A 72089-nucleotide genomic window follows, 5' to 3' on the forward strand; every position below is an offset into this window, starting at 1 on the left:
GCGAGGAGTTAAAGGAGATAAGGGATAGGTCTGACTTAACTCAGAACGAAAATTTCAAGGAGTTATCGATATTGAGGGATCAACTAGAGATGCCCTAAGGTTATGACCCTTGTTAAGGCGCCAGGAGGCCACTATGTCCTGCTTGTGGATGTGCATGCAGGTGAAAGAAAGTTGAACTATTGCGATGGAAAAATTATTTAAAAAGATTTATGGTGAAGGAAGGAATTGCTTTGACTATCTTGTGCAGTCAGCTTACATGGTCTACGCGAACTTACTGTAGAAATATAGTTCAACTTTAATTTAATTTGCTCCTCCTCCTCCAAGAAAGAAAGTTAGGATTCGTGCCTCTTGTCGGCGCCGGCGCAGGTCTGCCTCATCTCCGATGGCCCTAGGGTCATGGAGGCGCGGTGGATCCAGGCAAGGGCTGGCGGGAGGGCTCTGGTTTTTAGTCTATTTTCAATATTGTTAGGGTTTGTGTCCTGAAATAAATTCAGAAATAATGCGAGCACTAGGACTTGAACCCTGATGGGCTGGGGATACCACATTTCCTCCAACCATCCAATCACAGGTTGGTTCGTGCCGCACGGTGAATTTGGCACCTGGTCACCTCCTTTTATAAGACATGATATTCCCCTAGATTAGCGATGTGGTACTAAAACGTGGTAAGTAAACAGCGACGCTGAGGCAAAAACGCTAGCTGTCGTGTCGTGCTGTGCCCACGCGCGAGCGGCACCGCGCCCTGGCGGGAGCATGCATGCCATGCACGCGGCCGTGCATACCGATCGTGTCCAGCACGGCAGCCCAAGGCTCATGATAAGCGGCAGTTGGCACGGGAGCGATGACGACGTAGGTCACCTGGACTTGGAACAACTGATCGGGCTGAAGGATGAAGCGAAGCATTGGCCGTAGGTTAAGAGCAACTCCAACACAAAGACCCAATTCATCCACGCGTGTTCGTTTGAGTCCGCGTGGACAAAAAGTAGAGCCAATGCGGAGATCTATTTTCATTTCGTATCCGTTTTGCGTCCGTTCGAACCCATTTTCGTCCTAAATTTGAGTTATATTTGGGTCGGAGACGGACACAAATCGAATTTTTTTGTGTCCTCCTTGTTCGCTTCTGTCGGCTGCATGCGAGTGGTAACCCACATGTCATCCAAACAAGAGAGGCCCGCCCACCCATCCCACCCCCTCTTTCTCCTCACTTAGCGTCGGCCGCTTCGACCTCCACTGCGAGCGCCTCGCCGACCTCCACCGCCGCCAGCCACCTCCTTCTCCCGTGGCATGGGCAGAGCAGCGACGGGCGGAGGCGAGCTCGAGGGCAGTCAGTGAGGACACGACAGGATATGGACGCGACGGGCGGAGGCGAGCTCAGTGTGCGAGCGCGTGGGCAACTGCGGGGCGGGGGCCGAGGCGTTCTCGTGGGCGCGGCGGGTGGGGACGAGCTCGCGGGCGGGCGTTGCGGGTAGCAAGGACCTTGGCGGGCTCTTCTACGCCGACCCACACGTCCTCTGCGAGCGCCAGCCTGACATGGTCCTCCTCGCCACCTCCATCTTCTCCACCGAGTCCGTGCTCCGCTTGCTCCTCGTCCACCGCTTCCGCCGCAACATGCTCTTCGTGCGTCGAGTGGATGGCGATGAGCTAGGCACGCCCATCTGCGCCATGCTCGTCGCAACGCGCCGTGCCGCCCCTGCTGTGGGGTTTGAGCTCGCTCGCCGGCCTCGCCTCACGCCCGCGCCAGGCCAGTGCAGCTACAGCAGTCGGCCTCACCTCTCGATGCCCAGCCGTTGCGAGCTCCTCCTGCCTGCTACATGTTTGACAAAATATCAGGGTAGGCATGTTAAAAATGGGCCGGCTATCGTTGGGTGCACCGGCTGACCAAAACGAAAAGGTGGACAAACACGTCCGCTCGCCTGACCCAAATGGACAAAACGCAGGAAAAAACTGACACAATTTGGGTCGTTGCGTTGGAGTTTCCCTTAGGGCACGCTCGAAAGGGCGCCCACGCATGGATCCACGTGAGACACGGGTCCGGGAGAAGGCACACGTGAAAGCGCAGGTTTACTCCCAGAGGAGGGGGGGCTGAATGGGGAATCTTTAGAAATTCGTCAAACTCTAATGAATTTAATGAAGATCAGAGTGAAGAAATAGAAACACAATGAAACTATATCATCACAGTAACACAAAGCATGCATACAAGACACATACAAGTGAAGAACATGTAATCATACAAGCATGATGAAGATGAACTGAAGAAATAAAAAACAACATGATGAAAGTATTCAGTTCAAGTTCTTCAGAAAGGTAGATCACAAATTCTTCAGCAACGGAAATACGTAAGATAAGAGTGAGGAATTTGAAACCAGGTAGGCTCGGTGAATACTTGGCGATTTTGTAGACCAGTTCCAGTTGTTGTATCAACTGTACGTTTGGTTGAGGCAGCTGAGACGAACTTAGAGGACACTTAGTCCTCACCTTATTCCTCTAGAGCCATGGTCACTCAGACCTCGCCCAATCACTCACGGTAAGTCTTCAATGTAGATTTCCAAAACCTTCACAAACTTGTTCACTGGCACACCATGATTACTCATGGGTGCTCAGAACTTGACGCCGAACCATCTGGAAGAATGATAGTCTTCAAAGGTAATAGGCGTCAGACCACATAGATCAATCTCTTCAGTGATGCTCAATCACTTTGGCTCTGGTTGAGTTTTTTTGTCACTTGGATTCTCTCAGAGTCATTAGAGGATGGGTTTCTCTCAATTGACAAGTGTCAAATTCTCTCTATAGAAGCCAACCAACAAGTGGTTGTGGGGGGCGACTATTCATAGCCAGGGGCAAACCGACATGGAATGTCATAACTGCCCTTCTCAGACATGACCATTCCCAGGATAAGATCCACTCGACAGCTGGCATGAAGTGCAGCAACAGTCAGAAATTTTAGTTCTTAGTTTTGTCGGGGCACTCAATTTCCTCATGATAGACAGACCGCACTGGCGAAATCCTAACTCCTTAGCATGACCAAATTCATCAGCGATCAGATGAACTTCGTCACTGTCACTTAGCAGATTCGTCAGCTATTCTGAAGGTTTCCAAAGGCTTCACTCGAAGCGGCTTGTGTATGTATATGTTTGTGCATCACTTTGGAAAAGTGAACTATGATTCACCTAGATCCCCTTTGTCAGTACCGTTTTTCCTACGACTCAAATAAGAAGGAAGAAACTACAAAAACAAAAGTCTTCAAGCTTCAAAGTTCATCAATTTCTTGAGAGGCTGTACCAATATATTCACTTGAAGAAATACATTTTTAGGGGTCGTCTTCTATGTGTTAAACCAAATCTTCAGGGATTATAACACCTGTGTACAGTCACAAACACATTAGTTTCTCAACCCGTTTGTCTTCAATACTCTAAAACCATTAAGGAGACACTTAATGCACTTACAACACGACACACATGCCTCGGAACAGACACCCGGTCGGCTGTGCCCGCGGGCCATCCGCGGTCGCAGCGGCAAGTGGCGGTACGTGGCGCGGCTTGATGGCTTGATGAGTGGACTTTTGCCCCCTAGCCTTGGTTAGAGCACGGTTAATAGTATAGCCAGCTGCTGGCTATAAGCCAGTGTCATGTCATCTACAACCCATCTTATAGCCAACATGTACAATTGTAGATCAAAAGAGTGTACTACTTTTTTATTAAGTGGCCCACCTTTCATTCTCACAAAGTGTCTAGGAGCACTTGCTAGAGCTGGCACTTCACGAAGAGCCCACTTACCTTCTCTCTCCTCTTCTCTTTCCACCAACTAAGTAGAAGTATACTAGTTTATTCCTTATAGCCCGCTGACTCAGCTCTATTGTACTTGCTCTTATTGCGTGGGTTGGTGCGCTCCGCACCGCGACGCCTGCGCGTTGGCACGGCATGACGGCTTGCGCTGCGGTGCAAACCATTTTGACAGTCCAGAACATTTTCAAAATTGCTGAAATTTGGATGAATGGATACTGACATGGATTAGAGAATTTAGAAAAAATAGTGAACATTTTTCCGGGACAGGAAAATGTCACTTGCTATAAATGGGTGAAATGAAAGAACAGAAGTTAGGATGGGGTTTGAACTTGATGATGATTGAGTTGGCTTGGTTTGCAAGATGCAACAGAAATTTTCGAGGATGGAGACCACCAAGATCACAACACAAAAAAATGCAAACACCAAAGCAAAGATGATCATGATGCATGATCCACAAATGATAATAATATGGAGCCACAACAACATAACATCCAAGCATGAACATAATGCACAAACTAATGTAGGTCTCTGTCTTGGGTTGATACAAATGAGTTGCCTTGATTATCTTGTGTAGTCAGCTTACATGGGCCACGCGAACTTACTGTAGAGATATAATAAGGATGTTTTTTGTAAGCTTATATATATATATATATATATATATATATATATATATATATATATATATGGACATATGTATGTGGCAATCGTGTGGCAGATTGCAAAACTGCCACACGATCTCATAAAGCGATCCCTTCGTCAAACCCACCCACCCAGGCACCCACGATCCCCACCTACCTATTGTGTTGCTACCCTGCGCAGAATCTCGTGGTCGCCGCCCACGCCGCCGCCCACGCCAGTCCGTGCCCCCAAGCTCGACATGCTTGCCAGCCCTTCCTGGGTCGAGGTCGTCCCTGCTGATCCACTCCACCAAGCGCTGCCACCGCCGTCAGCGCGAGTCCCGGCCACCGCGCTCACGTGCTTCCCCATCTCAGCGAACTTCCTTCTCAGGCGGTCATGATGGGAAGGCAGAGGAGGGCCATGGTGGGGCGGGCAGCGGTGCTCTCCCTTGAAGCAGGGCTAGAAGCGAGGCGACGAGTGCGCGTCTCACGGTCGGGAAGGCGGGCGGGCGACGACTGCCGGCACGAGTGCTGCTGCTGCGGCCACGCGCGACAAGCGGTGACATATAGCCTAACGAGCTGCTGTAGCGGGTGCGGGGCTCACAACGGGGAAGACGATGGGCAACGGCGTCCGGTGCTCACCCAGTAGCCGGAGAGGCCAATGACGGCGGCCGATTGTTGTTGTTGGTGCTGCGACATCCACACGTGATGAGCTGTTGCGGCCACAAACCAAGATCCATTCAGCAAGCAGCAGTTTCTCATACTTGTTGTTTGATTGATCCATTCAACTGCAAGAGTGCACGTCTCTGTGTCGCGGACATGGACCAAGATCAACAGTTGTTTGGTCCATTCAGGTCCGGCTCATGCGACTACTTCTAATGATGATGATGCTTTTTACAAGTGCCAGTAGTAGCTTGAAGGAAAGAACCTCATGTTGATGAAAATAGAATGATGCTAGCATCGATTTTGAAGCAGCAGCAACAGATCTAGCATCAATTTTGTTCTCTCTTGAGGTGAATAGAGTACTCAGCTTCTCTTTAGTTGAAATTTTGCTCATAAATAGGGGTTATATGTTGATGATAAATCATGGTTGTTGAAAATAGTCTCGCGAGAGGTGAAGAACCAAATCCATTGTATATTTTATCTGTTCGTTCCTAAACCAAACACACACTTAGATATAAACATCGCGATAACTTTGACCCAGGGAAAAAATGTTGGAAAATATACCCCGGTAATTGATGTGTAAATATCATGATAATATACGCACAAGAGAGCTGATAACTCACATACAAATATCACGGTAATTTTGGACCCTAGGAAAATGTTCTTGAAAACATACCCTGATAAATTACGTGAAAATAATATGGTAATATATGAAAAACATACCCGATAAATTACATACAAACAACTCAGTAACTTTTACCAAAGAAAGAAAAACGTTGTTGAAAAACATACCCGGTAACTTATATGAAAATACCATGGTAATATATGAACCACCTATCCGATAACCTACTTACAAACACCACAGTAACTTTAACCAAGGAGGGGGAATTATTGAAAAACAGCATTGATAACTTAAGTGAAAATAGCACGGTAATATATGAACCACATGCCCGATAAGTTACTTACAAACATCACAGTAACTTTGACCAAAGGGGGGTGGGATTGTTAAAAACATCCCCCGATAACTTATGTGAAAATAACACGGTAATTAAAGAACCATGTACCTAATAACTTACGTACAAATACCGCGGTAACTTTGACTGAGGATTGAAAAAGTTGTTGGAAACATAACCCCCTCCCCCTGATAACTTATGTAATAATAGCACGGTAATGCACGAATTACATACCTAATAACTTAAGTACAAACACCATTGTAACTTTTGACCAAGGGGGAAAAATTGCTGAAAAATATAACCCCGTTAACTTATGTATAAATACCATGGTGAATAACATACTACAGGGGTGGTAACTTATGTAGCCGAGGCATGTTAACTTTTGACCCAGAAAAAGAAGTCGTTGGAATATACGTACCAACATGGGATATAGTTTCGAAGATCTCGTGGCGACGAATCTTTTATGTGAAAATGGTTTTGCATCAGATCGATGGTTTGAGCTGCAAAACATTTTGAATTTTGAGAATAAGAAGAATCTAAGATGACATCGACTTTTTTATGCTCTAGTGCATACATACATATGCATGTAGAGAAGGTGTGAGAACAATGTTTATGCCTCCGGTAATTTATGTGAAAATATGACGGTAAGTTGCATACTACATGTGTGATAACTTATGTAGCCGAGGCGTGGTAACTTTTGATCTGGAAAAAAATTCGTCGGAACATAACAACATGGGATCTAGTTTTGAAGATCTCATCGTGATGAGTCTTTTATGTCAAAACGGTTTTTGCATCGGACTGACAGTTTGAGCTACAAAACATTTTGAATTTTTGGAATAAGGAGAATCTAGGATAAGATCAACTTTTTTGTCTTCTGGTGCATGCATGTAATCAAAGTAATGAATGCCCGTGAAAGAAAGGTGATTCATTCTAATGCAATTATGCATGTAATTAAAGAGGAAAGAGAAGGTGTGTGATAGTTTTAGCTATGTGGCACACGTGTGCCAAATATCACAGTCCTATATATATATATACATACATAAACACTATTCTGATCACGGGATCAGAATAATATTCTGATCACAACATGAACTTCCCGAGTAACGCGCCTGACCTTCCCCGAGTACTAGGTTGAACTTCAGCTAAAAGGTGTCCAAATGGGGCTTGTGATATACCGTTGGAAAGCTATGGACATCAGTATCATGACCCAAGTTAAAATTTTGGCAAAATGTAAGCTGTTTAAGAGCAGTTTTGAAAACCGTTTTTTCTTCATACAAAAAACGTGAATCGTATTTTTGATTGCATTTTAAAACCGTTTATCGGAATGAGGCAAATAATATGGCGTTGGAAAGCTGCTGCAAAACCGCTCCTTCCATATGTTGAAAGTTTTCTCTAATTCCCTACGGTTAAAGAGTAATTCAGAAAATCATAGAATTTCGCAAACCGAACAGCCGAGTTCGTTTTTTCGATGCCATTTCTAAACGGCTAATCCAATTGAGGCAAATAATATGGCGTTGGAAAGCTTATGAAAATGCACTACTTTTTCATGTTAAAAGTTTTCTCTAATTTTGAACAGTTTAAAAGTAATTTAGAAAACGGTACAACTTCCACCGAGTTCGTATTTTTGAGCTAATTTTTTAACCGTACATCCAAATGCAGCAAATGATATGACGTTGGAAAGCTTGAAGAAATGCGAAACTTTTTTGTATATATTGTTTCTCCTAATTCATTATGATTTTATGTCAGTTTTGAAAATGGCTAAAAATGTATTTTTGCCGTAATTTATACAAACTTTATCGGAATTGGGCAAATAATATACCGCTGAAAAGCTACGGAAAATGCGAAACTTTTTCATGTTGATGGTTTTCTCTGATTGCTAGCCGTTTTTATGTAATTTCGAAAACGGCGAGATCACTTGTTCTGCCTTTATTTCGAAACAGATTCTTCGAAAATGCACCGCGTGAAGAACCTAACCTTCTCGGCATGTGTACCTGAACTTCACTCTGTTTTTCACGTGATTTTTTTGCTCGTAGATCTTCATCCACTGCTCGTAGCACTCCATCCCACTCACCGGAATTGAGCAATTGATATACCGATGGAAAGCTGCTGTAAACACGCAACTTTCCCGTGTTGATCATTTTTTCATACTCGCGATGATTTTGAAAGTTTTTCATCTCAAATTCATTCACTATAGTAGTCGAACTTGTTGCTGTTTTCACGTTGAACTCCCGTGGTGTATTTTCGTTTGTAATTTTGTCATCCATTCGTCGGTGTTACACAAATCATATTCCTTTTGTACAAACCTCTTTCACAATAATTTTTTTAACTTTCTCCAACCTTGAACTTACAACAACAAAAAACTTTTAGCCTTTGCTTTTTTATTTTTTTAATACAAAATGCACACCGTGTAGTACGTGAACTTCTGACAGTTATTAATCTGAACTTCTCTCAGTTACGTGAAAATATCTAAGTTTTTTATGAATATTAATCTAAATTTCTTAATCCTTTTTTATGAATTTTGAAGCGCCCTATTTTTAAATGTTGAACTTCTCGTTATTTTATTTTTGAACTTCTTGTTTTTATTCTTTAATAATGAGGAAAATCTGAGTTTTTTATAATCATCGAACTTCTCCATCTTTTGAATATGGACTTCCTGGTTTATTTCTTAATCTTTTTTATGAATTTTGAAGTGCTCTATTTACAAAATTTGAACTTCTTGTTCTTTTATTTTTTGAACTTCTTGTTTTCATTCTTTAATAACGAGGAAAATCTAAGTTTTTTTATAATCATCGAACTTCTCCATCTTTTAAATATGGACTTCCTGGTTTATTTCTTAATCTTTTTTATGAATTTTGAAGCGCTCTATTTACAAAATTTGAACTTCTTTTTTTTTTATTTTTGAACTTCTTGTTTCCATTCTTTAATAACGAGGAAAATCTGAGTTTTCTATAATCATCGAACTTCTATATTGAACCACTCTAACTTTTTATTTGAATTTACTTTATGTATTTTTAGAAATATGAAAATTGTAGTTTTGTTAGAAACATCAAACTTCTTACTTATTTTGAATTGAAGTTATTTGTTTTATTCTTTAGTAACCAAAAAAATTCAAGTTTTTAATTAAATATCAAACTTCTCCACATTTTTAAATTGAACTTCTTGGTTTTATTCTTCAGTAACGAGAAAAAATTAGTTTTTATTGTACATTGAATTTCTCTGTTTTTCCAAATTGAACTTCTTGGTTTAATCTTATCGGGGAAAATCTGAATTTAAAAAAAACAGGGAAAATCTTTTTAAAACTTTTTGTTGTTGTTCCCTTATTTTAGTTTGAACTTATTAGTTATACTTTAGAATGAGAATGTGAGGTTTTTATCAACTTTGAACTTCTCAGTTATTTTAATTTGAACTTCTTAGTTTTATTCTTTATTAACGAGGAAAATCGAGTTTTTTGAACCTCTTGGTTTTAAAATTCTGAACTTCTTGGTTTTATTTTTTTAATACTGTGAAAAATCCGAATTTTTTATAGGCATTGAACTTCACCATTTTTAAAATTTGAACTTCTTAGTTGTTGGTCAGTAACGGGAAATTCTATTTTTTATAAACATCAAACCACTCTGTTATTTTAATTTGAACTTCTAACTTTTTTAAACGGGGAAAATCATTTATATATTATTTCTGAAATGTTCTTTAAATTTGAATTTTTTTGAACTTCTTCCTCCATTATTATTTTTGAGCTTCTACATTTGTATTTTTTGAACTTCTCATTTTTTTATAATCGAACTTCTTGGTTTATGAAATAAACAATGAAGTTATCCATTAGTTATATTTCGACCTATAGGTTATTTTTGAAAACAGGGAAAATCCATTTGGGAAAGAGGGTCACACGACCATCTTCATCATGCGGGGGTATGCAATGACAGGCACAAAGGCGTGCTCACTAGTGATATTTTTATTCCTTTTGTTCTCATTTGAACTTCGTCTTTTTTTAATGATGAACTTCTCGCATAATTTTTACATGGTTTTTTCCATGTGTTTTGAAGTGAGAGATTGAATGAAATCTGCTTGTTGATCTCATCGAAGTTTTTGATTTGTTTGAATGTTATTTTTTCTCTTTTATTGTCAAGTTTTTCATTTGAACACGCAAACTTGGTGAAAGACGAATTTGAGCTCTGTGTTTTAAAATTGAACTTCTAGGTTTTTTAAAATGGAGAACTCTGGACTTTAGTCTTGCTTCAAATTGTGTGATCCGCTGCTGCAAAAATAGGACGAGTAATGTCGGTAGTTCTACACCACTGTGTAATGTAGTTTTTTCATCAGGGCGGGGGTGAGGGAGGAGCAGAAGGAAGAAGGCCAATGCCCTGGCAGAGAGAAGATCATCTTTGGTCTAAGACGAAGATGGGGAAGGGGATGGCCGGAGGCGAGTGGAAAGAAGAAAACTTCTACACAAATCGATCAAGGTCCAAAAGAATTTTTTAGGTACATGCCACATTATAATCAACACAATAATGTTTTTGATACATAGAAGGTTCATTCACATATACACATGAACAAAGTGTCAATCCCCTATCGGATAGAAAGAAATGATCCATCCACAACTAACCCGTGCCAAATCTTCCTGAACTAAAATACATGCCGAACTTGGACCCTGAGATCCCCGAGGTACCAATTTTTATGGGATGATCTGCAATAACAACAATTACTTCATGAGTTTGTAGTATTGAATGAAGCAGCAGCCTATGCCAAATTCGGACCAAGGTAACAGGAGCAAAATAGCTGAACGGTAACATGAAAATAAAATCAACACATGTTACAAAATTTGAGCAGGAACACTAGCATGATGACATGAATCTGCACACGCTATGTATTTGAGCAGGATCTCATTCACTTCATCTGGAAACAATTTAATGAGACAAAAATCAAGAAGCAATTCGTTTGAGCATATTCCGATATTTACAAACAAGAAACAAATTGTTGCCAACCTAGTTTTGTTCAATGTATATTGCATGATTTATGTAATCTGGGTACATTTTTTCTTTGAACCCACCTCTAAATTACTGCAAGCGTGCAACAATCACAAAACACAACATCTACTATTTGCTATGTTTTCTTCTTCTCCAGCATAAATTGAACTGCTGCAAGTAATTGCTAAAATTTAGCATTGCTTTTTTCTGTAGGGTGAAGATGCAGGTAACGCAAGTTGGCATCGGAACATGGAAATGCAGGGGCTAGGATGAGCTATGGAAAGGCCGCCTCGAGGCCGGGAGAAGTTCAGGAGAAGCACAAAAATACCATTGAACGACCTAGGGATGTGTCCTTGAACGGCCCAAGGAGGCGGCGTTGAACAGTTTTTGGCGATGCGGCGGTGGAGCCCCACCAAGAGGAGGCTGCGTCATGGAGGGGCGAGCTTCACGATGGGCGACCGAGAGGATGCGGATTCCGCCTGAGAGCTCTGCCGGCGGCATCATCCAGGTGTCGAAGGAGTGGCGTGGATCCACTTGGGCGGCGGCGTCGCGCAGGGAGGGTGAGTTGGGGTGGCAGCGTCGTGCAGGGAAGGTGGGTTGGGGTAGCGGCGACGTGCGGGGAAGGTGGGGTGTGGCGGCGGCGCACGGGGGGAAGGTTGTGTGGGGCGGCGGTGGCGCGCGGGGAAGGTGGGGTGGGGTGGGGCGGCGGCCGCGCGTGGGGAAGGTGGGGGTGGGACGGCGGCGGTGCATGGGGAAGGTGCATGCGTGACATCGGGGGGGGGCACGGCGGCGTTGGTTGGTGGTAGGGCCGCCGGCGGTGCGGGCCAGGGAGGGAGGCGGCGGCGGCGTGGGCCAGGGAGGAAGAGAAGCCAGATGGGATTGAGATCGGGAGAGGTTAGGGGAAGGGGTCGTGGGAAGCGGGTGGGTGGGCTTTTTTTCTTTGTATCGTCGGGTGGGTTTTCTAGGAAGTTCAGGAGGATCCCGTCACCCCTATATAGCGCATCGTGATCCAAATAACTATTCTAATCCCAGGATTAGAATAGTGATATCCTATATATATATATATATATATATATATATATATATATATATATATATATATATGCCACCCCTGCAAGGACAGATAATATTTCGTTAGAATTCACGAATCGTGAGCAGGGCCTCTAAGCATGGAGGCCCTGTGTGGTCAAATAGTTGTCGTTGCTTTGTGCGGTCAAATAGTTGTCGTTGCTTTGACCGTGCTTGCCGCACGGTGAATTAGGCACCTGGTCACCACCTTTTATGTGACGTGATGTTCCCTCAGATTACCGATGTGGTACTAAGGCCAACTCCACCGCGCGACCCTATTTTGTCCGCCGAACACAGTTTGGATAAAAGCGGACGCATGCAATGACCCAACGGCAGACCCCATTTTACTTTTTCGTCTGCATCGTGTCCGTTTCACCCCATCTCTGGCCCAAAGTTGGTCTAGATTTGAGGCAAAAGCGGACAGAAAATGGACGCCTCCGTGTCCTCTTCGTCCGCTGTGTCCGGGCGTGCCCCACATGTCATCCTCTCTCTTTTCTCTCCCCTGGCCCACTGTGTCCACCCACCCATCAACACATGCAGCCACGGGCTTGTCTACCGGAGCGACGCGGCGTCGGCCGGAGCGGGGCGCTGGCGCGGCGGTCGGAGCGGGATGCGGCGCGGCGGTCGGAGCGGGATGCGGCGCGGCGCAGGCGGCGGCCGGAGCGGGGTGCGGGCGCGAAGCAGGCGGCGAGCGAGCGGCCTGTCGAGCAGCGGGCGCAGCAGCAGCTGCCGACGGACGAGCGAGCGCGGCGTCTTGACCAGCTACGGTCGCGCACGCGTGCGCGTCGGCCGGAGCAGGGCACGTCGGCGGAGCAGGGCGCCTCGGAGCAGACTGCGGCGGGCAGACACAGGCGGGGGCGGGGGGTGCGCAGGCGGCGGCAGGAGGCAGCTGGCCGGACGCGACCAGGACGAGCGGGGGTGGGCTGGCGCGACGAGCGCGCGAGGGGAGCAACGATGACTGCCGCCGGCGCGTGGGCGAGCGCGCGCGGGAGCGCAGCGGCAGGCGGCAAGCTGGGACGCGCGGGCGCGGCGGGCCGCAAGCGGCGGCCTGCGAGGGCGGGATGGCGCGCCGGGCGAGCGGCGATGACTGCTGCCGGCGCGTGGGCGAGTGCGCGCGGGAGCGCGGTGATACGTCTCCAACGTATCTATAATTTTTGATTGCTCCATGCTATATTATCTACTGTTTTGAACATTATTGGGCTTTATTATCCAATTTTATATTATTTTTGGGACTAACCTATTAACCGGAGGCCCAACCCAGAATTATTGTTTTTTTTGCCTATTTCAGGGTTTCGAAGAAAAGGAATATCAAACGGAGTCCAAATGGAATGAAACCTTCGGGAACGTAATTTTCTCGCCGAACATGATCCAGGGGACTTGGACCCTACATCAAGAAACGAAGGAGGATGCCACGAGGTAGGGGGGCGCGCCTACCCCCCCAAGTGCCCTCCACCCTCGTGGGCCACCTGTTGCTCCACCGACGTACTCCTTCCTCCTATATATACCTACGTACCCCCAAACGATCATAGACGGAGCCAAAACCCTAATTCCACCGCCGCAACTTTCTGTATCCACGAGATCCCATCTTGGGGCCTGTTCCAGAGCTCCGCCGGAGGGGGTATCCATCACGGAGGACTTCTACACCATCACCATAGCCCCTTCGATGAAGTGTGAGTAGTTCACCTCAGACCTACGGGTCCATAGTTATTAGCTAGTTGGCTTCTTCTCTCTTTTTGGATCTCAATACAATGTTCTCCCCCTCTCTTTTGGAGATCTATTCGATGTAATCTTCTGTTTGCGGTGTGTTTGTTGAGATCGATGAATTGTGGGTTTATGATCAAGTCTATCTATGAACAATATTTGAATCTTCTCTGAATTCTTTTATGTATGATTGGTTATCTTTGCAAGTCTCTTCGAATTATCAGTTTGGTTTGGCCTACTAGATTGATCTTTCTTGCAATGGGGGAAGTGCTTAGCTTTGGGTTCAATCTTACGGTGTCCTTTCCCAATGACAGTAGGGGCAGCAAGGCACGTATTGTATTATTTCCATCGAGGATAACAAGATGGGTTTTCATCATATTGCATGAGTTTATCCCTCTACATCATGTCATCTTGCATAAGGCGTTACTCTGTTTTCATTAACTTAATACTCTAGATGCATGCTGGATAGCAGTCGATGAGTGGAGTAATAGTAGTAGATGCAGGCAGGAGTTGGTCTACTTGTCTCGGACGCGATGCCTATATACATGATCATGCCTAGATATTCTCATAACTATGCTCAATTCTGTCAATTGCTCAATAGTAATTCGTTCACCCACCGTAGAATACTTATGCTCTTGAGAGAAGCCACTAGTGAAACCTATGGCCCCCGGGTCTATCTTCATCATATTAATCTTCCAATACTAGGTTATTTCCTTTGCTTTTTACTTTGCTTTTATTTTACTTTGCATCTTTATCATAAAAATACCAAAAATATTATCTTATCATATCTATCAGATCTCACTCTCGTAAGTGGCCGTGTAGGGATTGACAACCCCTTATCGTGTTGGTTTGCTTGTCATTATGGCTAGTCCCTTATCTTCTCCGTTGTCTCCCGAGAATGAAATTCTAAATTTTAAGCAAAGGGAGGGAGAAAATCTAAAAGACACTTGGTATGGAATTTGCAATGCTCAAAATAGATCTACCAGGAAGCAATCTACTTCCGTTCTTCTTCACAATTTTTATGTAGGCGCTACTCCTTGGCACAAATATTTCCTTGATACTATTACCGGAGGGAACTTCTTGGGTAGCCATACTTTTTATTCTTATAATGCTATGATAGATTTGTTTGGCTCACCCCCTCTTTTGGTTAATGGAACTGTATTAACTTTGGAGCATGTAATGCAAAGGCTCGAAATTATTGAAAATAAGGTTGCTCCCGTAGAGTTCATTGAAAATTTGGATAAAAAGATCCATAACCAAATCTCTCAATATGGATCTAAAGTAGGAGTCACTTTAAAAAATATTAAAGAGAAGGAACCCATAGTTAATGAGAAAATAAATCACGATTCCACTAGGATAGATAAACTTGAGGATATTATTACCAACCTGGGAACCGTTTTTCTTCCGTAAAGAATACTCCAAGTCCTCCCACTAAAATTGCCAAGCTTATGCATGTTCCTAAAAATAAGGGTGAATCCTCTAGTAAGGAAACTGCGGATCTCAAATCTATAAGTATTCATCCCAATCTTTTTGCTATCATTAAGGAACCACTTGTTATAAATGAATTTTTCGATCTCGTGCCTAAAAATTTGATAATCAATAAAAATAAAGAAATTCCTAAAAATGGTAGATGCCTCATCGAGGAATTACCTACCAAAGATGGCAATACCCAGATCTATCCTTGCTTTTTATGCCTAGCTAGGGGCGTTAAACGATAGCGCTTGTTGGGAGGCAACCCAATTTTATTTTTATTCCTTACTTTTTGCTCCTGTTTAGTAAGAAATAATTTATCTAGCCTCTATTTAGGTTGTGTTTTTTGTGTTTTAATTAGTGTTTGTGCCAAGTAGAACCGTTGGGAAGACTTGGGGAAAGTCTTGATATCTTGCTATAAAAAACAGAAACTTTAGCGCTCACGAGAACTGCTGCCATTTTTATTTGGAAAGTGATATTTAGTTAATTATTTTTGCAGATGATTAATAGATAAATTCCTCACATCCAGCAGTTTATTTTAGAATTTTTGGGGTTCCAGATCTTGTTCTAGCTACAGATTACTACAGACTGTTCTGTTTTTGACAGATTCTGCTTTTCGTGCGTTGTTTGCTTATTTTGATGAATCTATGGCTAGTAAAATAGTTCATAAACCATAGAGAAGTTGGAATACAGTAGGTTTAACACCAATATAAATAAATAATTAGTTCATTATAGTAACTTGAAGTGGTATTTTGTTTTCTTTCGCTAACGGAGCTCACGAGATTTTCTACTTTAAGTTTTGTGTTGTGAAGTTTTCAAGTTTTGGGTAAAGATTTGATGGATTATGGAACAAAGAGTGGCAAGAGCCTAAGCTTGGGGATGCCCATGTCACCCCAAGATAATCTAAGGACACCTAAAAGCCAAAGCTTGGGGATGCCCCGGAAGGCATCCCCTCTTTTCGTCTACTTCTATCGGTAACTTTACTTGGAGCTATATTTTCATTCACCACATGAATGTGTTTTGCTTGGAGCGTCTTGTATGATTTGAATCTTTGCTTTTTAGTTTACCACAATCATCCTTGCTGTACACACCTTTTGAGAGAGCCATACCTGATTTGGAATTTGTTAGAATACTCTATGTGCTTCGCTTATATCATTTGAGTTATATAGTTTTGCTCTAATACTTCACTTATATCTTTTAGAGCACGGTGGTGGATTTGTTTTATAGAAACTATTGATATCTCATGCTTTACTTAGATTATTTTGAGAGTCTTAAATAGCATGGTAATTTGCTTAAATAATCCTAATATGCTAGGTGTTCAAGATTTTTTTCTTATGAGTGTTTTGAATACTAAGAGAAGTTTGATGCTTGATGATTGTTTTGAGATATGGAGGTAATAATATCAAAGTCATGCTAGTTTAGTAGTTGTGAATTTGAGAAATGCTTGTGTTGAAGTTTGCAAGTCCCGTAGCATGCACGTATGGTAAACGTTATGTAAAAAATTTGAAACGTGAGGTGTTATTTGATTGTCTTCCTTATGAGTGGCGGTCGGGGACGAGCGATGGTCTTTTCCTACCAATCTACCCCCCTAGGAGCATGCACGTAGTGCTTTGGTTTTTGATGACTTGTAGATTTTTGCAATAAGTATGTGAGTTCTTTATGACTAATGTTGAGTCCATGGATTATACGCACTCTCACCCTTCCATCATTGCTAGCCTCTTCGGTACCGTGCATTACCCTTTCTAACATTGAGAGTTGGTGCAACTTCGCCGGTGCATCCAATCCCCGTGATATGATACGCTCTTTCACACATAAACCTCCTTATATCTTCCTCAAAACAGCCACCATACCTACCTATTATGGCATTTCCATAGCCATTCCGAGATATATTGCCATGCAACTTTCCACCATTCCGTTTATCATGACACATTCATCATTGTCATATTGCTTAGCATGATCATGTAGTTGACATAGTATTTGTGGCAAAGCCACCGTTCATAATTCTTTCATACATGTCACTCTTGGTTCATTGCATATCCCGGTACATCGTTGGAGGCATTCATATAGAGTCATATCTTGTTCTAAGTATCGAGTTGTAATCATTGAGTTGTAAATAAATAGAAGTGTGATGACCATCATTCATAGAGCATTGTCCCAAAATAAAAAAGGAGAAAGGCCAAAAAAAGAGAGGCCAAATAAAAAAATATATAAAGAAGGGACAATGCTGCTATCCTTTTTCCACACTTGTTCTTCAAAGTAGCACCATAATCTTCATGATAGAGAGTCTTTTGTTTTGTCACTTTCATATACTAGTGGGAATTTTTCATTATAGAACTTGGCTTGTATATTCCAACAATGGGCCTCCTTAAGTGCCCTAGGTCTTCGTGAGCAAGCAAGTTGGATGCACACCCACTTAGTTTCTTTTGTTGAGCTTTCATACATTTATAGCTCTAGTGCATCCGTTGCATGGCAATCCCTACTCCTTGCATTAACATCAATCGATGGGCATCTCCATAGCCCATTGATTAGCCTCTTTGATGTAAGACTATCTTCTTTTTTGTCTTCTCCACATAACCCCCATCATCATATTCTATTCTACCCATAGTGCTATATCCATGGCTCGCGCTCATGTATTGCGTGAAAGTTTATAGGTTTGAGATTACTAAAGTATGAAACAATTGCTTGGCTTGTCATCGGGGTTGTGCATGATGAGAGCATTCTTGTGTGACGAAAATGGAGCATGACTAAACTATATGATTTTGTAGGGATGAACTTTCTTTGGCCATGTTATTTTGAGAGGACATAATTGCTTAGTTAGGATGCTTGAAGTATTATTATTTTTATGTCAATATGAACTTTTATCTTGAATCTTTCGGATCTGAATATTCATACCATAACTAAGAAGAATTACATTAAAATTATGCCAAGTAGCACTCCGCATCAAAAATTCTGTTTTTATCATTTACCTACTCGAGGACGAGCAAGAATTAAGCTTGGGGATGCTTGATACGTCTCCAACGTATCTATGATTTTTGATTGCTCCATGCTATATTATCTACTATTTTGGACATTATTGGGCTTTATTATCCACTTTTATATTAATTTTGGGACTAACCTCTTAACCGGAGGCCCATCCTAGAATTGTTGTTTTTTTGCCTATTTCAGGGTTTCGAAGAAAAGGAATATCAAGCGGAGTCCAAACGGAATGAAACCTTCGGGATGTGATTTCTCGTCGAACATGATCCAAGGTACTTGGACCCTACGTCAAGAAACAAAGGAGGAGGCCACGAGGTAGGGGGCGCGCCTACCCCCCAGGCGCACCCTCCACCCTCGTGGGCCCCCTGTTGCTCCACCGACATACTCCTTCCCCCTATATACACCTACGTGCCCCCAAACGATCAGAGATGGAGCCAAAACCCTAATTCCACCGCCGCAACTTTCTGTATCCACGAGATCCCATCTTGGGGCCTGTTCCGGAGCTCCGCCGGAGGGGGTATCCATCACGGAGGGCTTCTACATCATCACCGTGGCCCCTCCGATGAAGTGTGAGTAGTTCACCTCAGACATACGGGTCCATAGTTATTAGCTAGTTGGCTTCTTCTCTCTTTTTGGATCTCAATACAATGTTGATACGTCTCCAACGTATCTATAATTTTTGGTTGCTCCATGCTATATTATCTTCTGTTTTGGATGTTTATGGGCTTTATTATACACTTTTATATCATTTTTGGGACTAACCTATTAATCCAGAGCCCAGTGCCTGTTTCTGTTTTTTCCTTGTTTTAGAGTATCACAGAAAAGAAAAATCAAATGGAGTCCAATTGACCCGAAACTTCACGGAACTTATTTTTGGAAGGAAAGCAACCCGGGAGACTTGGAGTCCACGTAAGGGAAGCAACGAGGAAGCCACAAGGCAGGGGGGCGCGCCCACCCCCTGGGCGTGCCCTCCACCCTCGTGGGCCCCTCGTGGCTCCCCTGACGTACCTCTTCCTCCTATATATACCCATATACCCTAAAACGATTGGAGAGCACAATAGATCAGGAGTTCCGCCGCCAGAAGCCTCCGTAGCCACCGAAAACCAATCTAGACCCGTTCCGGCACCCTGCCGGAGGGGGAATCCCTCTCCGGTGGCCATTTTCATCATCCTGGTGCTCTCCATGTTAAGGAGGGAGTAGTTCTCCCTCGGGGCTGAGGGTATGTACCAGTAGCTATGTGTTTGATCTCTCTCTCTCTCTTTCTCTCTCTCGTGTTCTTGAGGTGGTACGATCTGGATGTATCGCGAGCTTTGCTATTATAGTTGGATCTTATGATGTCCCCCCCCTCTCTTCTCTCTTGTAATGGATTGAGTTTTCCCTTTGAAGTTATCTTATCGGATTGAGTCTTTAAGGATTTGAGAACACTTGATGTATGTCTTGCGTGGGATAACCGTGGTGACAATGGGTTATTCTATTGATTCACTTGATGTATGTTTTGGTGATCAACTTGCGGGTTCCGCCCATGAACCTATGCATAGGGGTTGACACACGTTTTCGTCTTGACTCTCCGGTAGAAACTTTGGGGCACTCTTTGAGGTTCTATGTGTTGGTTGAATAGATGAATCTGAGATTGTGTGATGCATACCGTATAATCATACCCACGGATACTTGAGGTGACATTGGAGTATCTAGGTGACATTAGGGTTTTGGTTGATTTGTGTCTTAAGGTGTTATTCTAGTATGAACTCTAGGGCTGTTTGTGACACTTATAGGAATAGCCCAACGGATTGATTGGAAAGAATAACTTTGAGGTGGTTTCGTACCCTACCATAATCTCTTCGTTTGTTCTTCGCTATTAGTGACTTTGGAGTGACTCTTTGTTGCATGTTGAGGGATAGTTATGTGATCCAATTATGTTATTATTGTTGAGAGGACTTGCACTAGTGAAAGTTTGAACCCTAGGCCTTGTTTCAACGCATTGCAATACCGTTTGTGCTCACTTTTATCATTAGTTACCTTGCTGTTTTTATATTTTCAGATTACAAAAACCTTTATCTACCATCCATATACCACTTGTATCACCATCTCTTCGCCGAACTAGTGCACCTATACAATTTACCATTGTATTGGGTGTATTGGGGACACAAGAGACTCTTTGTTATTTGGTTGCAGGGTTGCTTGAGAGAGACCATCTTCATCCTACGCCTCCTACGGATTGATAAACCTTAGGTCATCCACTTGAGGGAAATTTGTTACTGTCCTACAAACCTCTGCACTTGGAGGCCCAACAACGTCTACAAGAAGAAGGTTGTGTAGTAGACATCAAATGTTCTCCCCCTCTCTTGTGGAGATCTATTCGTTGTAATCTTCTTTTGCGGTGTGTTTGTTGAGACCGATGAATTGTGGGTTTATGATCAAGTCTATCTATGAACAATATTTGAATCTTCTCCGAATTCTTTTATGTATGATTGGTTATCTTTGCAAGCCTCTTCGAATTATCAGTTTGGTTTGGCCTACTAGACTGATCTTTTCTTGCAATGGGAGAAGTGCTTAGCTTTGGGTTCAATCTTGCGCTGTCCTTTCCCAGTGACAGTAGGGGCAGCAAGGCACGTATTGTATTGTTGCCATCGAGGATAACAAGATGGGGTTTTCATCGTATTGCATGAGTTTATCCCTCTACATCATGTCATCTTGCTTAAGGCGTTACTCTGTTTTCATTAACTTAATACTCTAGATGCATGCTGGATAGCGGTCGACGAGTGGAGTAATAGTAGTAGATGCAGACAGGAGTCGGTCTACTTGTCTCGGACGTGATGCCTATATACATGATCATGCCTAGATATTGTCATAACTATGCTCAATTCTGTCAATTGCTCAACAGTAATTCGTTCACCCCCTGTAGAATACTTATGCTCTTGAGAGAAGCCACTAGTGAAACATATGGCCCCCGGGTCTATCTTCATCATATTAATCTTCCAATACTAGGTTATTTCCTTTGCTTTTTACTTTGCTTTTATTTTACTTTGCATATTTATCATAAAAATATCAAAAATATTATCTTATCATATCTATCAGATCTCACTCTCGTAAGTGGCCGTGTAGGGATTGACAACCCCTTATCGCGTTGGTTGCAAGGATTTATTTGTTTTGTGCAGGTACGAGGGACTCGCGCGTAGCCTCCTACTGGATTGATACCTTGGTTCTCAAAAACTGAGAGAAATACTTACGCTACTTTGCTGCATCATCCCTTTCTCTTCGGGGAAAAACCAACGCAGTGCTCAAGAGGTAGCACACGGCGGCAGGCGGCAAGCGGGGACGCGCGGGCGCGGTGGGGCGCGACTGTGGGCGCGCGGCTGCTGGCGGAGGCGCGCGGGCGACTGCTACTGCTGCAGCGGCGGGCGCGACGGGGCGCGGCTGTGGGTGGTGAGGTGCGGCAACGAGCGGTGCGGGCCAGTGCGGCGGGCGAGCGGCGACGGCGATGGCGGCAGCGGCGGGCTGGCGTGGCGGGCCTATGCAGGGCGCGGGCACACGGGCACGACGAGCACGCGGTGGCAAGCAGGCGAGGCTGGCAGCAGCGGAAGTGCAGCGGACATTTCGGATTCGGTCGGCCGCGGTGGGCGCCTCCAACAACGAGCGGACGCGAATGTCCGTTTTGCTACTTATTGCCACCCCAAACAAATGAAATCCGAATAAAGTGGACGTCCATTTGGAGTCGCGTGGTAGAGTTGGCCTAAAACGTGGTACGTAAACAGCGACGCGGAGGCAAAACGTGTTGTCGTGCCCATGCGCAATCGGCGCCGCGGCCTTGCGGGAGCATGCATGCCATGCACGCGGCCGCACGTACCGATCGTGTCCAGCACGGCAGCCCAAAGCTCATCATAAGGCCAACTCCATCGCGCGATCCTAAACAGACGTCCGTTTTGTCCGGATTCTGTCTGTTTGGGTAGGGATTTGAGGTCGTGTTCGGGTGTGTCCTAGGATGCGGTGGCTGTGCGCATAGCGCACGGACGCATCCCGGCCGCATCCTGTCCGCGTATTATTTCTTTGCAAGTCCTTAACTTTATTTCATCATTTATTTTTGGTACATGAAAAATACATCATCACATTTTGACTAGTAAAGCAAGACCAAAAAAACAAGAACCACAAGAATACATTTTAGAAGATATCCAACTTTCATAACTGCTCCCTTGAGTTGGGTTAGGGCCTTCTCGATGCACTCACTGTTGATCTATGGAGGAGGCTCGATCTGGCATCCTCCTTTCTTCTTCAAGCCAGAAGTAGATGTTGCTTCCTCATACCTAGTCTCGTGTCTAGCCTCTAATCTAGCAACAAGTGCACTTGTCTCATTTACAGCCTCTATGCTAGCTAAAAGTGCACGAACATGTACTAAATTTCGCTCTATCAATATATCGATGTACTCTTCTTTCCAATACCAAAACTTGCATCCATTCTACACAACAAAATTTGAAGTTAGCACAACTAGTCAAATCTAGAGCACAAACCGAAGCTAAAAAAGCGCATACCCCATCGTTTAAGCACTTGATGAACACCCATCCGGGATGTTCCGGCGTTGTAGACACGCGGCGCACGACCATCCTTGGGCAGTGGTCGCATTTAATGAGTGGCAACGGTGCGCCGACGAGGTTTTGGGCAAGCACCGAGCCCGGCCGACCGCCATTCGTGTATCTGACAGTGGACCACCGACGATGCAGATCTGAGCGGCTAGAGGAGGAGCCACTGCCTGCATGTGGCCTTGCGGCCCTGCCAGGGCCTTCCGGCGAGGTGCCCGACCAGTCCATGGCGCGGCCCGGCCTCCCACCGTCGGCCGAGCTCAAGACCGACCAGATCCGCCCCAAATCCGGCCGACGGGTGCGCAAACCAGGTGGCCGTGGTTGGGTAGCTCGGCGGCGCCGAGGGGAAGGGGCTGGGCGAGCTCGCGTCCGAACTGCACGGCTACAATGGTAGCGGCAGCGGCGGCAACGAGGAAAAGAGTGGGGAAGAGTGGAGGGGGTGCGGCCGGAGGGAGGGAGGGGGCGGATAGAAAAAGGCCCATCCTGTGCCACCGACGAGCGGACCAGGGAAGGACACGCGCAGACAACCTGCGCGTCCGCGTGGTATCCGTTTCATTCTAAAAGCGGCGCAAACTTAGACCGTGAATGGGTCGAAAGCGGACACAAAACGAACAAAAATCCGTTTGCTTTCGTGCGCTGGACCGTTTCGTTTGTCCGTTTTATCCCAAATGAATGTGACCGGATAGGATAGGGTCACACGGTGGAGCTGGCCTGACCGGCCAGGCCGGGGGGCTGTTGGCAGAGGACTCACGACGACGTAGGTCACTTGGACTTGAAACAACCGATCGGGCTGAAGGATGGAGCAAAGCATGGGCGCGCCCACGCCGGGGCGCGCTGCTGCGAGTCAGGTGGCTCCCCAGGCCCTCCAAAGGCCGCCCGCGCATGGATCCGCGTGAGACACGGGCCCGGAGAAGGCACACGACACGCGCGCCTCGGAACGGAAGCCCTGCCGGCTGCGCCCGCGGCATATCCGCGGCGGCGGCGGCGGCGGCCGTGAACGTCGGTACGCGGCGCCGCTCGATGGCTTGACCTTGACGGGCGGACTGTTGCCCCCTAGATCGGGGTGTCGCGCGGGTTGGCGCCGCCCGCGCGTGGGCACGGCACGGCACGGCGGCCAGCGCTGCGGTGCGTGCGTACGCGCTCGGGTACGAGTTTGTCAACAGAAAGACACGGGCGATGCGCATGGCCGCCCGGGAGCGGTTCTGGTGCGGCTGCCCACGTCCCTTTCTGGCACCGTGGTACACAAGGCAGGCACGTGACGCCACGCAGGGGCGGCCCGCCCCCACCCATTTTGACTTCCTGAATTAACCAATCCTGCATACCTGCACGCAGAAAACAAGTATAGATACGCGCATCGGCATGATCTGATCCGGACAGGAGGATCCGACTTCAGAGCTTGCACTTTCTGGAGAAAGCGCTACTACTACAGGTTTCCATGCAGAGCAAGCATGTTCTGATTCTTCTCTTCTACAGTACTATTCCATCCGTTTCAAATTACTCGTCGCAGAAATTGATGTATTTAAAACCAGTGGCGGAGACGGGGGGGGGGGGGGGGAGCAGGGGCCTGGCCCCCCTAACTATCGATCTAACGTTACGTACGTACTCATTAATTAGCGCTGCGATTGCATTACAGAAGTACCTGGCCCCCCCTATCTCTTGACGTGAATTCTGCAAAACCTAAAAAGGCCCATGTAAAAGCCCACCAGTGAGTTGCTTTCATGTCCATAGCAAAGCCAGATTGGGCGACTGGTGTACGCTAAAGTGTCCTGGGCGTTGGAAATATCTCCCGTGATTAGCGCTTGCGGGGGTTGGCTGCTGCCGTCGTGCCTGCGCGCCTCTACTCTTCCGCAAGATCCGATTCCGACGGTGATGCAGGCTGCTTCAATCATCAACTCTGTGTTGGAAATATGCCCTAGAGGCAATAATAAATAAGTTATTATTATATTTCTTTGTTCATGATAATAGTCTTTTATTCATGCTATAACTGTATTATCCGGAAATCGTAATACACGTGTGAATACATAGACCACAATATGTCCCTAGTGAGCCTCTAGTTGACTAGCTCGTTGTGATCAACAGATAGTCATGGTTTCCTGGCTATGGACATTGGATGTCGTTGATAACGGGATCACATCATTAGGAAAATGATGTGATGGACAAGACCCAATCCTAAGACTAGCACAATAGATCGTGTAGTTCATTTGCTAGAGCTTTGCCAATGTCAAGTATCTCTTCCTTCGACCATGAGATCGTGTAACTCCTAGATAATGTAGGAGTGCTTTGGGTGTATCAAACGTCACAACGTAACTGGGTGACTATAAAGGTACACTTCAGGTATCTCCGAAAGTATCTATTGTTTTATGCGGATCGAGACTGGGATTTGTCACTCCGTGTAAACGAAGAGGTATCTCTGGACCCACTCGGTAGGACATCATCATATGCGCAATGTGACCAAGGAGTTGATCACGGGATGATGTGTTACGGAACGAGTAAAGTGACTTGCCGGTAACGAGATTGAACAAGGTATCGGTATACCGACGATCGAATCTCGGGCAAGTAAAATACCGCTAGACAAAGGGAATTGAATACGGGATTGATTGAGTCCTTGACATCGTGGTTCATCCGATGAGATCATCGTGGAACATGTGGGAGCCAACATGGGTATCCAGATCCCGCTGTTGGTTATTGACCAGAGAACGTCTCGGTCATGTCTGCATGTCTCCCGAACCCGTAGGGTCTACACACTTAAGGTTTGATGACGCTAGGGTTATAAAGGAAGCTTGTATGTGGTTACCGAATGTTGTTCGGAGTCCCGGATGAGATCCCGGACGTCACGAGGAGTTCCGGAATGGTCCGGAGGTAAAGATTTATATATAGGAAGTCCTGTTTCGGCCATCGGGACAAGTTTCGGGGTCATCAGTATTGTACCGGGACCACCGGAAGGGTCCCGGGGGCCCACCGGGTGGGGCCACCTGCCCCGGGGGGCCACATGGGCTGTAGGGGGTGCGCCTTGGCCTACATGGGCCAAGGGAACCAGCCCCAAGAGGCCCATGCGCCTAGGGAACCCTAGAGGGAAGAGTCCTCAAGGGGGAAGGCACCTCCGAGGTGCCTTGGGGAGGATGGACTCCTCCCCCCCCTTCTTGGCCGCACCCCAAACCCATCTAGGGCTGGCCGCCGCCCCTAGGGGGTGGGAAAACCCTAAAGGGGGCGCAGCCCCCTTCCCCCTATATATATTGAGGCATGGGGCTGCCCATAACACATGATTTGATCTCTGGTTGGTGCAGCCCTGCCCCTCTCCCTCCTCCTCCTCTCCCATGGTGCTTGGCGAAGCCCTGCGGGATTGCCACGCTCCTCCACCACCACCACGCCGTTGTGCTGCTGTTGGATGGAGTCTTCCTCAACCTCTCCCTCTCTCCTTGCTGGATCAAGGCGTGGGAGACGTCACCGGGCTGTACGTGTGTTGAACGCGGAGGTGCCGTCCGTTCGGCACTTGGTCATCGGTGATCTGAATCACGACGAGTACGACTCCATCAACCCCGTTCACTTGAACGCTTCCGCTTAGCGATCTACAAGGGTATGTAGATGCACTCTCCTTCTACTCGTTGCTGGTCTCTCCATAGATAGATCTTGGTGACGCGTAGGAAAATTTTGAATTTCTGCTACGTTCCCCAACAGTGGCATCATGAGCTAGGTGTATTGCGTAGATTCTTTGCACGAGTAGAACACAAAGTAGTTGTGGGCGTTGATGTTGTTCAATATGCTTACCGTTACTAGTCCAATCTTATTTCGACGGTATTGTGGGATGAAGCGGCCCGGACCGACCTTACACGTACTCTTACGTGAGACAGGTTCCACCGATTGACATGCACTTGGTGCATAAGGTGGCTAGCGGGTGCTAGTCTCTCCCACTTTAGTCGGAACGGATTCGATGAAAAGGGCCTTATGAAGGGTAAATAGCAATTGGCATATCACGTTGTGATTTTGCGTAGGTAAGAAACGTTCTTGCTAGAAACCCATAGCAGCCACGTAAAACATGCAAACAACAATTAGAGGACGTCTAACTTGTTTTTGCAGGGTATGCTATGTGATGTGATATGGCTAAAAGGATGTGATGAATGATATATGTGATGTATGAGATTGATCATGTTCTTGTAATAGGATTCACGACTTGCATGTCGATGAGTATGACAACCGGCAGGAGCCATAGGAGTTGTCTTTATTTATTGTATGACCTGCGTGTCATTGAAGAACGCCATGTAAACTACTTTACTTTATTGCTAAACGCGTTAGTCATAGAAGTAGAAGTAGTCGTTGGCGTGACAACTTCATGAAGACACGATGATGGAGATCATGATGACGGAGATCATGGTGTCATGCCGGTGACAAGATGATCATGGAGCCCCGAAGATGAAGATCAAAGGAGCTATATGATATTGGCCATATCATGTCACTACTCTATTTGATTGCATGTGATGTTTATCATGTTTATGCATCTTGTTTGCTTAGGACGACGGTAGTAAATAAGATGATCCCTTACAAAATTTCAAGAAGTGTTCTCCCCTAACTGTGCACCGTTGCTACAGTTCGTCGCTTCTAAGCATCACGTGATGATCGGGTGTGATGGATTCTTACGTTCACATACAACGGGTGTAAGACAGTTTTACACAGCGAAAACACTTAGGGTTAACTTGACGAGCCTAGCATGTGCAGACATGGCCTCGGAACACGGAGACCGAAAGGTCGAGCATGAGTCGTATAGTAGATACGATCAACATGAAGATGTTCACCGACGTTAACTAGTCCGTCTCACGTGATGATCGGACACGGCCTAGTTGACTCGGATCATGTAATCACTTAGATGACCAGAGGGATGTCTATCTGAGTGGGAGTTCATAAGATGAACTTAATTATCCTGAACATAGTCAAAAGACCTTTTGCAAATTATGTCGTAGCTCACGCTATAGTTCTACTGTTTTAGATATGTTCCTAGAGAAAATATAGTTGAAAGTTGAAAGTAGCAATTATGCGGACACTAGAACGCTTATGTCCTTAATGCACTGCTTAGTGTGCTGAACCCCAAACATCGTTTGTGGATGTTTCGAACATCGGACATACACGTTTTGATAACTACGTGATAGTTCAGTTAAACGGTTTAGAGTTGAGGCACCAAAGACGTTTTTCGAAACGTCGCGGAACATATGAGATGTTTCGAGGGCTGAAATTGGGATTTCAGGCTCGTGCCCACGTCAAGAGGTATAAGACCTCCGACGATTTTCTTAGCCTGCAAACTAACGGAGAAAAGCTCAATCGTTGAGCTTGTGCTCAGATTGTCTGAGTGCAACAATCACTTGAATCGAGTGGGAGTTGATCTTCCAAATGAGATAGTGATGTTTCTCCAAAGTCATTGCCACCAAGCTGCTAGAGCTTCGTGATGAACTATAACATATCAGGGATAGATATGATGATCCTTGAAATATTCATGATGTTTGACATCGCGAAAGTAGAAATCAAGAAGGAGCATCAATTGTTGATGGTTGGTGAAACCACTAGTTTCAAGAAGGGCAAGGGAACAAAGGGATACTTCATGAAACGGCAATTCAGCTGTTGCACCAATGAAGAAACCCGAGGTTGAACCCAAACCCGAGACTAAGTGCTTCTGTAATAAGGGGAACAACCACTGGAGCAAGATTACCCTAGATACTTGGTAGATAAGAAGGCTGGCAAGGTCGATAGAAGTATATTGGATATACATTATGTTAATGTGTAGTACTCCTAGTAGCACCAGGGTATAAGATACCGGTTCGGTTGCTAAGTGTTAGTAACTCGAAATAAAAGCTACGGCATAAACGGAGACTAGCTAAAGGTGAGCTGACGATATATGTTGGAAGTGTTTCCAAGTTTGATGTGATCAAACATCGCACGCTCCCTCTACCATCAAGATTAGTATTAAACCTGAATGGTTTATTGAATCTCGATCGTAGTGATACACATTTTCATGCCAAAAGATATAAGATAGTAATGATAGTACCACTTACTTGTGGCACTGCCATGTAAGTCATAATGGTATAAAACGCATGAAGAAGCTCCATGTTGATGGATCTTTGGACTCACTCATTTTTGAAAAGTTTGAGACATGCGAACCATGTCTATTGGTGTATACGCATGAAGAAACTCCATGAAAATGGATCGTTTGGACTCACTTGATTTTGAATCACTTGAGATATGCAAATCATACCACATAGGCAAGATGACTGAAAAGCCTCGGTTTCAGTAAAATGGAACAAGATAGCAACTTGTAGGAAGTAACACATTTTGATGTGTGCAGCCAATGAGTGCTGAGGCATGCAGTGAATATCATTATGTTCTTACTTCACAGATGATTCGAGTAAATTTACTTGATGAAACACAAGTCTGAATTATTGGATGGTTCAAGTAATTTCAGAGTGAAGTAGCAGATCATTGTGACAAGAGGATAAAATGTCTATGATATGATCATAGAGATGAATATCTGAGTTACGAGTTTTGGCACACAATTAAGACATTGTGGAAATTGTTTCGCAATTAATACCGCCTGGAACACCATAATGTGATGGTGTGTCCGAACATCATAGTTGCACCCTATTGGATATGGTGCGTACCATGATGTCTCTTATCGAATTACCACTATCGTTCATGGGTTAGGCATTAGAGACAACCACATTCACTTTAAATAGGGCACCACGTAATTCCGTTGAGATGACACCGTATGAATTATGGTTTAGAGAAACCTAAGTTGTCGTTTCTTAAAAGTTTGGGGCTGCGACGCTTATATGAAAAAGTTTCAGGTTGATAAGCTCGAACCCAAAGCGGATAAAATGCATCTTCATAACCCAAAACAGTTGGGTATACCTCCTAATTCAGATCCGAAAGCAATGTGAATTGTTTCTAGAATCGGGTCCTTTCTCGAGGAAAGGTTTCTCTCGAAAGAGTTGAGTGGGAGGATGGTGGAGACTTGATGAGGTTATTGAACCGTCTCTTCAACTAGTGTGTGGCAGGGCACATGAAGTTGTTCATGTGGCACCTACACCAATTGAAGTGGAAGCTTATGATATTGATCATGAAACTTCGGATCAAGTCACTACCAAACCTCGTAGGACGACAAGGACACGTACTACTTCGGAGTGGTAAGGTGATCCTATCTTGAAGGTCATGTTGCTAGACAACAATGAACCTACGAGCTATGGAGAAGCGATGGTGGGCCCGAATTCCGACAAATGGTTAGAAGCCATGAAATCCGAGATAGTATCCATATATCAGAACAAAGCATGGACTTTGGTGGACTTGCCCGATGATCGGCAAGCCATTGAGATAAATGGACCTTTTAAGAAGAAGACGGACGTGGATGGTGATGTCACCATCTATGAAGCTCGACTTGTGGCGAAGTGTTTTCCGACAAGTTCAAGGAGTTGACTACGATGAGATTTTCTCACTCGTAGCGATGCTTAAAGTCTGTCGGAATCATGTTAGCATTAGCTGCATTTATGAAATCTGGCAGATGGATGTCAAGACAAGTTTCCTTACTAGTTTTCGTAAGGAAAGGTTGTATGCAATACAATCAGAAAAGTTTTGTCGATCCTAAGGATGCTAAAAGGTATGCTAGCTCCAGCAATCCTTTTAAGGACTGGAGTAAGCATCTCGGAGTTGGAATGTATGCTTTGATGACGATCAAAGATTTTGGGTTTGTACAAAGTTTATGAGAAACTTGTATTTCCAAAGAAGTGAGTGGGAGCACTATAGAATTTCTGATGAGTATATGTTGTTGACATATTGATGATCAGAGATGATGTAGAATTTCTAGAAAGCATATAGGGTTATTTGAAAGGTGTTTTTCAATAGAAAACCTGGATTAAGCTACTTGAACATTGAGCATCAAGATCTATAAGGATAGATCAAAATGCTTAATAATACTTTCAAATGAACACATACCTTGACATGATCTTGAAGGTGTTCAAGATGGACCAGTCAAAGAAGGAGTTCTTGCCTGAGTTGTAAGGTATGAAGTTAAGACTTAAAGCTCGACCACGGCAGAATAGAGAGAAAGGACGAAGGTCGTCCCCTATGCTTAAGACGTAGGCTCTTCAGTATGCTATGCTGTGTACCGCACCTGAAGTGTGCCTTGCCATGAGTCAGTCAAGGGGTACAAGAGTGATCCAAGAATGGCTCACAGGACAGCGGTCAAAGTTATCCTTAGTAACTAGTGGACTAAGGAATTTTCTCGATTATGGAGGTGGTAAAAGAGTTCATCGTAAAGGTTACGACGATGCAAGCTTGACACCTATCCGGATAGCTCTGAGTAGAGAGACCGGATACATATAATGGAGCAACAATTTAGAATAGCTCCAAGTAGAACAGTTATTTGGATTAGCTCCAAATAGAGCGTGGTAGCTGCATCTAGGAGATGACATAGAGATTTGTAAAACACACACGGATCTGAAAGGTTCAGACCCGTTGACTAAAACCTCTCTCACAAGCAACATGATCAAACATGAAAACTCATTGAGTGTTAATCACATAGTGATGTGAACTAGACTACTGACTCTAGTAAACTCTTGGGTATTAGTCACATGGCGATGTGACCTGTGAGTGTTAATCACATGGCGATGTGAACTAGATTATTGACTCTAGTGCAAGTGGGAGACTGTTGGAAATATGCCCTAGAGGCAATAATAAAAGTTATTATTATATTTCCTTGTTCATGATAATTGTCTTTTATTCATGCTATAACTGTATTATCCGGAAATCGTAATACACGTGTGAATACATAGACCACAATATGTCCCTAGTGAGCCTCTAGTTGACTAGCTCGTTGTGATCAACAGATAGTCATGGTTTCCTGGCTATGGACATTGGATGTCGTTGATAACGGGATCACATCATTAGGAGAATGATGTGATGGACAAGACCCAATCCTAAGACTAGCACAAAGATCGTGTAGTTCATTTGCTAGAGCTTTGCCAATGTCAAGTATCTCTTCCTTTGACCATGAGATCGTGTAACTCCTGGATACCGTAGGAGTGCTTTGGGTGTATCAAACGTCACAACGTAACTGGGTGACTATAAAGGTGCACTACAGGTATCTCCGAAAGTATCTATTGTTTTATGCGGATCGAGACTGGGATTTGTCACTCCGTGTAAACGGAGAGGTATCTCTGGGCCCACTCGGTAGGACATCATCATATGCGCAATGTGACCAAGGAGTTGATCACGGGATGATGTGTTACGGAACGAGTAAAGTGACTTGCCGGTAACGAGATTGAACAAGGTATCGGTATACCGACGATCGAATCTCGGGCAAGTAAAATACCGCTAGACAAAGGGAATTGAATACGGGATCGATTGAGTCCTTGACATCGTGGTTCATCCGATGAGATCATCGTGGAACATGTGGGAGCCAACATGGGTATCCAGATCCCGCTGTTGGTTATTGACCGGAGAACGTCTCGGTCATGTCTGCATGTCTCCCGAACCCGTAGGGTCTACACACTTAAGGTTCGATGATGCTAGGGTTATAAAGGAAGCTTGTATGTGGTTACCGAATGTTGTTCGGAGTCCCGGATGAGATCCCGGACGTCACGAGGAGTTCCGGAATGGTCCGGAGGTAAAGATTTATATATAGGAAGTCCTGTTTCGGCCATCGGGACAAGTTTCGGGGTCATCGGTATTGTACCGGGACCACCGGAAGGGTCCCGGGGGCCCACCGGGTGGGGCCACCTGCCCCGGGGGGCCACATGGGCTGTAGGGGGTGCGCCTTGGCCTACATGGGCCAAGGGCACCAGCCCCAAGAGGCCCATGCGCCTAGGGAACCCTAGAGGGAAGAGTCCTCAAGGGGGAAGGCACCTCCGAGGTGCCTTGGGGAGGATGGACTCCTCCCCCCCCCTTCTTGGCTGCACCCCAAACCCATCTAGGGCTGGCCGCCGCCCCTAGGGGGTGGGAAAACCCTAAAGGGGGCGCAGCCCCCTTCCCCCCTATATATATTGAGGCATGGGGCTGCCCATAACACATGATTTGATCTCTGGTTGGTGCAGCCCTGCCCCTCTCCCTCCTCCTCCTCTCCCATGGTGCTTGGCGAAGCCCTGCGGGATTGCCACGCTCCTCCACCACCACCATGCCGTTGTGCTGCTGTTGGATGGAGTCTTCCTCAACCTCTCCCTCTCTCCTTGCTGGATCAAGGCGTGGGAGACGTCACCGGGCTGTACGTGTGTTGAACGCGGAGGTGCCGTCCGTTCGGCACTTGGTCATCGGTGATCTGAATCACGACGAGTACGACTCCATCAACCCCGTTCACTTGAACGCTTCCGCTTAGCGATCTACAAGGGTATGTAGATGCACTCTCCTTCTACTCGTTGCTGGTCTCTCCATAGATAGATCTTGGTGACGCGTAGGAAAATTTTGAATTTCTGCTACGTTCCCCAACACTCTGTAGGCTGCCAATGAGTTAGCCAAGGTCAACACATCAAGGGCTCCTTTGATTCAAGGGAATTGCATAGGATTTTTGGAGGATTTGGACCCTTAGGAATTTTTCTTGTGATGCTCGTTTGATTCGTAGGATTGACATCCTTAGGAATTTTTTCATAGAATCCATTTGTACTACATTCTGGAGGAATATTTCCATCCACTCAAACCTCTTTGTAGAATTCCTTTGTTTTTCCTGCGCTATCAAACATTCTTTCAAATCCTGTAGGATACTACTCCCTCCGTTCCTAAATACTTGTCTTTCTAGGCATTTCAACAAGTGACTACATACAGAGCAAAATGAGTGAATCTACACTCTAAAATATGTCTATATACATCCATATGTAGTAGTCATTTGAAATGTCTAAAAAAACAAATATTTAGGAACGTTGGGAGTATAAGACATGGCATCCTATTCCTGCATTTTTCCTATTCCTTCATTTTGACAATCCTGCGAATCAAAGAGGCCCCAAATTATCTACTAATCTCTCTATTCTCACCTTGTATGATGTCGAACTACTCCAGATTTTAATTATTTTGATGATTGCCTGATTTGTTATGCGTCGCCGCTCTAGGCCCAGGCACCCGTGACCATTCAAAAGCTCGAAGAAGTAGATGCCTCATAGAGCTTTGGTAAGCACGGAGGACGAGGATCCCCTGCCGTGCCCCAGCCTACCTTTGAGTCATTGATACATGGGTCCCACCTGTCAGTGACTCAGAGGCAGGGCATAGCAGGGATTGTAAAGTCAGAGGATCCACGTCCAAGCACGGATAGTTTTTGTGCGCCTGCCAACGATGACCAACCGATCTAATTTGACATACGGGCAGAGAGCACGAGCAGCGGCAGGATATGATTCTCTAGGTTTGTACTCTAGCAATATTGATATTTTTTTTCTAATATAACTACAGAACTTCATTACTTTGTATATGATGATTTTTTGGAATGGTCTATCAGTGATGAATTGTCATCCAAACATGTATATATACAAGCTAAAATCCACTAAGCGAACCATTTGGTTATACAATAATTGTTATTGTTCGCATAACTTAAATTTTCATATGATAAGATTTCGTAGCAAGGCATTTAATTCATATCATATTACAAAGTCATTTGATTAACAACTTTGTCTACTTGGCCCATATGTGAAATTATTGACAAATATTAGCTATAGCTAGACATGCTCCAAGCGTGTGTGTGTGTGTGTGTGTCTACTGTCTTGGCCAGGCTTAGATATGAAGCTATCCGGAAATTTGTGTGGCACAATTTTTTTTTGGCTTCATCGATATCTTGGCCCCCCTTATGTCTAAATCCTGACTTCGCCCTTGATGATACATCCGCAGTTTCATATTGTAGCCAGCTAATCAATTACCAGCTCTCAATATTCTTGTTAGTTGCATCTTTAATTGCACACAATATCTGCTTGACGCGAACAGAGACAGTAACATTGATCGATCGATCGACGTGGGAGGCTACTCCAAAGTTCAAACCAGCCAAGAGATCCGATCACAATGGTGTCAGCGACCGACAAGCTGGGGTTGTGGCCGGGCTGGTTCTCCATCTTAACTGGAACTAGAGTACACGATCGGCGGGATCTCAGCTCCAAAAAACAAACCACCCGCCACGTCCCCTGCCGCGGGGTCTATATGCGGCGTCACCTAGAGAAACGGGAGACACACATTTAAGCACCACGTGAATGATCTATAGATTAAGCTATCACTTGACTTCCGGAGTGCTTTGCTTTTGTTATTGTGCCTCCGAGAAACAATGTCCATGAGTTTGCAGCTTCTACATACATATATAGGAGGGAGCTGGCCAGCTATTGTGTTTGTGTCGTGCCATCCATGCATATGAGAGAGCAATAAAAGTAGCCAGGGTTGTAGAGGAGCATATGCTGGTTAGCTTGGGCTAGCTAAGAAGCATATACTCATGGAGCTTGAAGGGTGTGTGGATTGGAGAGGGAATGCTGTGGATCGGAGGAAGCATGGAGGCATCAAGGCTACAATCTTCCTCTACGGTGAGCAACAAACTATAGCTGTTTCTGTCATACTATAGCTAGCCTGGGGGCGCACGCATGAATAAGGTTCCGTGTGATGATGCACCTGGGGTTGTTTTTGAGATCTCTGCTTGTCTGAGCTCATTTCCGTATATAAACTGCCCACTGCTTGAGATAATATTACACATGAACAATGTGTTATTTGCTATACGTTATTTTCAGCCTCCGATCGATGTTTCTTTCCTTCCAGGCTTCTTGCTATACGATCGATCAGAGCAGGGAAATAAAACGTAGTGTTCTTCGCATCAGAAATAGAGTGAAAAACGCACTTCCCACGACCAGGAGGCAAATATTATGTGCCCAGCGTCAATATCTTGCTACCTTAATATTTGTCTAAAGCAGCGAACAGGAAAGGCTAACATGACAATCGTACCAACACTATCTACATGCTAAGGATCGATAATGCAACAATCCAATGACCTAGAAATAGGTGCTTTATAAATTTGAAAAAAGAAAAGAAAAAGAAATAGGTGCTTTATTGCATTGGATGAAGATGACCCTTGCATGCATGCCTAGTGATTTGGTCACGTTCTCTCTTAACTGACATGTAAAGTGTAGGGATCGATATGTATGAGTTTGGTGCCTCAACTGTGCACATAGTTCACTTTGTCCCTTCATCTTTTTCTGGTCATGTATCTTTGGTCCCTCATTTTTCTAAACCTGGCAAACTTGGTTCCTTACCCGGTTTGGCTCTTGACCTCGTTCATGCTGGCACATAGGAACTTGCCACATCATAGCATACATCGTGAGAAGCACACCCTGAAGTAGAGGAGAAACATATGGGGGAGGCATAGCTCCATGGGGGCAGGGCTAGAGCTCAAGCGGAGGTAGACGTTTTATCTCATAAACTTCGATTTTGCATGAATAAAAGTCAACATGCCCCCACCCCCGGCGCACGCAAAAAAGATGATCTCCTACCAAAATGGAACATCAAACGAAATCTGAGGACATAGTTTATGACTAACAAGCATTAAACAAGAAATGGGGCAAGTTTTTTTTGTGGCGCAAGTTAAAGAAGCAGCCAAATCCTTGTTGATCATGCCTGATCATGAGAAATTCTGAAAAGAATCTTATGGTCAAGAATTAATGGTCCTTTCCTCCTCTTCTTACACTTCTCTCAAGCAAGAATAAATAAATAAAAAAGACGGCGTCATGGCAAATATTGAAATGCATCTGACAAAATGTTGGTAAAGATCATCTGTGCGGCTGCAAGTACCATGGGTGTAACTAGAAATTTGCCACTTCAAATTTCGTCTCAAATCTCCAGCACATGAACAATTTCTAAGCTTCCACCTCTGAGAGAGTATGTTTTTTCTTAACCAGAGTGACATGTACAAGATATTACACTTGGAAGTCCATGACAGGACCTCTTGTCATCATCCCAGCAAAATGATCTCCTATAGCCTCAGAAAAAAGATACATCTACAAAGATAAAATATCGAACACAATCTCAGGACATAGTTTATGACTTCCAAGCATTAAAAACGAAATGGGATGAGGAAGCTAAAGAACCAGTCAAATCCTCGTTGATCATGCATGGTCATGAGGAATTCTGACAAAATCTCATGGTCAAGAATCAATGATCCTTTTCTCTTCTTACACTTTTCTCAAGCAAGAAAGAGGAAAAATAGTTAAATAAACGAAAAGACGCTGTCATGGCTAATACTGAAATATGATGAAGATAAACCACATCTGCCAAAATGCTGATAAAGATCATCTGTTCAGCTACAACATGTTGCACCTACTATGGATAAGTAGAAGTTTTACATTTCAAATTTTGACTCTCCACCATATGAACAATTGTAAGGTTCCACCTCCGAGGACCACCTCCCTTCGCTGACATGCATCTACCAAGATAGAATATCAAACAAAATCTCAGGATATAGTTTATGACTTCCAAGCATTAAACAAGAAATGGGGCGAGGAAGTTGAAGAACCGGCCAAATCCTCGTTGATCATGCATGATTATGAGAAATTCTGACAAAATCTCATTGTCAAGAATCAATGCTCCTTTTATCTTCTTCTTACACTTCTCTTAAGCAAGAAAAAAGGAAAACAGATAAATAAATAAACGAAAAAATGTTGTCATGTCTCCTATCGCTGCAGCAAAAAGATATATCTGCCAAGATATATAGGATACCAAACAAAATCTCAGGACATAGTCTATGACTTCCAAGCATTAAACAAGAAATGTGGCGAGAAAGTTAAAGAACCAGCCAAATCCTCGTTGATGATGCATGATAATGAGAAATTCTGACAAAGCCTCATGGTCAAGAATCAATGGTCCTTTTATTTATCTATTTTCCTTTTTCTGGAATCAATGGTCCTTTTTCTCTTCTTATTACACTTCTCTAAGGAAGAAAAAGGAAAATAGATAAATTAACAAAAATACGTTGTCATGTAATACGATGAAAATACACCACATCTGGAAAAATGCTGGTAAAGATCATCTGTAAAGCTGCAACATTTTGTACGTACGACGGATAAGTAGAAGAACAACCTCCCTTTGGTTGAAAGCGGCATGCTGCATGTGCAAAATAACTCTATACTGAATATCTGGAAGATCTGCCACAGCATGGTCAACCTCAGACGGTATTACCAGCAACTCAGTTTCGGGCAAAGCAAAGTTTGGGCCCAACTGAATTCAGACTAGCTGTGTTTGTTCAAGCATGATATATCTATTAATTGGGCATCTACAACTCAGCTTGGTAAAACTGAGTGAATCTCATTGGTCCACACAGATCTGTTTGTAGGAATCAAATGGCTTAGCCTAACCTGAAAAGTATGATTTGTTTCACTCTTGCTGATCCTAAAATAATATAGTTGCATGCATCTTGAACCAGAATCGAACAATCTGTCGGAGCTGAATTCTATGTTCATTTGCAGTTTTGGTCGTGCTGCGAAGTTGCCCCAACAGTGCAAACTTCAGCCTTGTAGCCTATTTCCACAGGATACTACATCTGGATATTGTGACCTCCTCAGCTGTGATCACCTATCTGGTTGGTGCAATATTCTTCTTTGCTGCCCTGATGAACTTTATCGCTGGCGCATATATCCAGCGAACCACTGCTATATTTGTATTCAGTCCCCTTGCAGTCCTGGTAATTCTCCTTGCCCATTAAACTCCCTGTAAGAGCAATATCAATCAAGCCTAATAGTGAAGTAGCAAACTTTTAATGGCCTTCACTATCTTGGTACTATCAAGTAAACTGTGAAGCTTTATGTTTCCCTTTGGCTTCTTAAGTTTCTATTTCGGCTACCAGGTTGAAGTAGAGATGCTGTAGTGAAGCATATTATCTAGAATTTAGTTCCCTTCTTTTTTGTTACTGACTACTGCAGTTATTGTATAAGATAGGATATAATTTTAGTCTTCTATAAAGACAATAAACATAAGAGCATGAACCAAAGGGTTGATAGTATTTTATTTCAGTAACTGACCAATTGAAGAGAGTGACCGCCCGTTGATTGAGCAATCTGCCAACAACTTAGACAATTTTGGCCATGTGTATCAGTGTATGATCATGCTCCCATTTACTCCCTCCGTTCCATAATTGTTGTCAACGGGCGGTCATTGTATGGAACGGAGGGAGTACTTAACAGTAACTACTATCAGATCATTCAGGTATCTAATAATTGTGATTGTGGAAGTAGATGACAAATCCTGAATTCTAAATATTTTCTGTTCAACGACACAGGGCTATATGTTGCTAGCATTGCAGGCATACTTGCCTTCACTACATCCTCTGGATTGTGAGATAAACAAAGAACCAAACAACTGTGAGTCAGCTAAAGGTTGGAGCTTAACACTGCTCTACTTGAGCTTATTAATGTTTGCCATCGGAGAAGGCTGCATGCGTGCTTGCATACCATTGCTTGGTGGAGATCAGTTCAGCAATGATGATCCAAAAGAAACACATCTCAAGAGTACGTTCTTGAGCTGGATCAAGTTTGCAAACTCCGTTGGAGCACTCATGGGATTGGTATTCTTAGTCTGGATCGAGAACAATTTGGGCTGGGCCCTTGGCTTTATGATATCTGCACTTATTGTACTTGTAGGGCTGTTTGTGGCAGCCAGTGGACTGCCTTTCTATAGAACACAGAAGCCTAATGGAAGTCCTCTAAAGGGAATATTGCAGGTAAAACTTCATACAGAGCACAGTATGCATGCTAATTATGAAGGTTCCAGTACTCATTAGTCTCATGTCATCGTTCCTACATCCTAATCCAAGTGAACAACACAATTCTAGACTATCCGGTCCAAGTTTTACAGGGTAGAACAGAATTTTGCTTGATCCCAATGCACTGGATTAGTCATTCTTATAATCTTAATCCTGAAAGGTCACCATGTCCCATCCCTAACTAGCATATTAGTTACTCATCAAGCAATAAAGGAATCAACACGCTAATTTTCAAAAATTGAATGTGTCTCATCCTGCATCTATCAAGTTAAAACAAGAAAAACTGAAGATGCAGATGGTTCTCAACATTCAAGTTATATTCTCCAGGTTCTTGTCACTTCATCAAAGAAGAGGCAGGTTGCTACCATAGATGTTATCGAGCTGCAGGAGATAGGAGCGGCCGATAGTGTTGATGGGGAAGGCAAATCTGACAGCAAGAGCACTGGGTAAGTTCCTTAGTGGTCAACATTCCCAAACTCTTGCCTTCTGTTTAGCTAATTGTTAGTACATTTATATTTCTGAAAATAAGTAGAAGTGTTACAACCTAGGATGTCAACAATTTAAAGAGTAAAAGAAATGCCCGGACGTAGCAATATCGTGATATTAACTCAAGTACTCAACTATAATCCTTTTAGCATATTCTTGGAGAAATCTAGAATATATTTGATGGAGGTAACAATTCATTTTCATTCTGCAGCACCACTCAGGTCGAGGAGTTAACAAAGGCCATCACCCGAATGCTTCCAATCTTCATCAGCTGCTTGCTCATCTACCTGCCCTTCACGCTGCTAATGACACTAACGATACAAGTCGGCAGCACCATGGACAAAGGGATAGGCGTGATCCAGATACCTTCCGCCTCTCTAATTGCAATCCCAACAGCATTTCACATGCTTATGCAACCATGCTACAGGCAGATATTGACGCCACTGCTAAAAAGATTTACAGGCCACACACACGGAATCACCCCACTGCAGAGTATCGGTGCTGGCTCGGTGTGCGGGGTAGCAGCAGCATGCCTTGCGGCGTTAGTGGAAACAAGAAGGCTGACAGTCGCAGAACAGCATGGGCTAACATTGACAGGAGCAGGTGTCCCGATGTCCGTGTTCTGGTTGGTGCTGCAATTCTTCCTGCTAAGCATCATGGATGCAGCATCCTTCAGCGGACTGATTGAGTTCATAAAGAGCGAGTCATCTCCGGAAATGAAGCTGATAGCACCGGCCATGCAGTCCATCGTTGCTGGAATAGCAGCCTGGTTAGCATGTGCCTTCATACAGCTAGCGAACAATGCTTCACGGCACGGGGATGGCGGAAGAGGGTGGCTAGATGGAGCAGACTTCAACAGGACGCGCCTTGATCGTTTCTTCTTGTTGCTGGCAGGCTTTGAGTTTGTGGCACTCATCAACTATGCTTTCTGGGCGAGGAGATATGCCAAGAAGCAACGGAGCAGTGGTGTTTGATTAGTCGGTGATAGCTCTGAAAACTAAATAGCCAAGCATAGCGAGATACATAGGCAATAGGTGATAGACCAAATATTTTTTGATGAATTGTTTTAGGTAGTGTATCAATGCTATACAGACTGTAACTGAGAAATACTGTAATCTCCACCAATCAATATTCAGCAGTAGCTTGACAGCACCAGTGATCCATAAAATGTGTCATACAGATACGTTACCTTTTTCATTGAAAAGAAAAAAGAAGTGTCACCTCACAAAGTCATCAATAGATTCGTCGAACATCAAAGTGGAATCGTGGTAGTTGGAGCAATCGGGTAAGAACCATCGTACCCATCTTCCCAAGTCGATACCCTCGCAGCCTCCCCGCTGAAGGACTCAGCGCCGCGGCACCCCAATCTAACCACGAAACGCGGTGGCCGGAGAGTAAAAGGGATAAAAGCAGTTCAGATGCGGAGAAAGAAAACCTACCGCGGCGAGTCTCCGGCGAGCGGGCGGGGAACAGAGGTGCCGGACAATGCGGGGACCGAAACGGCGAGGTGGACGGCCGGCGTGCGTGAGATGGTAGTGAGAGTTGGGGGAACTGGTGCGGAGTGGGAGGGGCTCGGTCGCTCGGCTCAGCTCCGCGGTGGACGGCGGCGTGAAGAAATGCAGGTGGGTAGTCCAGTTTACTGCGCCAGCTGGGACCAGCTTATCTGTCACACCGACGAGTGGGTCCCACCTGTCAGCATGTTCTTCTTGCTCCTCTTCCTCTCTTTCTCCTTTCCTGTTCGGCTCTTCCCCCTCACCAATCAATCATAGCCCCGCGGCAGTTTTCAGGGTTGGCAGGGCGCGGGCAGAAGCTGCGTCTGAGGGCCACGAGACAAGGAGTGCGGACGCGGACCGTGGAGGCGACGGCGGCGGCTGAGCTGCGTCTGAGGCACGGTCGCCGTTGGCTGCGGCAGGCGCGATGGAGGGACTCGGTGGATTTAACCCACTCAGAGCCAGCCTCTGGCCACCGGCGCCCGCCCGGCGACCACTCGCCCTGCCTCCGAGGCTCCGTTATTCTTCCCATCCATCCCAGATTGAGGTGGAGATGTCGCGGAGAGAATTCCGCCCCAGGAGAATGCAGGAGGTAGTATCTTTACAGTTTATACGCTTTACTTCATGTAGCCCACAGCGATTTTTCAAAGTTGACATGCATTGCCTCATTGCTTTGGCAGATTCTTGTTGCGGTATGTACAACATGACCATGTGGATAATGGTTATGAACACAAGAACTGTACGTCTTTCTTCTTAGCTTTCAACTCGCACATGACTTTACTGCCGATATGTCGTTTTTCCTATTTTTTCTTTTGTCAGACTGTTCGTGTTTGACTCTGTGCATCCTAGCTATGCAGAGGCCGGGTGTTGCTCATCATGCTTTGTATCTGCGTGATGCTACATTTTGAGTTGATAAAAGCACCCTTTATCGGAAAAAAAAAACTCTCAAATGTCAGAAGCAAACGCATTCTTGTAGTAGGCATGGCATCAGCAGTACACCATAACCTCACAAGCTAGATGATACTTGGATATGGATGAAAATGACGCGAGGATGATGAATGTACCACAAAGCCCATTCCCCCCCTTGCTTATGTGCTGGAAAGAGATACGTTATTGTTGGAGGAAGATTAACATACCTAACCAACAAGTGATATTGATTGCAATTCGTTGACTTCTCTACTCTGGTATGGCCAATGATGATATTTGAATTTAAACTTCATTCTTGTTGGCTTAATGTGCCTTGCTTTCTGATTTCTAGTAAACCACTAAACATATTAATTACGTTAGCCCATTAATAACAACTAGAAAATACTCACTCCGTTTGGAAGTGTCCGGCGTAGTTTGACTGTCCAAGTTCAAGCTCTGACCAGCAATCGATACAGCAGTATGAACACAAAGCTGATACCCAGGCCCTACATTTGCAAACAGGGGGAATATGGTTTTTGTCTTGACTCAATGCATTGAGCACCGATTGATAATTTATGTTATTTTACTTCTGAGTTTTTATATACATTGTTGTCAGGTCGCTTTCATACGCGAGCCTTCCAGCTAAGGTGCACTACTTTAAAGGAAGTTAGCCTATCAAAGGACTTATTCTCAAAACAATTAATGAATAAGGAGCTAACTTACAAAATGTTGCTCCCAGGATGATGTCACACTGATACCAGTATCTGCTAGTTGTTGGTACTTATTGACTTCAATAGTCTCATTGTACATGCACCTAATCTTTTTTCTACTTCATCATTGCTCAATGTCTTTTGTAATGCCCAAATTTTGAGTTAGTAGGAATTATAAACAATGGGAGTCAAATAGTATTGATAGTTGGTAAAATGGAAGTCAAATTTGTGTTAATAGTTGGTAACAATGACATTAAATATTTAAGAATCTTTGATTAATTCTGTTGATGCTGTCACTCCTTTGAATATGGATATCGCCTGCTTATTTATACCCCGCTTATGGTCAGGGATGCTACGGGCAGGCAGACAGGAAGTGATTAGGAGGAATAAGAAGCACCATGGCACTTGTAGGTTTCGTGGATTGGAGGGGAAACGCCATCAGGAAAGAGGTGCATGGTGGAGTCAGAGCAGCATGGTTCTTGTACGGTAATTTACTATACACCGAATCTAGTATGCAGACATCTATATATGTGTGGGCATGCAATATCTCATTGTTTCTATTTTCAAGCTTCTGTTCTGAGTTCAAAACATTGAACTTTTTTTTGCAATCTCCCTTGCAGTTCTGACTGTGGTAACCAACGTGGTTATTATCCCAAACCTGCTGAATCTGGTTACTTATCTTCATGGAACAATGCATATGGGGGTTTCGGCCTCTGCAACTACAACCACTAATTTTTTTGGTGCCACATCCGGGTTTGCAATGATAGCAGCTTTCCTCTCCGACTCCTACATTACTCGCTTTAGAACAATGCTCCTCTTTGGTCCATTTATGTTTCTGGTAATATGATCTTCCTCTGTTCAGTCATCTGCACAATTTCTGATTTTCCTTATGATCCAATTATTATTTTGTTACTTACATGTTATCTTTCTTTTTGTAACAAGAATTGTGCCCATGATAGAGATTAGAGAGTGTTAATAATACCTGTTGGGCTTTATCAAATAGTTTCTCTAGCATCTAGGTTTTAGTATTTTCTCCATATGCTAGAGAAGCATCTGCTTCAATGTATGGACTGTAAATAACAAGAATTGGAAGGGGTGAGGTGAGAATGGACTGTAAATAACTAAATATATTACTAAAACAGCGATGCTTCTCTAGCATATGGAGAAAATGCTAAAACCTAGAACTGCCTTATATAATAATAGAAAAAATCAACCAACAGGAACTAGCACCTGTGGTGTTTATATTTAGAACAACAACCGCGAGGCACCGCTGGGAGACCAGGCCTCGAACCTGGGTGGGCTGACCGAGCACACAAGCTGATAGTTAGCTGGGTGATGCTCAGTTCTTGAGAACTGCCTTATAATTTAACATGCTTTAGTACAGCTCAATTCCTGACAAATAATACTAACTCTAGCATATCCTCGACCATTAGATCCACTTAATGTGAATATGACATATTTAGGGATGCCTTTTGGTGTAAAAGGCTACTACGCCATCTTCATTTTTGTCCTATCCTATAAAGCCTTGCATTAACACCCTTCATGATGTTTACTTGTAAAAAAAAATATAATTATGCAAGATATTTTTCTCAGCCTCTAAAATTTCATTATACAGATGTCCACGAGTCAAATGTCACTGGCTGACAGCTTTTTATGCACCTTCTATAGGAAATTATATATATAATGCTATTGTGTTATAATCAAACATGAATTTGTGCAGGGTTACGGATTGCTCGCACTGCAAGCCTACCTTCCTTCACTCCGTCCACCAGCTTGCAATATTGAAGCAGAGCTAAACAGTTGTGAAGTGGTCCATGGATGGAATGCTACCTTATTGTACACAGCCTTGTATATGACTGCATTTGGTGATGGTTTTATCCGTGTTTGCTTGCCATCCCTCGGAGCAGACCAATTTGACCATGAAGATCCCTCTGAGTCCCGCCAACAGTCCAGCTTCTTTAACTGGTATACCTTCGGAATCTCCTTTGGAGGTTTTGTAGGGCTGATTCTCATAGTGTGGCTCGAGAACTACAAAGGGTGGGATATCGGACTTGGGGTGTGTGCCATCCTAATTCTGCTAGGATTGCTCATAGTTGCTGCCGGTTTCCCCTTCTACCGCAACCAAGTACCACAAGGAAGTCCTCTAACTCGAATACTGCAGGTAGTGCTTTGTATTCCTGGCTTACAACATAATATGCCATCCCAATTCTCAGGAAATGTGTTAGAAACATTACTTAACTACAATTTTGCCTCTCCCAGGTTCTTGTGGTTGCATTCAGGAACAGGAAACTTGAACTTCCTGAAAAACTGGAGGAAGCGCAGGAAAGCTGCACTGGGACAAGGGCATGTTCTGTTGATGCACTCGCTCCAACAAATAGTCTGAAGTAAGATTCAGTGAAATAATACCCTTTTCTGACTTTTGTGTGTACTACTTATCAAGTTGGCATAGAGAGTAGTGTACGAGATTATAGACTGTTCATGCATCTTGGCAGATTACTCGACAAAGCTTGCATCAACCGTGGCCAAAGTGGAGCCTGGTCAGTTTGCAGTCTGAGAAAGGTGGAGGAGACAAAGATTATCATCCGTGTGCTTCCTCTCTTCGTCAGCTCCATGATCGGATATATATCGAACGTTATCCTCTTCACATTCACTGTGCAGCAAGGCACCATGACGAACACAAGGCTGGGCAAGATCCATGTTTCCCCCGCGACACTCTTTATCATCCCTATCATATTCCAGATGCTAATGCTTGCTGTCTATGACCAGTTCCTTGTGCCATTCTTGCGTAGACGCACAGGCTATGTCGGTGGTGTCACTCATTTGCAACGCATTGGTATAGGCTTCGTCACCATGCTACTTGCGTCAATCATTGCAGCAATTGTTGAGAAGAAGAGAAAGGAAGCTGTGGTGCAGATGTCCCTCTTCTGGCTTGCACCTCAGTTCTTCCTTCTTGGTGTGGCAGATGTGACATCATTCACCGGGCTCCTTGAGTTCTTCAACAGCGAGGCACCACGCGGCATGAAGTCTATTGCCACAGCGTTGTTCTGGTGTGCTCTGGGGCTCGCGTCCTTGCTGGCCACAACGCTGGTGGAAATTGTGAACAAGGCCACAAGGCATGGGCACCAGGGAGGCTGGCTCGAGGGTACAAGCTTGAACAACAGCCGTCTTGACCTGTTCTACTGGGTTGTGGCTGTTGTGGGATTGCTTGGCTTATGCAACTACCTGTACTGGGCCAAGAAGTATGTGTACCAGCACAATCCACGCATCGTTGAGACATCGGTTGATCAGGATTCACCTTGAAATACTACATACCCATTGTTTTTTTACTTAAGTAAAAATGTAACATGTCTGATTCACCATGACATCGATCAGTTAAGTTTGCAAAGCAATGTAGAAGCCTGTAACCGGTGTTCTGCTCTGATGTGCTGTGCTGATTGGTTGGGTTCATCCTTGATACTCCATTTGTGAAATTGTCAAAAGAAATGGCTTTCTGCATAACACTACCTAACGTGGATTGTTCATGTCAAAATAATATCCAAGGGCAAATATCTTACTTCTCCGAACAGTGAGTTATGGTCTTCGGTTATTTTTCAGCATTGGTTACTACTCCTGTAGAAGGTGTGTATATCATTCACCTTCACTATGTATTAGTCGTATACATTACACGGTAGCTTTGCTTTACTCCCATAAATTCATCTACTTAGCTGAGTCCAATGATTAAACTGGGATCATCAGTTTCCTTTGGAAAACTGAATCATCACTTCAGGCTTTGGAGTGGAGGCAGGGGCACACAGCATATGTGGCACCTAGGGGCGCTGTTGCTCCTCCCCACAGCCTTGGGACACCTCTCGGGTGGCGGCACCACTAGTCCACTGCTCACTGAGTAACCGAGCACAGCTTTGACTGGCACCTGACACTGCAGTAACCAAACTGGCTACAGCCTACAGCACAGGTCCGGGGGCAGTTGCCGCTCTGCGCGGCATTAGTTTGACTCTCCAAGTTCAAGCTCCTGAACAAATTAACTAATAATGTAATACTGTATGGGTTGTATGGGTTATGTTACACTATTGATAGGATTCATAATCAAGAGCACTTTCTTATGATTCTGATTTTGTAACTGCCTACAAAATAGAGTAAAAGAAATTTACAGGCAAAGTTCAATCTTGGGCAGTCATATTACGCCTTTTATTTGCAAACAGAAGGAGTATGCTATTTTGATTGTCCTATGGACTAGTGTGTTGAGCACTGGTTGATAATTTATTTTGTTGTACTTCTGAATTTTTATATACTTGGTTATCATGTTGCTTTCAGAAGTGAGCTTTCCAGTTCACAAGTTAGGGTGCTCTACTTTGAAGGAAATTAGCTTATCAAAAGGACTTGCAAAATGTCACTTTCATGATGATGACACACTGATATCCATATCTGAATGTTTGTACTTGTGGAATTCTAGAATCTCATCTTACATGTCCCTAATCTTTTTTTTCTGCTTTGGCATTAGTGAATGTCTTTTATAATGTCCAAATCCAAGTCAGTAGGAGGTACCAACAAATGGCAAGAATCAATGATTCTTCCTGTCGATGTTGTGACTCCTTTGAATATGAGCATCCACATCTGCTAATTTGTACCCCTATCTATTACTTAGGGATGCCACAGGCAGTAATCCGAAGGAAGAGGAAGCACCATGGCACCTGGGGGCTTCGTGGATTGGTGGGGAAAAGCCATCAATAAAGAGGTGCATGGCGGAGTCAGAGCAGCGTGGTTTTTGTATGGTAAGTCATTATGCACCAAATCCTTCTGCAGACATATTTGCATATGCGTGGGCTGGGCATATGCACTATCTCACTGCTGCCATTTTGAAGCTTCTGTTCCGAGTTCAAAACATTGAAGCATTTTGTATGATCCCCCCTTGCAGTTCTGACTGTGGTAACCAACGTGGTTATTGTCCCAAACCTGCTGAATCTGGTCACTTACCTCCACAGAACAATGCACATGGGGGTCTCAGGCTCTGCAACTACAGCCACTAATTTTATTGGTGCCACATCTGGCTTTGCACTGATAGGAGCTTTCCTCTCGGACTCCAACATTACTCGCTCTAGAACTATGCTCCTCTTTGGTCCGTTTATGTTTCTGGTAATGTGCGTTTTAGTCTGTTCGGTTACCTACATGATTTCTGATTTTCTAACACGATCCAACGGAACTATTCTTTTATTCTTGCATCTTTTCTCATAAAATTTATTTTCTTATATTTCTCGCCATTGTGATGTGGTCTGACCAAAATCAGGGAGAAGCGTTATCTGCAGTGAAGAATTAATTTCCCAAAGTTGAGATGTATGGGTGTACAAAATCATATGGTGTAAGGGTGAGAATTGACTCTCAGTATATCTAACTCAAACAGCTATTCGCCTGTTACATATGGAGCAAATGCTAAAACTGAGAGCTACCTTACAATTTGTGGTGGTTTAATACAGCTCATGTCCTAACAAACATATAATACCTACTCTGGCATATCCTTTACATAAATCCACTTGATGTGGATATGAAGGGATACCTTTTAGTGTAAAATGCTAGTATTAGCATCTTCTTGTTTGTTGTATCCTATCAAGCCTTACGTTGATACAGTTTACGATGTTGACATGTAAAAAATGTAGTATTAATTATGCTACACAATTGTTTTCTTAGCTTCTGAAATTCCTTCATAAGGATTTCAAACAGGCTTAGATTTTAACACCAAGTTCTTGCTAGTTGACAGGTATTTTTGCACCTTCCATAGGCAATTGCGCAATTGTAGTATAATCAAACATGCATTTGTGGAGTGCTGGCTGACAGCAGTATTTTTGCACCTTCTATAGGCAATTGTGCCATTGTAGTGTAATCAAACATGCATTTTTGCAGGGATACGGATTGCTAGCACTGCAAGCCTACCTTCCCTCGCTCCACCCACCACCTTGCAACAGTGAAGCAGAGGTAAACAACTGCAAAGAGGTCCATGGCTGGAATGCTACCTTTACTGTACACAGCCTTGTATATGAGCGCACTTGGTGATGGTTCTATGCGTGCTTGCTTGCCATCCCTCGGAGCTGACCAATTTGACCACGAAGATCCCTCCGAGTCCTGTCAACAGTCTAGCTTCTTTAATTGGTATACCTTCGGAATCTCCTTTGGAGGTTTTGTAGGGCCGATTCTCATAGTATGGCTTGAAAATTACAAAGGGTGGGATATCGGACTTGGGGTGTGTGCCATCCTAATTCTGCTCGGATTGCTCATAGTTGCTGCTGGTCTCCCTTTCTACCGCAACCAAGTACCAGAAGGAAGTCCTCTAACTCGAATACTGCAGGTTGTGCTTCATATTCCTGTCTTAAAACACAATGTGCCATCACAATTTTGAGGGAATGTGTTAGATCAAATACCAAGATCTCGTTAAGCGTGTTATTTAGAAGTAACCGTGGACGCCGATCAGGGACCAGGCCCACCTGTCTCCTAGGTGGTCGCAACCTGCCCTATCGCTCCGCCAAAATGTAACCATCAGGGGTTGCCGGGAACCCAGACCCACCACTACCTGGGTGGAACCACCTGCCCCTTCAGCCCCCATCTCCGAATCATCAACATAAGTATGTAATAGTATAGTATATACCCGTGATCACCTCTCGAGTGATCACGGCCCAGTAATATAGCATGGCAGACGGATAAGAGCGTAGGGCCACTGATGAAATACTACCATCCTATACTAAGCATTTATGATTGTAGGTAAGGGTAACAACTGTAGCAACAATGACAGGCTATGCAGCAGAATAGGATTAACTGAAAGCAGTAACATGCTACACTACTCTAATGCAAGCAGTAGAGAGAAGGAATAGGCGATATCGGGTTGATCAGGGGGGAGGGGGCTGCCTGGAAGCTCAGCCGAGAAGGAGGGATCGTCAACACCGTAGTTGTACTGGGTAGCAGCGGCGTCGGTCTCGGTGTCTAACGAGAGAAGAGGGAGAAGAAACAATAAATATAATGCAAACATATGCATGATGATGCATGACATGACAATGAGCAGTGATATGTGTGCCCTAACACGACAGTAGGTGATACTGCAAAAGGGTGGAAATATCCGGGAAAGTATTCCCGGTGTTTCGCGTTTTCTGACAAACGGACTGGAGGGGGAAAGTTGCATGTTCGCTATGCTAGGGACGTGTGGCTGACAAACGGACTGTGTATTCAGATTCGTCCCGTCGTTCTGAGCAACTTTCATGTACAAAGTATTTTCATCCGAGCTACGGATTATTTTATATTAATTTAATCATTTTTGAAATTAATAGAATTAATTTAATTCAAAAATTTGGTTACTGCATCAGCATGACGTCAGTATGACGTTAGCGGTCAACATTGACCGTTGACTTAGTCAAGCTGACGTGTGGGTCCCACTGTCATTGTCTAATACTAACTAAACATGTTTAATTAGTTTAGTTAAATGATTAGGTTAATTAAACAAAATTAATTAGGTTAATTAATTCTTTAATTAACTAATTAATTAATATTCTTATTATTTTTTTAAATTTCTTTTTTCTGTTCTAAGGGGCGTGGGCCCCATTCATCATAGTCACAGGGGGTGGGCCCCGCTGTCGGTGGTCCATAGGCCAAAGTGGGTCGGGCGCAACGGGCGCCGGTCGTCTGGCGTCCGCTCGAACGGGACTGGCGAGGTGGCGCGGCGGACGAAGGCCGTCGGGGGTGCGGCGAGGCACCGGCCATGGGGAAGTGGTTGTGGCCGTGTCGGCCGGCGGAGAGGCGGATGCCGGCAGCGCCGCGTGCGGCGAAGTGTGGGTAGCGGCAGCGCGGGGAACGCAGTGGTGCAGGCGAAGACGAGTAGCAACAACGTGCAGCATGGGTGGTCGGCAGTGAGCGACGAAGGCGAGCGGCGGTGCCTGGCAGTAGCAGGAGGAACGGGGCGCGCAGGGGCAAGCTGCAGGCGAGCAGCAGGTGGCCGTGCGGGGCGGCGGGCAAGCAGCGGGGCCGCGCGAGGCCGCGTCGAAGCAAGCAGCAGATGGTCGCAGTAGGCGGGGCTTGCGAGGCTGCGAGCGGGTTAGGCACGGCAACGGCGAGCGCAGTGGTTGGCTAGGACGGTAGGGGGCATGAGCGGGACGCCAGTCCAGGCGCGACGTGGGGAGGAGGCCGCGGCCATGAGTGCGTGCGCATGCGGAGAGCGACCGCGACGACATGGACGAGGAAAGAGGGAGAGGCCGGGGGCCTCACCGCGGGTGATATGTCTCCAACGTATCTATAATTTTTTAATGTTCCATGCTGTTATATTATCAATCTTGTTTGTTTTATAATCATTTAATAGTCATTTTATATTTTTTGGTACTAACCTATTGACATAGTGTCAAGTGCCAGTTGCTGTTTTCTGCATGTATTTTACATCGCAGGAAATCAATACCAAACGGAGTCCAAACACATCGAAACTTTTTGGAGATTTTTTGGACCTGTCATGGAATTTTCACGACAGATGTCCTAGCGAAAGGACTTAGTCGTAGGGCCATCGCAACTAGGAAGTTTAAAGGGGTTAATGGGGACAAAGGACACGAGAGGTTTTTATACTAGTTCGGCCCCTTACGATGAAGGCAAAAGCCTACGTCTAGTTGTGTTGGTATTGCTGGGGTTTTGATCACCAAGAGGCTTAACTCGCCGGCTTGGTTATCGATCTCTTGTTTCTTGCCCTAAGCCGCCACCGGGTCGTCCCCTTATATACACGGGTTGACGCCTGGTGGCCTACAGAGTCCTGGCCGGCTCATAATCGTGTCCGGCTCGGTGACTTCTTTTACATGCCTTTCTTTACAAGTCTTTCCTTACATACGGCGGTTTGTAATATTGGGCCTTAAGCCGCCTCTAGGCCTTTGGGCCTTCTATAAGATTTGATTAACTATCATCTTAATGTTTACTGGGCTTCTTATGTAACCCGGCATTGGGGCTGACCCGGCCCCTCCTGGGCGGGCCATAACTGTGACGCCCCGAGATCGATGCGCCAGGTGTCTTCCAGTTATTCGTTGCCGTTGCCGTGTCGTTCGCTTGCGTGGTGCATCTTGTCATGTCATCATGTGCATTGCATCATCATGTTTTCAAAACCTGCATCCGTCCCGGTCTGCCCATTATTTCCATTGTCCGTTCTAAGCCCATACACACTTGCACGCGCCCGCGGCACGTCTGAAATATTATTTTATTAGTGGCTGAAAAATATTCTTGGAATGGGATGAAAGTTGGCGTGCGGTCTTATTTTAGTGTAGGTAGACCGCCTGTCAAATTTCATCGCGTTCGGAGTCCATTTGATGCCCTAACAGATAACTATAGCGGCGGTATAGCCGGTCTAACGTCGGATGTTTTCGGTCTCCGGAAACAGTCGCCGGGCCTCTCTCTCTTCTCTTCTCTCAGCTCGAGCCCTTCTGCATAGCCCACAAGTTCCAACCGACCCCTCGCGTGCGTGTCCGAAACATCCCCGGACCCGACCCGGACAGTTGTCACCGTTGGGTACGGAACATCCCCAAACATCTACAAAATATCATCGTTTTATTTATTGGACTCTTTAGCATATTAAGGCCCTGTTTGGTTCGGCTATGGATTTATAAAAGCAGCTGTGGAAAATCTGCTGTGGAAAAACAGTTGTGAAAATCTGATGTGAAAAAGATGTAGGTCATTTGGCAAACCAGCTGTTACAACTTTTTCAGATTTTGCCCCGCAGCGGAATCAGATTTTGGAAAGCACGTCCTGGGCTGCTTCCGCTTTTGGTTCAGATTTTGGCAGCGGATTTCTGGAATCGGATTCTACTGGGTTCGCCCTTTGGTTCAGATTCTGCTGCGCGGCAGCGGAATCCGTCGATAAAAACTGAACCAAACAGGGCCTTATTCTCGTCCGTCGGATTTCGATCCGATGATCCAGACCCCTCTCTTTTCACCTACATGCTATATATAGCCCCTAACCCTAAATTCTAGGGACCTTGTCCCATCCATCCCATCCCTCCGCCGCAGCCTCTCCACCAAATCCCCCTCGGGATCCTCTTCGCACCAACCAGCAACCACCGAAACTTCCAAATCCATCAATCCCTGCCTCGCCTCGAATTCCAGCCACATCCACGCTCGATCTCGTCAGGATCGAGGCCACCAGCATGCCCGCCGACCACCGCGGCGACCAGGCTAGCTCCGTTGCCTCGTTCCTTCCTTTTCTCCCGTGCTTTTCCCTTGTCTCAATTCTCTCTCTCTCACCCCGTTCAAGCAGGAAGCAGCCAACGCCATGGACGTCGTGTCCTCGAGCAGCAGCAGTCCCGAGCGTCGCTCGACCCCGCCTCCACCTCGTTCCCGCCGGAGCAAGCCCCACCGCGCTGCCTTGCGTAAGCCGCCGGAGCCTGCTTCCACCCGCGCGGCTGCGGCATCCTCTGCCTCGGCCCCTCGCCGAGCTCCTCGAGTCCCGCTGCTGCCTCAAGTTCCCCGCCGCCGGAGTCCTCAGCGCCACCGCGACTGCCGCTTGCGTCTTCCCGGCGAACCACGCCGACCCGTTAGCTTCCTCTGTTTCCGGCGACAGGACGCGCCGAGCCTTCGTTGATCTCCAGCGAGCGCCAAGTCTGCGGCGTCGTCGGTCTCTAGGTCGAGCGCCTCGCCTCGCGTTGAACGCGCCTCCAGGTCGCCGCCCTCCTCACTGGAGTCCCTCAAGCCACCGCTAGTCCCACTGCTGCGGCCTCCTGCATCACCGACGTCCTCTGCATCGAAGCAGATGCAGAGGAGGACGAGCGTCTCGACCCCCTGTTGCGCTAGCGCGTTGACCGTGCCTTGCTTCTCGAGTCGCCAAGGCCCAGCGCCCCTCCTGCACCCTCCCTCCCGATCTGGGCCAGGCCCACTGGGTGAGAACCCCCCCTATGCACTTTGGGCCGTCCAGATTCAGCCCCGTGTCGTTTTTTAGGATCTAGTGATTTTGTCTTTTTTCCAGAGGCTGCCAGTTTTACAGAAAAGTCCCTAGAGTTCATGCATATAATAACTCATTAACCATGCACCGGATTAAAACAAACTTTATATGTAAAATGTCTAGAATTTTGTATAGTTTAATAATATCCAATTTTCATGCATGTTTGAGATGTTTAACTTGCTGTTTGCATTAATTTGCTCAATTGCCATGTTAAAATGATTTAATTCATAACTAAATAACCGTAGCTCCAAATTTAATAAACTTTATATGTAAATGAGGTAGAAAAATGCATAGTTTAACATGGTGGCATCTATTTTCATGTTTAACAACTATAAAAATATGATTTAGGGTAGAACAGTACCAAATCTAATATATGCACATGTGGAGTTTCCGGACTTGTTGTTTTGCTGTTCCGGCCTCATTTAAACTTGCCTAGATAGATAGTTTCTTTATGATTCACCTCTTGCCATGCTAATCAACATTTAATATTGATGGGTACCTAAACGAGAGAGAACTAAATAAGTCACGTGGTGTTTCGTCAATATGCAACAGAGTTGCATGTTGAGCTCCACTTAATTTGTAGGATTGTTTGTGCACTTTGCCATGCCATGTATCATTAAACCGGACATGCATCATACTTGATTGTGCATCATGCCATGTTCATGTGTTGGTTGTTTACTATGTTGTGTGCTTCTTTCCGATGTTGCTTCTTCGGGTTAGTTTCGATAACGTCGCGTTGGTGAGGATCCATTCGACTACATCTATGTGTCTTCTTCGTGGACTCGTTCTTCTTCCTTGCGGGATCTCAGGCAAGATGACTATACCCTCGAAATCACTTCTATCTTTGCTTGCTAGTTGCTCACTCTTTTGCCTACGCTGCGATACCTACCACTTGCTATATCATGCCTCCCATATTGCCATGTCAAGCCTCTAACCCACCTTGTCCTAGCAAACCGTTGTTTGGCTATGTTACCGCTTTGCTCAGCCCCTCTTGTAGCGTTGTTAGTTGCAGGTGAAGATTGGAGATTGTTCCATGTCGGAACATGGATATTTGTTGGGATATCACAATATCTCTTATTTAATTAATGCATCTATATACTTGGTAAAGGGTGGAAGGCTCGGCCTTATGCCTGGTGTTTTGTTCCACTCTTGCCGCCCTAGTTTCCGTCATACTGGTGTTATGTTCCTTGATTTTGCGTTCCTTACACGGTTGGGTTATAATGGGAACCCCTTGACAGTTCGCTTTGAATAAAACTCCTCCAGCAAGGCCCAACCTTGGTTTTACCATTTGCACTAACAACCTATCACCTTCCCCCGGGTCAGTGCTTGTCTAAGTGTTGGTCCGAAACAAAGCCACTTGCGGCGCCACCTCGGGGAAACTTGAGGGCTGGTTTTAGCTGTACGTAGTGTTCATCCGGTGTTACCCTGAGAACGAGATATGTGCAGCTCCTATCAGGATGTCGGCGCATCGGGCAGTCTTGCTGGTCTTGTTTTACCATTGTCGAGATGTCTTGTAACCGGGATTCCAAGTCTGATCGGGTCTTCCTGGGAGAAGGAATATCCTTCGTTGACCGTGAGAGCTTGTGATGGGCTAAGTTGGGACACCCCTGCAGGGTTTTGAACTTTCGAAAGCTGTGCCCGCAGTTATGGGCAGATGGGAATTTGTTAATGTTCGGTTGTAGAAAACTTGACACTTAACTTAATTAAAATGCATCAACTGCGTGTGTAGCCGTGATGGTCTCTTCTCGGCGGGGTCCGGGAAGTGAACACGGTGTTGGAGTTATGCTTGAACGTAAGTAGTTTCAGGATCACTTCTTGATCACTTCTAGTTCACGACCGTGCTTTGCTTCTCTTCTCGCTCTCATTTGCGTAAGTTAGCCACCATACATGCTAGTGCTTGCTGCAGCTCCACCTCACTACCCTTTTCCTACCCATAAGCTTAAATAGTCTTGATCTCGTGGGTGTGAGATTGCTGAGTCCTCGTGACTCATAGATTACTTCCAAAACCAGTTTGCAGGTGCCGATGATATCATGCAGGTGATGCAACCGAGCTCAAGGAGGAGCTCGATGAAGATCTTGTTCGTTGTGTTGTTTCGTTTCCAGTCAATTAGTAGTGGAGCCCAGTTGGGGTGATCGGGGATCTTTTGCATTAGGGGTAGTCTTCTTTTATTTTGGTTTTGTAGTCGGACCTTGATTGTATCTGGTTGATGTAATGCTATATTTATGTATTATGTGAAGTGGCGATTGTAAGCCAACTCCTTATCCCTTTCTTATTCAGTACATGGGATGTGTAAAGATTACCCCTCTCGCGACATGCCTACAATGTGGTTATGCCTCTAAGTCGTGCTCCGACACGTGGGAGATATAGCCGCATCGTGAGTGTGACAAGTTGGTAATCAGAGCCTTCTCCGACTTAGGAGCCCCCTGCTTGATCGAATCGCTGGCGTTGTTGAGTCTAGAAAAATGTTTTGAGTCTTGTTGGATTATATATATCGGAGAGTAGGATTCTTTTTACTCCTCAGTCCCTTCGTCGCTTTGGTGAGGGCTCCTGACGTAGAGTTTTAACTCTTCTCTCCTCAAATTTCACGAATTTTTTTAGGATCACACGGGTATCTTGGAATCGTTCTGATGGTTTTGTGACGAGAACATTGTTCTTGGTGCCTCCTGACATTTAGGGGTTGTGGCAGTGTCCCGGGGAGTTGAGCTCTGAGGTGTTGTCGTCACAATTTTATCGTTGCAGTTCTGGAATACCTGAGTTCGCCGACATCGAAAATCTCTTTTATGTAGTTGTTGGTGAGATAACCTCGACGCCACCCAGTACTGGGGCGGGAGTTCGGGAGTATTGACATAACTTGTATAACGGATGCTTTTCGAAGATTGAGGTAAACGATTTCCGAAGGTTTCTTGGTTATGTGTTGAAGGATGGATACAGTTGGATGTAGGATTTGCTAGTTTTGGGTGAGATATTATGCTTCCCCCGTATCCCCAACACCTGATTGCATAACCAGAAAGTTTCAGGAGTTTATAAGTGGGAATTCAAGTATATCGTAGGATATCTTTCTGACAGATGTATGATATGAAATTGGGGTTCGACGTCTAGTGGTCTGCCCATCCACGGTTGGTTTTACAGTGGTCTCGTTGTGTCTTAAAGAGTCCTTGGCTATGCTGACTCGGGGATGCTTCGTATGTCATGTGCACTGCCTTGTACATGATGGTGTTGTACGATCGAGCCCGTGTGGGCCCCACCACGAAAACTTCGGATGAAATCTCTATCATATGTTTGTTCCGGCTTATTTTGCAAGCCAATCCTTTGTTTTGTTTTGAGTTGTGGTATTCGAGTTGCTTCAAAGTCAAATGTTGATTCCATACCTTCCCTAAGCGGTGTTCTCATGTTCCTATGTGAATACTAATCCTTCTCGATAATCGAGATTGTCATGTCAATCCTTTTCAATCGGCGTGCTTCTCTTCAAGTGGATCCGATCATTTTCAACATCCGCAAGAACAACTCAAGTCTTCTCAACAGTGTTCGTTTCATCCGTTCCTAAGTTGCTTTTGTTTTTCCCGCCCTCCCACCCTTTTTCTTCAAGGACTCAGTTTTCTTAATCAAGTATCCATCTTATGGAGGTGAGGACTCTTCATTCTTTTCTTTCAATGTTCTTATCCGGTGATTCTCATGAAGATTCTAATGCCGCTTCAAGTTATCATTCTTTGTTTCTTTTCTTCTCCGGTGGATCCAATTCAAGCTTTATTGATCATATCCTTTTCCTCATTTCAAATACCTTCTCATGCCAGTTCACCTCATATTCATTCATTTCTCACTATTCAATTGTTCCAGATTGCTCAAGATATCTCGAAGATTCGTGTTTCCACTCTACATTCGTTCAAGATCTTTCGAGGATGTTATCTCATTCAAGCGTTTTAATTCAACCGGTGCATTCTCACTTTTAAATTGTTCAACGGTGTTTCTTTTGAGTGGGCCCTAAGCCACAGGTCTTTTCCCAGGATCTTACTTGACTCTTCTTTTCCCGGTGTTATTCTCAAATTCATTTCAAAGTTTGACGTAAAAATGAGTTATCATCAGTCAAATGCCTTTCTCCAAGATCTGTCAAATTCTTTTCATCATTGGCTCAACCTTTTCTGTTTGTCATCCCGGAGTGCCTCAACAATTCAAGGTGGTGTTTCTCGTCGTCATTCTCGAATTTTGAAGACCGAAGTAGAGTTTTTCCTCCCAAAACTTGCTCCGTTCTTGTAAAGATTCATGGTTCAAGCTTGATGCCATCCTCTCATATTTATTTCCGATTGTGAGAATTCTTTTCACCCATCCGGAGCAATTCAGGAGTCTTTTCCGTTTGATTCCCCGGAGCCCATCATCTCAGAACTATTCATTCTCAGCTTTCAGCTCTCGTTCTCCAAATTATACCGGTGCATCATTCAAGTATTCTCTTATCAGCTCATGATCTCTTTGTTCACTTGTATCTAAATCCCCTCAAGTATCTTCATTCATTCTCTAAGTCTTCCCGGTGTTTCTTTCTCTCTTTCTTTCTTCTTTTTCAATTCTTATGGTGGTTTGTTCAAGTTTCTTCTTCCTTCGTTTTCATATCAATTTATTCGTTTGTTTCTACCCTTCCAGTGGTTCGTTGAAGACCTTCTCAAGTTTGCGCTATATCTATCTTAATCCTTTCTACAAGAATAAGTTGTATGAAATCCATTGCTTGTCATCAATTTAATTGGTGAAAGATACACATAACATAATTCTTATTCTTGTTTCACCCAAGTGATCTAATTTCTTCTTTCCAGAGTGGTACATCATTTCACATTCTCGGTTCAAGATGCTTTATCTTTTCTTCCTGAGTTCCAAGTTTCCACTTTATCTCATCGCGAAGATCCATCTATATCATTGCAAGGCTTAAATCTTATTCTTTTCATCCTTCAATTATTTTGAATCATTCTTTTATTACCGGAGTTCTTCATGGAGGTTCTACATGGTGGTTCGTCAAGGTTTATTTTCATTCTTCAATTGTTCATCAAGAGTTCTCTCGAAGCTATGATCCGCCAAGCTATACTTCAAGCATTCTTCATCTTGCATTCTGAAGTGCAATTCTTTCTATCTTATCTTTTGAGGTGGTGTTATGTCACTCTTGACAATTTTCCTTCGTGTTTCATGATTCGGAAGTTGTCAGGTATGAGATATTTAAACCCATCATTTTTCTTTCTTGGAGTTATCTTGGTATAGATTTCACCTAAAGCCTTCCCTAAGGAATGTTGTTATTATGGTGCTTATCAATGATTCAAGTTATCTCTCTATCATCTTGGTCGAAGAAGTTTTCATCTCTTCTTTGTTCCTGATCAATCATTGCTTTCGGTGGCAGAATTTCACCTCAGTTTTGAGATGTTTTCCATAAGTCCACAACAAGCTTATCTTTTCGTTGTTGGTTTTCCAACAACTCCGTTCAACCTTTCCGTTGTAAGCATGCTTTTTTTCAATTTTATTTGCGAGAGTCGTCATTCGTCTTCTCCGTTCCTTTTCTTTCCAACCATCTAGTTTTTTTCCATTCTTTTGTTCCGAAGGCATTATGATATTGCACACTTCGATCCATCATCCCATTGTTGTCAAAGATCATGTTCTTTCCTTTGCTTACCCATTTAACCGGAGTGTCGTGTTTTCATTCGGTCTCTCTCATCTTATCAAGTTTTACCTCCATTCTTAACCGGAGTGCTGTCTAAAATCTTTCTCACCCCTTGTGCCTTCCTTTCAATAGTTCCGGAGTTAGTGTTTTGTTGATTTCATCAAGTATCTTCTCATATTGTCAAGCTCTTGTTCAATTCCTTCCAGTTACAGTCGGAGTGCTGTCCAAATTATATCATTCTTACTCCTTCTCTATCTTGTTTTAACCGGAGTGTTGTGGATATCATTCCTCTTCTAACCGGAGTCTCATCCAAGTGCTTTCATTTTTGCCAAGTTCATATGCTAAGCCTTCCTTTTCCAACCGGAGTTTGTCGTATTTGGTCTTTATCGTTCCTTGTACATCTCGTCTCAACCGGAGTGCTTGCTTGTAGTTCTTGTCCATTGTAACCTTTTTCTTATGTTTTCTAACCTACAAGGTTCTAGTAATGTTCCTTGTTCATTTGTTCCAACAGAGTGTTTTCAACTTTATTCATCTTCGTTGGCTTCCTTCTTTCAATTTGTTTAACTTTGCAAGGTTCTTTGGGTTCACTCATTTGTCAAAGAAGCAACTTTGTTTTACCTCTTCCTCTTCCGTTTCTCTCCGGTGTCATTCTAGATCTCGGGTCGAGATCCTCTCGTAGTGGTGGAGTGTTGTGATGCCCCGAGACCGATGCGCCAGGTGTCTTCCAGTTATTCGTTGTCGTTGCCATGTCTTTCGCTTGTGTGTTGCATCTTGTCATGTCATCATGTGCATTGCATCATCATGTTTTCAAAACTTGCATCCGTCTTGGTCTGCCCGTTCTTTCCATTGTCCGTTCTGAGCCCGTCCACACTTGCACGTGCCCGCGGCACGTCTGAAATATTATTTTATTAGTGGCTGAAAAATGTTCTCGGAATGGGATGAAAGTTGATGTGCGGCCTTATTTTAGTGTAGGTAGACCGCCTGTCAAATTTCATCGCGTTCGGAGTCCATTTGAAGCCCTAACGGATAACTATAGTGGCGGTATAGCCGGTCTAACGTCGGACGTTTTCAGTCTCCGGAAACAGTCGTCGTGCCTCTCTCTCTTCTCTTCTCTTAGCTCGAGCCCTTCTGCACAGCCCACAAGTTCCAACCGACCCCTCGCATGCATGTCTGAAACTTCCCCGGACCCGACCCGGACAGTTGTCACCGTTGGGTCCGGAACATCCCCAAACATCTACAAAATATCATTGTTTTATTTATTGGACTCTTTAGCATATTTATTCTCGTCCATCGGATTTCGATCCGATGATCCAGACCGCTCTCTTTTCACCTACATGCGATATATAGCCCCTAACCCTAAATTCTAGGGACCTTGTCCCATCCATCCCATCCCTCCGCCGCAGCCTCTCCACCAAATCCCCCTCGGGATCCTCTTCGCACCAACCAACAACCATCGAAACTTCCAAATCCATCAATCCCTGCCTCGCCTCGAATTCTAGCCACTTCCCCGCTCGATCTCGTTGGGATTGAGGCCACCAGCACGCCCGCCGACCACCGCGGCGACCAGGCCAACTCCGTTGCCTCGTTCCTTCCTTTTCTCCCGTGCTTTTCCCTCGTCTCACTTCTCTGTCTCTCTCACCCTGTTCAAGCAGGAAGTAGCCAACGCCATGGACGTCGTGTCCTCGAGCAGCAGCAGTCCCGAGCGTCGCCCGACCTCGCCTCCACCTCCTTCCCGCTGGAGCAAGCCCCACTGCGCCGCCCTGCGTAAGCCGCCGGAGCCTGCTTCCACCCACGCGGCTGCGGCATCCTCTGCCTCGGCCCCTCGCCGAGCTCCTCGAGTCCCGCTGCTGCCTCAAGTTCCCCGCCGCCGGAGTCCTCAGCGCCACCGCGCCTGCCGCTTGCGTCTTCCCGGCGAACCACGCCGACCCGTTAGCTTCCTCTGTTTCCGGCGACAGGACGCGTCGAGCCTTCGTTGATCTCCAGCGAGCGCCAAGTCTGCGGCGTCGTCGGTCTCTAAGTCGAGCGCCTCGCCTCGCGTTGAACGTGCCTCCAGGTTGCCGCCCTCCTCACCGGAGTCCCTCAAGCCACCGCCAGTCCCGCTGCTGCGGCCTCCTGCATCGCCGGCGTCCTCTACATCGAAGCAGATGCAGAGAGGACGAGCGTCTCGACCCCCTGTTGCGCTAGCGCATTGACCGCGCCCTGCTTCTCAAGTCGCCAGGGCCCAGCGCCCCTCCTGCACCCTCCCTCCCGATCTGGGCCAGGCCCACTGGGTGAGAACCCCCCCTATGCACTTTCGGCCGGCCAGATTCGGCCTAGAGTCTTTTTTTAGGCTCTGGTGATTTTGTCTTTTTTCCAGAGGCTGCCAGTTTTACAGAAAAGTCCCTAGAGTTCATGCATATAATAACTCATTAACCGTGCATCGTATTAAAACAAACTTCATATGTAAAATGTCTAGAATTTTGTCTAGTTTAATAATATCCAATTTTCATGCATGTTTGAGATGTTTAACTTGCTGTTTGCATTAATTTTCTCAACTGCCATGTTAAAATGAGTAATTCATAACTAAATAACCGTAGCTCCAAATTTAATAAACTTTATATGTAAATGGGGTAGAAAAATGCATAGTTTAACATTGTGGCATCTATTTGCATGTTTAGCAACTATAAAATATGATTTAGGGCAGAACAATACCAAATCTAATATATGCACATGAGGAGTTTCCGAACTTGTTGTTTTGCTGTTCCGGCCTCATTTAAACTTTCCTAGATAGATAGTTTCTTTATGATTCACTTCTTGCCATGCTAATCAACATTTAATATTGATGGGTACCTAAACGAGAGAGAACTAAATAAGTCACGTGGTGTTTCGTCAATATGCAACGGAGTTGCATGTTGAGCTCCACTTAATTTGTAGGATTGTTTGTGCACTTTGCCATGCCATGTATCATTAAACCGGACATGCATCATACTTGATTGTGCATCATGCCATGTTCTTGTGTTGGTTGTTTGCTATGTTGTGTGCTTCTTTTCGGTGTTGCTTCTTCGGGTTAGTTTCGATAACGTCGCATTGGTGAGGATCCGTTTGACTATGTCTATGTGTCTTCTTCGTGGACTCGTTCTTCTTCCTTGCGGGATCTCAGGCAAGATGACCATACCCTCGAAATCACTTCTATCTTTGCTTGCTAGTTGCTCGCTCTTTTGCCTATGTTGCGATACCTACCACTTGCTATATCATGCCTCCCATATTGCCATGTCAAGCCTCTAACCCACCTTGTCCTAGCAAACCATTGTTTGGCTATGTTACCGCTTTGCTCAGCCCCTCTTATAGCATTGTTAGTTGCAGGTGAAGATTGGAGATTGTTCCATGTGGGAACATGGATATTTGTTGGGATATCACAATATCTCTTATTTAATTAATGCATCTATATACTTGGTAAAGGGTGGAAGGCTGGACATTATGCCTGGTGTTTTGTTCCACTCTTGCCGCCCTAGTTTCCGTCATACCGGTGTTATGTTCCTTGATTTTGCGTTCCTTACGCGGTTGGGTTATAATGGAAACCCCTTGACAGTTCGCTTTGAATAAAACTCCTCCAGCAAGGCCCAACCTTGGTTTTACCATTTGCACTAACAACCTATCACTTTCCCTTGGGTTCTGCAGACTCAAGGGTCATCTTTATTTTAACCCCCCCGGGCCAGTGCTTGTCTAAGTGTTCGTCCGAAATAGAGCCACTTGCGGCGCCACCTCGGGGAAAATTGAGGGCTGGTTTTAGCTGTACGTAGTGTTCATCCGGTGTTGCCCTGAGAACGAGATATGTGCAACTCCTATCAGGATGTCGGCGCATCGGGCGGTTTTGCTGGTCTTGTTTTACCATTGTCGAGATGTCTTGTAACCGGGATTCCGAGTCTGATCGGGTCTTCCTGGGAGAAGGAGTATCCTTCGTTGACCGTGAGAGCTTGTGATGGGCTAAGTTGGGACACCCCTGCAGGGTTTTGAACTTTCGAAAGCCGTGCCCACGGTTATGGGCATATGGGAATTTGTTAATGTCCGGTTGTAGAAAACTTGACACTTAACTTAATTAAAATGCATCAACCGTGTGTGTACCCGTGATGGTCTCTTCTCGGCGGGGTCCGGGAAGTGAACACGATGTTGGAGTTATGCTTGAACATAAGTAGTTTCAGGATCACTTCTTGATCACTTCTAGTTCACGACCGTGCTTTGCTTCTCTTCTCGCTCTCATTTGCGTAAGTTAGCCACCATACATGCTAGTGCTTGCTGCAGCTCCACCTCACTACCCTTTTCCTACCCATAAGCTTAAATAGTCTTGATCTCGCGGGTGTGAGATTGCTGAGTCCTCGTGACTCATAGATTATTTCCAAAACCAGTTTGCAGGTGCCGATGATATCGTGAAGGTGACGCAACCGAGCTCAACGAGGAGCTCGATGAAGATCTTGTTTGTTGTGTTGTTTCGTTTCTAGTCGATTAGTAGTGGAGCCCAATTGGGGCGATCGGGGATCTTTTGCATTAGGGGTAGTCTTCTTTTATTTTGGTTCCATAGTCGGACCTTGATTGTATCTGGTTGATGTAATGCTATATTTATGTATTGTGTGAAGTGGCAATTGTAAGCCAACTCCTTATCCCTTTCTTATTCAGTACATGGGATGTGTAAAGATTACCCCTCTTGCGACATGCCTACAATGCGGTTATAGCTATATCCCCAACATTAGGCCCCAGGTTGACTTTGAACTTCATTCTTTGTCAATCTTCAACACTTAGACAAAATCCATCTTCTTATCCTTGCAGAAGTTTTTTTAACCCGCCATGACGTCATCTCTTGAAAATGTAAAAAAAAATATATGACGTCATCTCCCAATGGATCTTCACCTTTAATGTCTTCCGAGAATCGAGGCGTCTGTATAGTTGGATAACCATTATTCGGCTCTTCCTCGATTTTTGCGCCCGTCTGTTCACATTTTTCCTTATAAATAGGCACGCCTCGGCCCTCCTCATTCTTCTCTCTCTCTCTGTCTTCTTCCTCTCGCAACCCTCCTGCTGCTCGAGCCTTACCGCCGTCGCGCTTCTCCTCCGTCTCCGTCGACCTTGGCCGCTGCATCAACCCGAATCGGTCCAGAGAACAGCGACGACCTTCGTAGAAGATCCATGGTTGTAAGTGTTCTCCTTTTCACTTCTCAGATCCGCATTAGGGTTTTCAGATTTCTTTGTGTTCTTCATGGTTCATCGCAGTTCTTCGTAGTTCTTTCACCGCAGTCCTCTTCTTGATCCAAAAATATATATATGCTTGTGCGGTAGTGTTTTTGTGTCTACTCTTGATGCCCACAGATCCCTTTCTCTGGTTCAAAGATATCATTAGAACCCACACACTCATCTGCGCTAAACTTTTTAGGTCTAGAATTTTTCCCATTTTGAATAGCCATTTGATCTGGAATAATACCAAGTAGTTAGGAAACTTGTTTGTCTCAACACTTAGCTGAATTTTCTTTTCTCAAATATCTGTAGTTATGGCGGCTTACTATGCCAGCCTACTTTTCCTTATATGACATTAGCCCTTAACTAAGACACCATTACTTCCCTGTATTATCATTATTGAACTGTTAATTTACCATTGAATTGAACCGGCATGTTCTCTTTCCTTTCAGTTTGTTTTTGAACATCATGCCGTCCAAAGCACCAACCATCTGTAACTGGGTTCCCTCAACCGTAACCGAGGAACGTTTGAAGGAGTTCTTCACCATAGGATATTTGCCAAGAAAAGACGTCATGTCTTACCGTTCCCCTAACCCGGACGAAGAACGACCCAATCCAAGGGCCGGCGAAGTGATTGTTCTTACTGACCATATGAACTGTGGCTTCTCACCGCCCGGCTCAAAGTTCTTCAGAGAGTTCCTCCACTTTTTCAAACTCCACCCTCAAGATATCGGACCCAATTCCATTTCTAACATCTGTAACTTCCAAGTGCTCTGTGAAGTGTATCTTCAAGAAGAGCCGACCGTGGAGCTGTTTAGAGAATATTTTTATCTGAACCGGTAGAACAAGTGCACCAATGGCCTTAGCTTGGAGCTTGGAGGCATCTCAATTCAGCGTCGACAGAGAGCTCTCTTCCCCCTCATAGTCTTGCCAAGTCATCCAAAAGACTGGAATCAGACTTGGTTCTACTGTCAAGACATTTCACCGGCAAACGAGCAGCCACTGCCGGGTTATCGCCCCGAACATCTTGACTCCAAGTTCGCGCTCCCTGACAAGCTCACTGCTGCTAACGCAAGAAGCTGATACCATCCATTGAAAGGATTAATGCTTTGTTAGGGAACGGGTTAACTGGAGTTGATCTGACCCGCTGCTGGATCTCATGGCGGGTCATCCCTCTAAGCCGTCGGTCAAACTGATGTACGAGTATGGTGGAGGCCCGGATGACTCTCTTCGTCACAACTCCGTTCAACTAACGAAAGAAGATATTGTTTCAATGTCAACCCTTCTGGTGAATGGAAAATACGAAGTCTGTAGTATCGTCGGGTTAAACCCCTTCTGCAAGCTTAACCCGGTGCCAGAAGTAAGGACACTCTTCCCTCCTTTGTATTTTTCCCAGCCATATTGTTTAATACTTGTCTGACCATTTATCTTGTTTTTACCTGTCTGCAGGCCAGATCTGATTTTTGGAAAGTTAAATACGACCATGAAGCTGCCAAAAAAGCAAGAGCCGCCGCCATAAATGCTAAGAAAATGACCCAGAGGAAGAAGAAGAACACTGCTGAAGATTGGATGAAGCTTGACGATTCTTCTGAGTCGGAGGTAGCCCTTGACTCCCTTGGCCAATTTTTTAATAATCTTACTAACCTTGATCATTACTAGGATGATACTGGGGCCAGTTAGGCCGTAGAAGAAGAGGTAACTATTTCCTCTGACTCAGCCCATTTGCCAAGACAGAAACTTCAAGTTGTAACCCGGAAAGTAAGGTTTTCACACCCTTTGGCTTATCTGGATCCTCACTTTCTTTTGAAAAAGTAGCAACATGAGAGCCGCCGTCAAGCCCGGACCGAAGACGAACCGGCTGCTATTCTTCAACAAACTCCCCAAAAACGCCAGAATGAGGTTTATTTCTTTGTCTTCGACTTTCTGTTAATGGATGTCCTTCCTTGTATTACTTACTTTGCTTTATCTTTGCAGGAGGTATCTCGCTCTTATGGCGACTCATCTCAAACCCAGTTTCCGGCCTTCAAGACTGCCCCTGGGTAAGGAAAAATCCTTTGTCTTCCGTGTTTTTTAAATCGTCTCTTTATATTGGCAGTCCTATAATCTTTCACTTAGTGGCCAAGCTAAGTCTAAGAAGGCCAAGGTGACTAAACCGGCGGAAGACCTGAAGGAAATATGCTCTAGAGGCAATAATAAAGTTATTATTTATTTCCTTATATCATGATAAATGTTTATTATTCATGCTAGAATTGTATTAACTGGAAACATAATACATGTGTGAATACATAGACAAAGAGAGTGTCACTAGTATGCCTCTACTTGACTAGCTCGTTGATCAAAGATGGTTAAGTTTCCTAGCCATTTACAAGGGTTGTCATTTGATTAATGGGATCACATCATTAGGAGAATGATGTGATTGACATGACCAATTCCATTAGCTTAGCATACGATCATTTAGTATGTTGCTATTGCTTTCTTCATGACTTATACATGTTCCTATGACTATGAGATGATGCAACTCCCGTTTACCGGAGGAACACTTTGTGTGCTACCAAACGTCACAATGTAACTAGGTGATTATAAAGGTGCTCTACAGGTGTCTCCGAAGGTACTTGTTGGGTTGACGTATTTCGAGATTAGGATTTGCCACTCCAATTGTCGGAGAGGTATATCTAGGCCCTCTCGGTAATGCACATCACTTAAGCCTTGCAACTAATGAGTTAGTTGCGGGATGATGTATTACGGAACGAGTAAAGAGACTTGCCGGTAACGAGATTGAACTAGGTATTGAGATACCGACGATCGAATCTCGAGCAAGTAACATACCGATGACAAAGGGAAGAACGTATGTTGTTATGTGGTCTGACCGATAAAGATCTTCGTAGAATATGTAGGAGCCAATATGAGCATCTAGGTTCCGCTATTGGCTATTGACCGGAGATGTGTCTCGGTCATGTCTACATAGTTCTCGAACCCGTAGGGTCCGCACGCTTAATGTTACGATGACAGTTATATTATGAGTTTATATGTTTCAATGTACTGAAGGTTTTTCGGAGTACCGGATGTGATCACAGACATGACGAGGAGTCTCAAAATGGTCAACACATGAAGATTGATATATTGGAAGCCTATGTTTGGATATCGGAAGTGTTCCGGGTGAAATAGTGATTTTACCGGAGTACCGGGAGGTTACCGGAACCCCCCCAGAATCAAATGGGCCTTACTGGGCCTAGGTGGAAGAGAGGAGAGGAGGCAAGGGCTGGCCGCGCGCCCCTCCCCCCTCTTCTGAATAGGACAAGGAGAGGGGGGCGGCGCCCCCCTTCCTTCCTTCTCCTCCACTCCTTCCCCCCAAGTCCTAATCCAACTAGGAAAAAGGAGAGAGTCCTACTCCCGGTAGGAGTAGGACTCCTCCTGCGCGCCTCCTCCTATGGCCAGCCGCACCCCCCTTGCTCCTTTATATACGGGGGCAGGGGCACCCTAGAGACACAACAATTGATCGTTTGATTTTTTAGCCGTGTGCGGTGCCCCCCTCCACCATAGTCCACCTCGATATTACTGTAGCAGTGCTTAGGCGAAGCCCTACGTCGGTAGAACATCAACATCGTCACCACGCCGTCGTGCTGACGAAACTCTCCCTCAACACTCGGCTGGATCGGAGTTCGAGGGACGTCATCGGGCTAAACGTGTGCTAAACTCGGAGGTGCCGTACGTTCGGTACTTGATCGGTCGGATCGTGAAGACGTATGACTACATCATCCGCATTGTGCTAACGCTTCCGCTTTCGGTCTACGAGGGTACATGGACAACACTCTCCCCTCTCGTTGCTATGCATCACCATGATGTTGTGTGTGCGTAGGAATTTTTTTGAAATTACTACGTTCCCCAATAGTGGCATCCGAGCAAGGTTTTATGCGTTGATGTTATATGCACGAGTAGAACACAAGTGAGTTGTGGGCGATATAAGTCATACTGCTTACCAACATGTCATACTTTGGTTCGACGGTATTGTTGGATGAAGCGGCCCGGACCGACATTACGCGTACGCTTACGCGAGACTAGTTCTACCGACGTGCTTTGCACATAGGTGGCTGGCGGGTGATAGTTTCTCCAACTTTAGTTGAACTGAGTGTGGCTACGCCCGGTCCTTGCGAAGGTTAAAACAACACCAACTTGACAAACTATCGTTGTGGTTTTGATGCGTAGGTAAGAACGGTTCTTGCTAAGCCCGTAGCAGCCACGTAAAACTTGCAACAACAAAGTAGAGGACGTCTAACTTGTTTTTGCAGGGCATGTTGTGATGTGTTATGGTCAAGACATGATGCTAAATTTTATTGTATGAGATGATCATGTTTTGTAACCGAGTTATCGGCAACTGGCAGGAGCCATATGGTTGTCGCTTTATTGTATGCAATGCAATCGCCCTGTAATGCTTTACTTTATCACTAAGCGGTAGCGATAGTCGTGGAAGCATAAGATTGACGAGACGACAACGATGCTACGATGAAGATCAAGGTGTCGCGCCGGTGACGATGGTGATCATGACGGTGCTTCGGAGATGGAAATCACAAGCACAAGATGATGATGGCCATATCATATCACTTATATTGATTGCATGTGATGTTTATCTTTTATGCATCTTATCTTGCTTTGATTGACGGTAGCATTATAAGATGATCGCTCACTAAATTTCAAGATAAAAGTGTTCTCCCTGAGTATGCACCGTTGCCAAAGTTTGTTGTGCCCAGACACCACGTGATGATCGGGTGTGATAAGCTCTACGTCCATCTACAACGGGTGCAAGCCAGTTTTGCACACGCAGAATACTCAGGTTAAACTTGACGAGCCTAGCATATGCAGATATGGCCTCGGAACACTGAGACCGAAAGGTCGAGCGTGAATCATATAGTAGATATGATCAACATAGTGATGTTCACCATTGAAAGCTACTCCATTTCACGTGATGATCGGTTATGGTTTAGTTGATTTGGATCACGTGATCACTTAGAGGATTAGAGGGATGTCTTTCTAAGTGGGAGTTCTTAAGTAATATGATTAATTGAACTTAAATTTATCATGAACTTAGTACCTGATAGTATCTTGCTTGTCTATGTTTGATTGTAGATAGATGGCCCGTGCTGTTGTTCCGTTGAATTTTAATGCGTTCCTTGAGAAAGCAAAGTTGAAAGATGATGGTAGCAATTACACGGTCTGGGTCCGTAACTTGAGGATTATCCTCATTACTGCATAGAAGAATTACGTCCTGGAAACACCGCTGGGTGCCAGGCCTGCTGCTGATGCAACTGATGACGCTAAGAACGCCTGGCGGAGCAAAGCTGATGACTACTCGATAGTTCAGTGTGCCATGCTTTACGGCTTAGAACCGGGACTTCAACGACGTTTTGAATGTCATGGAGCATATGAGATGTTCCAGGAGTTGAAGTTAATATTTCAAGCAAATCCCTGGATTGAGAGATATGAAGTCTCCAATAAGTTCTACAGCTGCAAGATGGAGGAGAATAGTTCTGTCAGTGAACATATACTCATAATGTCTGGGTACCATAATCACTTGACTCAGCTGGGTGTTAATCTTCCGGTTGATAGTGTCATTGACAGAGTTCTTCAATCACTGCCACCAAGCTACAAGAGCTTCATGATGAACTATAATATGCAAGGGATGAATAAGACAATTCTCGAGCTCTTCGCAATGCTAAAGGCTGCGGAGGTAGAAATCAAGAAGGAGCATCAAGTGTTGATGGTCAACAAGACCACTAGTTTCAAGAAAAAGGGTAAAGGGAAGAAGAAGGGGAACTTCAAGAAGAACAGCAAGCAAGTTGCTACTCATGAGAAGAAACCCAAGTCTGGACCTAAGCCTAAAACTGAGTGCTTCTACTGCAAGCAGACTGGTCACTGGAAGCGGAACTGCCCCAAGTATTTGGCGGATAAGAAGGATGGCAAGGTGAACAAGGTATATGTGATATACATGTTATTGATGTGTACCTTACTAGAGCTCGCAGTAGCACCTGGGTATTTGATATTGGTTTTGTTGCTAATATTTGCAACTCGAAACAGGGGCTACAGATTAAGCGAACACTGGCAAAGGACGAGGTGACAATGCGTGTGGGAAACGGTTCCAAAGTCGATGTGATCGCGGTCGGCACGCTACCTCTACATCTACCTTCGGGATTAGTATTAGACCTAAATAATTGTTATTTGGTGCCAGCATTGAGCATGAACATTATATCTGGATCTTGTTTGATGCGAGATGGTTATTCATTTAAATCAGGGAATAATGGTTGTTCTATTTATATGAGTAATATCTTTTATGGTCATGCACCCTTGAAGAGTGGTCTATTTTTGATGAATCTCGATAGTAGTGATACACATATTCATAATGTTGAAGCCAAAAGATGCAGAGTTGATAATGATAGTGCAACTTATTTGTGGCACTGCCATTTAGGTCATATCGGTATAAAGCACATGAAGAAACTCCATACCGATGGACTTTTGGAACCACTTGATTATGAATCACTTGGTACTTGCGAGCCGTGCCTCATGGGCAAGATGACTAAAACACCATTCTCCGGAACTATGGAGAGAGCAATAGATTTATTGGAAATCATACATACAGATGTATGTGGTCCGATGAATGTTGAGGCTCGTGGTGGATATCATTATTTTCTCACATTCACAGATGATTTAAGCAGATATGGGTATATCTACTTGATGAAGCATAAGTCTAAAACATTTGAAAAATTCAAAGAATTTCAGAGTGAAGTTGAAAATCATCATAACAAGAAAATAAAGTTTCTACGATCTGATTGTGGAGGAGAATATTTGATTTACGAGTTTGGTCTACATTTGAAACAATGCAGAATAGTTTCGCAACTCACGCCACCCGGAACACCACAGTGTAATGGTGTGTCCGAACGTCGTAATCGTACTTTACTAGATATGGTGCGATTTATGATGTCTCTTACAGATTTGCCGCTATCGGGGTTATGCTTTAGAGACGGCCGCATTCACGTTAAATAGGGCACCATCGAAATCCGTCGAGACGACGCCTTATGAACTATGGTTTGGCAAGAAACCAAAGTTGTCGTTTCTGAAAGTTTGGGGCTGCGATGCTTATGTGAAAAAGCTTCAACCTGATAAGCTCGAACCCAAATCGGAGAATTGTGTCTTCGTAGGATACCCAAAGGAGACTGTTGGGTACACCTTCTATCACATATCCGAAGGCAAGACATTCGTTGCCAAGAA

At 44.8% G+C, this 72089-nt stretch overlaps 2 protein-coding genes across 7 annotated transcripts; both read left to right on the forward strand.

Annotated features, from left to right (window-relative positions):
• Positions 1–12575: 12575 nt before the first annotated feature.
• On the forward strand, positions 12576–40942 carry LOC123191767 (protein NRT1/ PTR FAMILY 4.5-like). Its single transcript, XM_044604381.1, has 5 exons — positions 12576–13182; positions 38191–38405; positions 39000–39440; positions 39810–39928; positions 40180–40942. The coding sequence occupies exons 1-5, from the start codon at positions 12576–12578 to the stop codon at positions 40940–40942; spliced, it is 2145 nt and encodes a 714-aa protein (XP_044460316.1).
• A 266-nt stretch (positions 40943–41208) lies between these two features.
• LOC123189629 (protein NRT1/ PTR FAMILY 4.6) lies at positions 41209–49464 on the forward strand. 6 transcript variants are annotated; one of them, XM_044602090.1, is made up of 12 exons: positions 41209–41590; positions 41749–42050; positions 42139–42197; positions 42308–43560; positions 43695–43912; positions 44795–45235; positions 45334–45458; positions 45567–46692; positions 47717–47843; positions 47987–48204; positions 48356–48433; positions 48967–49464. In XM_044602090.1, exons 4-8 carry the CDS (start codon positions 43473–43475, stop codon positions 46372–46374), a joined length of 1680 nt encoding a protein of 559 aa, XP_044458025.1. In that variant the 5' UTR covers positions 41209–41590; positions 41749–42050; positions 42139–42197; positions 42308–43472; the 3' UTR covers positions 46375–46692; positions 47717–47843; positions 47987–48204; positions 48356–48433; positions 48967–49464. The 6 variants fall into 6 exon arrangements, with proteins under 6 accessions (XP_044458025.1, XP_044458028.1, XP_044458027.1 ...); XM_044602093.1 differs by having other exon boundaries at positions 41756–42050; XM_044602092.1 differs by lacking the exon at positions 41209–41590 and having other exon boundaries at positions 41671–42050; positions 42308–43141; positions 43422–43560.
• The last annotated feature ends 22625 nt before the right edge of the window (positions 49465–72089 follow it).

Source organism: Triticum aestivum, chromosome 2A, assembly GCF_018294505.1.
Source record: "Triticum aestivum cultivar Chinese Spring chromosome 2A, IWGSC CS RefSeq v2.1, whole genome shotgun sequence".
Taxonomy (NCBI): domain Eukaryota; kingdom Viridiplantae; phylum Streptophyta; class Magnoliopsida; order Poales; family Poaceae; genus Triticum; species Triticum aestivum.

Bases quoted from the DNA above. Each gene is read 5' to 3' on its own strand.
- LOC123189629 (XM_044602090.1), top strand. From the start codon at position 43,473: ATGGCACTTGTAGGTTTCGTGGATTGGAGGGGAAACGCCATCAGGAAA. The intron at 43,561-43,694 runs GTAATTTACTAT...TCTCCCTTGCAG, and splicing joins AGCAGCATGGTTCTTGTACG to TTCTGACTGTGGTAACCAAC. The intron at 43,913-44,794 runs GTAATATGATCT...GAATTTGTGCAG, and splicing joins TTGGTCCATTTATGTTTCTG to GGTTACGGATTGCTCGCACT.
- LOC123191767 (XM_044604381.1), top strand. From the start codon at position 12,576: ATGCAGCCACGGGCTTGTCTACCGGAGCGACGCGGCGTCGGCCGGAGC. The intron at 39,441-39,809 runs GTAAAACTTCAT...TATATTCTCCAG, and splicing joins CTCTAAAGGGAATATTGCAG to GTTCTTGTCACTTCATCAAA. The intron at 39,929-40,179 runs GTAAGTTCCTTA...TTCATTCTGCAG, and splicing joins TCTGACAGCAAGAGCACTGG to CACCACTCAGGTCGAGGAGT.